General features: G+C 42.7%; 2 protein-coding genes across 3 annotated transcripts in view; both read left to right on the top strand.

The window, feature by feature from the left end:
- Positions 1 to 10,988: 10,988 nt before the first annotated feature.
- On the top strand, positions 10,989 to 47,442 carry LOC145393480 (delta(24)-sterol reductase-like). Its single transcript, XM_080267590.1, has 11 exons — positions 10,989 to 11,004; positions 14,552 to 14,782; positions 18,637 to 18,732; positions 19,376 to 19,588; positions 25,979 to 26,149; positions 33,799 to 33,990; positions 38,168 to 38,434; positions 39,310 to 39,434; positions 44,691 to 44,837; positions 46,089 to 46,239; positions 47,354 to 47,442. Exons 2-11 carry the CDS (start codon positions 14,573 to 14,575, stop codon positions 47,408 to 47,410), a joined length of 1,629 nt encoding a protein of 542 aa, XP_080123716.1. The 5' UTR covers positions 10,989 to 11,004; positions 14,552 to 14,572; the 3' UTR covers positions 47,411 to 47,442.
- Positions 47,443 to 55,910: 8,468 nt separating this feature from the next.
- Positions 55,911 to 72,089, top strand: part of LOC145393479 (uncharacterized) — a 120,460-nt gene continuing 104,281 nt past the window's right edge. Inside the window, exons 1-5 of one of the 2 annotated variants that reach the window (XM_080267589.1) lie at positions 55,911 to 56,108; positions 66,719 to 66,794; positions 69,267 to 69,616; positions 69,952 to 70,191; positions 71,922 to 72,017. In XM_080267589.1, the coding sequence (XP_080123715.1) occupies positions 69,296 to 69,616; positions 69,952 to 70,191; positions 71,922 to 72,017 (657 nt within the window). In that variant the 5' untranslated portion in view covers positions 55,911 to 56,108; positions 66,719 to 66,794; positions 69,267 to 69,295. The remainder of the gene's footprint in view (positions 56,109 to 66,718; positions 66,795 to 69,266; positions 69,617 to 69,951; positions 70,192 to 71,921; positions 72,018 to 72,089) is intronic. The other variant, XM_080267588.1, reaches the window with a different exon arrangement.

A 72,089-nucleotide genomic window follows, 5' to 3' on the forward strand; every position in this document is an offset into this window, starting at 1 on the left:
CCTTCCCCCCTTTCTTCCTCTTGATATCCCCCTTCCCCTTCCTTTTTCCCTCCTTGTCCCCCTCTTCTCTTCCTCTTCCGTTCCTGTATCCTTTTCTCTCCATCCTTCCTCCTTCCCTTCTTCCTCTTACCCACCTCTGCTTCCTCCCTTCCTTCTTTCCCCTTCCCTCTCCTTCGTATTTCCCTCCCCTTCCTTTCCTTGCCTCCATCATTCCCCTCCCCCACCCCCTCCCATCTCTCCCTCCTCTCCCCCTTCTTCTTTCGCACCTTTCCTCCTCCATTCCTTTCCCTCCCTTCCTTCCCTTCCATATTACTCTCTCCTTCCCTTGCGTTCCATCCCATTCCCCTCCCCTGCCCCTTTCCATCCTTCCATCTTCTTCTCTGCCTTCCTCTTTCCACGCCCTCCCTCCCCTCTTTCTTTCCCCTCCATATTCCGTCCCCGTCGTTTTCCTCCCACACCCTCCTTTCCCACCCTTCCCCATTCCCCTGCCCCATCCTCCTTCACCACTCGCTACCACCACACCTGCCACAACCACCACCACCACGCCCCACCTATAAAAAGTTTTAAGTCTGCCACGGCCGCCGCGCCACCATTGTTACTAAGCCGTCGCCCCAAAATGGAAAGAATGTGAATACAAGTTAGTTTACACCGACTGATTCGGGGGTTTATTGTTTTGACCCTGTCAGTGTGATGATGAGGTGTTTTGTTGCTAAATGCAGACGATTTTATCTCCTAAGTAGCAACCCAAAAATTGAGTTTGAAACATTTTTTTCTCCTTGTTACTGGCAGACAATTTCCTTTATCATAGGCAGATCGCTGATAATGAGTTAGAAACGGTATTGACACCAGTACGTAGATATTACTGTTTTTATAATTTTCATGCCACCATCAGACACTGTTATTCAGTTTCATGAAACTTCAAATACTGGACGTTATATTTTTAATACCGTCAATACTGTGACGCCGTTTTAACATTTTCTTGCCACCACGAGAATTATACTATAGTGAAATTTCAAACAGTGAAGGAGGTAGAAACATTATAATAATAATAATAATAATAATAATAATAATAATAACAATTATTATTATTATTATTATTATTATTATTATTATTATTATTATTATTATTATTTCCTTCTACTGTAGGCTACAGCTTTCTTTGCTATCCTTGTTTTATTTTGGCAGTTACACTCTTGTAGGAGCTGCCAAGCACGGGCCATTTTTTTTTTCTGGCCTATCGACCATTGGGGCCAAAGCCCCTGGTCATTAAGGCCGTATATATATATATATATATATATATATATATATATATATATATATATATATATATATATATACGTACACACACACACACAGGATATGTACGATAAATATGGTCTAAGACACGGGACAGTACGAGCTTGACTTATTCCTGTAAAGATACAATTAGGTAAGAACAATTAGGTAAGAACACACACACTTCCATGCATATATACAGACACTTTCATGCACACGTACATATATATATATATATATATATATATATATATATCTATATATATATTATAATATAATTCTTATTTTATTTTTTTTCTTGGTTTTATATTTTTTATACCTTATAAAGAAAAACCTAATCTAAAGACCCTAAAACAAATCATCTAACAGACAAATCGCTAACCTATACTAAATCCTACAAAGACAAATAGCTAGACCTACACTAATGATAGAAATACCTCGACTAACAGAACACCATCAACTGCAGATATGGAAAACTGCCCTACTTATGTAGTTTGAGTCTGCGTAGGAAGCCCTATAATGTTGAAAGTTGGAAGCTGTCTCCATTATCCCTTGCAGTACAGTGAAATATTTATCATCCATTGCTGTTTCTGATATAAGGTTTTATAGTATATGAACCAGGTATAGGCATCCACATGTGGACGGACTGAGCGTGCACGCGCTCAGAAAGTTATTATTATTATTATTATTATTATTATTACATATGCAGTGGTGTACTTACGGGGGGCCTGGCTCCTCATAAGAATGTGCGAATTATTAAAAATGTCCACGTTATGCAGCAACGACCCTACTCCGCAGAACAGGGATTGGCCTCATCCTCACTTGTGAAGACCTGACGTGGCTTCGCCAGTGTACCTCAATGGATTTTATTTAGCTTAAGCCTTTTACTAAGAGTATCCAGTTTTATTCTGGCTACATCCGGACTGTTTAATTCAGCACAAGAAGGACTTGGTAACCGGCTGCCGGCAAGCGGCGAATAAGCGAGCACTTAATTCATTGTAAGAATATGTCAGCGTTATGTATTAAGGAAGGCGAGTTCATAAGTGGGCGAGTCCAAGGACGAGTTCGAACTGGGCGAGTTTTACTATCTCAGCATCCTCCCCCCCCCCCTCTCCCAGGTTGCTGGGTTTCACAAGGCCCCGGTCTTCCCTGTATAGTTTCTCCCGAGCACCATCCTGCTTTTTTTTTTTTTTTTTTTCCAGTTTCTTCTAGGTTTTCTATCCTCCTCCTGCTGGAGAGCTTCGGTGGTTTCCCTCCCAATTTGGTATGAGACTGCTGACCGGCAGCCAAGTCTACATCTGCTCGAGTGCATGGTTATGTCTCTTGCCTCTGACCCGGCGGTTTTTCGGCAGGTGCTGAATGATACTTGCAGGGTTTCGCGAGAAAAGGAGTCCGGGTGGGTGTCACCTGCACACCCGTAACTGATACACCTGGGGATGGGACTGAGATTGCCTTGGGAAAGTCATCGTTAGAGGTCACTGGGCACTGATATTTCAAGACATTAGACTGGCCATTTGGAAGTGAGAAAGCATCCTCTTCGGGTGGGTTTGGTTGATGAGTCGTGGCCTCTTGTCCGTGAGGAGACTAGTTTGAACACATCTTGCTCCTTTGCCCTAAGTAGGCTGCCGCCCGCCGTCACCGACTGATGACTTACCCTTAATTGTGTCTTCACCTTTGCTATGCCTAACGTTACTTTCTTGGGTTTTGGCAGTGAGGCACAGCACCTCTCTGGTGGTGGTGTCCGTTTTCACGTCTGCGTTTTCCAGAGGAGTTCAGGTCTGTTGTAGCTGAAGCCCTTACTTAAGACGTCTTTCCTTTGCTGGAATATTAATAAAATAGCAAGGAGTACTTATAAAGAGTGAATCACCTGCGCCCGGTCTAAGAGCCGAACAACTGATTTATCTTCAGCCAAGTGTTCTAATATATGAATTCTTTCATTCTTGCCTAAAACTTAACCCTCCCAGCAAGTTTAGTCGAAATCAGGTCAGAACTGTTGAGTTGACTGTCCTTTCATCTTGATTTTTTTTTTTTACCTTTCTCCGTGACCTTGGCCTTCGACTGATTGTTCTCAAAATTGATTCCTTTTTTCCTTGTCTTACCCTGAACCCTCCTACAAAGTTCGATGTTAATCGGATAAAAACCGTTTAATTTGACCATGCTGTGTGACCTTGACGTTCGACCTCTCATTCTTAAAACAATGGGTCAAACTCTTGAGTGATCCCCAACACTTCCACCTAGTTCAGTCCTAACTAGATCATTACTATTTTAGTTGTTTTGTGCACAGACACAAGGGTCGAACTTTGACCTTGCACTGTGACCCAGATCTTTGACTGATTGTTCTCAAAAGAGACCTTTTGCTCTTGCCTTACCCTCAACGATTCCACCAAGTTTGGCCTAAATTGGATAAAAAATAAAGTTGACCTTGCTAGATACAACTTTGACCAAGCCTTGTGACCTTGAGCTTTGATCAGTTGTTCTAAAAAACAATAGGTCAACCCACTGGCTGCTCCTCAACCCATCTACCATTATTTGGTTCTCTCGATCTATAACCAGACCCCACAATTCTGTAAGGGGTGGCCGTTTGTCCTTGAGTTAGTTTTTTTTATGCTAACCCTCTGCCAGCCCACTTGTTGACACGTAGGGAACACTATCTATCTATCTAATGCCAGATGCCATAATCCCGTAAGGGGTGGCCATTTGACTTTGAGTTATTTGTTGTACGGGGAAGGGCACTAACTCTCCACCAACCCGCTTGTTCACACGTAGGGAGCACTTATGGTTTGGTTATATGGTTACCACCAAGCGTTGTAAGTGGCTTCTTGGCTTACAGGAAACCGTTTGGCTTGTAACTCAATGTAAAGCCACGTGTAAAGGAAAGAAAGGCAATAAGTTACTGGAAAGATGGGAGAAATAGGAAGAGAGGAGGGTAGGCACAGAAAAAGAATGATAAAGGCTAAGGAAGAAGTAGGCAGCACTACTTTGAGTGAGTGAATGATGGTCGTCAACATCTACCACTACACGTTTGGGTTTATTATATGGTTACCACCCAGCTTTGTATATGGTTTTCTGACTTACAGGAAACCTTTAGGCTTGTCATTGTAAAGCCACCTTCAAAGGAAAGAAGAGTAATAAAAAGTGACAGGAAAGCTGGGAGAAATAGGAAGAGAAGACAAACAAAAAGTATGATAAAGGTGAAGGAAGAAATAGGCAGCACCACATCAAGTGAGTGGATGATAGTCGCCACCATCTACCACCAAGTATTTGATTAAAATCGGATAATACCTGTTTTTGTTCACACACACACACACACACACACACACACACACACACACACACACACACACACACACACACACACACACACACACCGCTCGCTGGTTCTGTAGTAACGTTGTCGCTTGCCATCTGGTAGACGGGAGTTCGCGCCTCGCTCAGGTTGCGAAAAGTTTCACTGACGAAGTGGGTGGTTAGTCCCCTCTGAGCAAGGGGATGGGTGTGTGCGTGTGTGAAAGTCACAACCTTGCCCTTAGATCGGACTATATAAGCTCTCAGCTCCCTTCCGGGAGGGTAAAAAGCTATCACGACCATCAAGTGATCCTGACCGACCCGGTGAATTACACACACACACAACGAATCCTCTCACTTCTCCAGTGCGAGTGTAATAACCGTGGTTGATGTACAGTACAGCAGAGACAACCGCGCTTTATCCTTGATTACGTGCATTTTGAGAGGGAAGTCTAAATAGATTTAGACTGGTCGAGCGTTTACCCATTTCTGGTTAATAAATGCCAGCCGATTTTGTTTGAGGAAAGACATTCCCAGATTGTAGGGATTAACAGAATGTGTTATGCAGCGTATTCTGAGTCCCGACTTCTCGGGCACAGGTACGGTGCAACCTTGGGTTAGGATCTACAGTATACGCTTCAAGAGGGTCTCAGGGGGCGGGGAGAGGGGTGAAGGGCTGTAACATCGGATTTCCGACAGGGCAGGTGACTGAGGGTATAGGACCTGGGGTTTGGGGCAGCGGGTCAACACGGGGGGGGAGGGGTCACTGGTGTTATCGATCCGTGTGTAACACTGGGGGGGGGGGCACACTTGGGGCGAACCCGTGGCCTGGCGCCACGCACTCCGCGCGTAAGTTTATGGTCATTAGAGTTCATAATTGCACACGGGGGGAGGGGACAACACTGGGGGAGCACAGGGGGAGGAGGTGCACTGAGGTGGAGAGGGAAAAAGGGCTGGTCCACTGGGGTGGGGCTCACAAACACTCGGGGGGGGGGGGACGCACAACCTTAGCGTCTCTTACTCACGGTACGGTACTGGCGGAGAGGAGGGCACGGGTCACGAGCGGCAGGAGGTCCTACTTCGGGAGCCTCGGGTGGCGGCCGGGGCGTCGGGGGTGGGCCGTCCGGAGTGTAGTACATGGGTATTTTACCTGTGGGGTCGCCACGAGTCCTGGGCTGCGTTTCAACAGCTGCGCCACGGAACGTGACGGCGCTTTCGACAGCGAAAGTGTGGGGGGTGAAGGGGGAGGTGTCGCGGCCTCCGTCGCGGTTGGAACTATTCTGTGAGGTGGGTCTTTTGACGACATCTGACTGTTGTAAATGGTTTAGATCACAGTCGTGTAAAGGATAACAGAACTCTCAGTACCAGGGTATTATTCTGTGTGATTTGGGAGAGTGAACGGATTTTGAATACTAACATGTCATAAATGAAAAGATTTGTTACAATACCCTGACTGGCCTTGCCTGGCCAGAGCAGGCCGAGCGCGCTGTAGCGGTTCAGCGGTGGGTCTCGGGGAGTTGTACCCCCGCCACTGGACAGGGCCACAGGCCACCACTCCGCCTCAGTGCAGGGAGCTGGCGTGGTCGAGGGGCGGGAGCGCCGGGAGAGCAGAGTGTGTCCGCGCCCTTCCCTCCGCCTCCAACACTCCGGAGCTGAGCTGCAGAGGAGTGGCCCATGAAGTAGCGAGAGGGCCTCCCTTGGGGTAGGGTTTTTTTTTTTCAAGAATACTCTCCCAGTATCCCTGCTTGTCGTAAAATGTGACTAAAAAGGTTGGCGGAGGGTTAGTGCCCCTCCCCGGAAAACAACTAATTAAAAAAACAAACAAGAAGCCTCGGACAAGGACTGACCAAACGATGACGACCCAGGACCGGACAAAGGACTTGGTAATGGGTACATGGAATGTAAGAGGTGCAAATGATGAGGTGAAAGAGATAGTGACTGTCCAGGTGCTTGAGGGTGCGAAAGTGGATGTATGTGGAATAACTGAAACAAAATGGAGAGGAGAAAGTGTGAGAGAATGGGAGTATGGATGGGGTATATGTGCAGGAGTAGGTGAGAATGAGAGGGCAAAGGAAGGAGTATGTATAGTTGTGAGTAAAAGATGGAAGAAGAGCATAAGACAGTATGGATCAGTTGGGTCAAGGATTGTGTGGGTAAAGTTGAAAGTTGGAATACAAATGTGGGCGATTGTGTGTGTGTGTATGCGCCAACGCAAGATCGTGCTAGAAGAGTGAGAGAAGAGTTCTGGACAAATGTAGAAGTGTGCATGGGAAAGTTTGGAAGGAATGAGAGAGTGTTTTTGATCGGTGATATGAATGGTAAAGTTGGGAATGTGAAGGTGGATTGAATAGTTGGTGAGTGGGGTGTGCCTGCTGAGATAGATGAGAATGGGAGTGCGTTAGTGGACATTTGTGCTGGGAGGGGGTTGGTGATAGCCAATACCCTCTTCAGGCATAAAATGATCCACAGGTATACATGGCGAGTGATGAGAAGGGTGGGTGGTGAACTGAATGAAAGGAAGGCAATGATTGATTATGTGTGTGTGGATGAAAGGATGCGAAGATGTGTAATGGATGAAAGAGCTTATAGAGGTTGGGGGAGTGGACTTTCTGACCACTACTTGGTGGTGGCCAGAATTAGGATTCAAGTAAGATGGAGGAATAGAAGAAGGGAAAGACGAGATGAAGGAGTAGTTGCAAGGAGAGTGGAAAGGTTACAAGAGGATGAGAAAAGGGCTGAGTATAAGAGAGAAGTGGAGGAACGATTGGGCAAATATGAATTGGAGCAGATGGGAGACGTGGAAGGTGTGTGTAGGATATTTACAGAAGAAATGTGTGCAGCATGTGATGTGGTGTGTGGAAGGAAGAGAAGACGGAGGGGGGTGCAAGGAACACCGTGGTGGACTGAAGAGGTGAGACAGGCTGTGGCACAAAAGAAGAAAGCATACAATGAATAGATGAGAAATTGGGGCGTGGAAGAAGTTGAGTGGCGGAAGCGAGAGTTATATGTAGAAAGAGAGAAGTGAAAAGATTAGTAAGAGAGAGTAAGAAGAGAGTGGATGAGGAATTTGGAAGGAATTTGAGTGAAAAGTGGAGGGACTGTAAGAAAATGTTCTGGAAAGATGTGAAAAGAGTAAGACAGGGTGGAAGTGAAGTTAGCAGGGGAGTGAAAGATGAAAATGGTAGATTACTAGTGGAGAAGGAAGAAAAAGTGAGCAGATGGAGAGAACACTTTAAGGAATTGTTGAACATAGAGGATGGAAGTAATGCGAGTATAAGTGGCTGGGGAATGGCTGGGAGAAGGAGGGAGGTGAGAAGACAGGAAGAAATCAGTAGGATAGAAGTTGTGGAAGCAATGAAGAAAGTTAAATCGGGGAAAGCCCCAGGAATTGATGGAGTGTGTGGTGAAATGCTGAAGCATGGAGGAGAGATAGTAGTAGAATGGATGTGGAAGATGTGCAGATTGGCCTGGGAGGAAGGTAGAGTCCGGGAGGATTGGAAGTCAGGTATAATTATTCCCTTGTACAAAGGAAAAGGGGAAAAAGAAGTGTGTGTGGTAATCATAGGGGCATTTGTCTTCTTAGTATAATAGGAAAAGTGTATTGTAGGATACTTATTGACAGAGTTAGAGAAAGAACAGAGAAATTAGTTGGAGAAGAACAGGGAGGCTTTAGGAAGGGAAGAGGTTGTGTAGATCAGATATTCATTCTTAGATCTTTAGTGAAAAAGTTTCTAGAGATGCGGCTTTCATGGATTTGGAGAAAGAATATGACAGGGTGGATAGACAAGGATTGTGGAAAGTGTTAAGAATATATGGAGTAGATGGGAAGTTGTTGAATGCTTTGAAGAGTATGTACGATGGTGCGAAGGCTGCAGTGCGTGTGGATGGTGAACTAAGTGAATTTTTCTCTGAAAGTTGGGTTGAAACAAGGATGTGTCATGTCTCCATGGTTGTTCAATCTGTACATGGATGGGGTAATAAAAGAGGTACAAGGTAGGGTAGTGGATGTTGGAGTGGCCCTGGTGAGAGAGGATAGTGTATGGAAACTCCCTGTACTGTTGTTTGCAGATGATATTGTGTTGTTGAGTGAAGACGAAGGGGAGCTGCAAGGCTTGGTGGATGAGTTTGGGAGAGTGTGTAAGAAACGGAATCTAAAGGTGAATGTAGGGAAGAGTAAAGTGATGGTCTTTGAGAGAGGTGAAGTCAGTGAATGTACAGCGAGGTTGGATGGTGAGGAATTGGAAAGTGTGAGTACGTTTAAGTACTGTACTTGGGTAGTGTGATGAGTAAGGATGGAGGTTTGGAGGGTGAAGTGCTTGAAAGGGTACAGCAGGGAAGAAAGGTTGCTGGTTCTTTGAAAGCAGTGATAAGAAACAGGGAAGTGAGCATGGAAGTGAAAAAGTTACTACAAGACAGTATTGTGATACCAACTCTAACGTATGGAAGTGAAGCTTGGACGTTGTTGGAAGGACACAAGTCAAGAGTGAGAGCAGTGGAAATGAGTTATTTAAGAGGAGCCTGTGGAGTCACATGGAGAGACAGGCTGACGAATGAGGATATAAAGAAGCGTTGTGGTGTGGATGTGGATGTGATAGGAAGCGTTATGAGGAACACACTGAGGTGGTTTGGCCATGTGGAGAGGATGGAGGGTGAAAGACTGACGAAGAAAGTGTATGTGAGTGAGGTGGAGGGGGGAAGAGGGAGAGGGAGGCCGAGGATGAGATGGAGGGATGGGGTGGAGAGTATATGAGAGAGGGGGGTGTGAGTTGGGAGCAGGGCAGTGAAATGGCGGGGGACAGGGCGACTTGGAGGCGATTTGTTTGTGGCCACCCCAAACGGGATTGAGGCGTCTAGCAATAGATAGATAGATAGATAGATTTTCGGCTTAATGAAAGTAAAGACTATGCGGATCTGAAGAGTACAGACTGAGGGTTTGTTTTCATTCATTCCCGCGTAAATCATACTTCCATGAAGTATCTCCTCACCTCTGCACAATGACCATATCTTCCAAAGTCATCCTGTTCCACTGTAGTCTTGCACTGCTGGGTTCATTTCGTCTTCAAAATCGGAGGAAATTACAAGAGGAAGCAGCTGTGGCGAAGGCAGGATTTGTTATGGTTCTTCATTATGGCTTAAATATTTCCAAAGTATTTCGGCAATATGCATTTCCAATTATATTTTGCTGACAAATATTCATGTAACATTAATACTGTTGTCAGTAATGATCAAATATACATAACTGCTAAGTATTCTGAAAGAAGGATATCTAGAGTAAAAGCGAATTCGCGCTCCAAGTATTTGGTGGTTTCACTGCTACCCCGACTACCCCCGGACCTCTCTGGGGCGCTAAGGCATGTTGAAACGCAGCCCTGGAGGAGTTGGTGGGTGGCGTGGTGGGCGCCTCCCTTGCCGTAAAGGCCCGGCAGGAGGCGGGGCTCTCTGGGCTAGGGCCGAAGAGGGCCAAGAGGCGGGCGCTCGGCGCTGGCCCCTAGTCGTCGTCTAGGTCCTGGGGGCGGACCTGGGGAGGCCCGGGCTTAGGGCCGGCTGCGGGGGGGGGGGGGTCCTGGCTGGGCCAAAGTATATGGGCTGGGCGGCGGCCACCTGCGCCGGGGGAGGTCCGGCGGCTGCAGCAGGCGTCGGGGGAGGCCCGCTGACTCCTGGGGCTACAGCCTCGTCTGCGAGAGGAGGCCGTCAGGGCTGGACTGCGGCCTCTCGCTCCGGCGGAGTCCGGTAGCACCAGGGGAGGACGGGGCTGCAGGAACAGGACATCTGACCTCGGGGAGGTCTCGCTCGGTCGTCTCTGGCGGGGTACCTGCAGGGGAGCAGATCCCACCCTCTCGGAGAGAAAGGCGGGGAAAGGGCAACCGGGTCACGGGGGAAATACGTCGCTCTTCCCTGGACGGCGTGTCACGTAAAACAGCCTCCCTGTAATCTCCTCGTGGGGTGGGTGTCACCCACTTGTACTTTCCTCCTGGGGTTGTGGTGTCGGGTTCACCCCGCCGCGCGGGTATTTCAGAATGGTTGTAAAAAGTTCGCCTGTTTGAACAGCAGATGTATACACTATACAGCCTACGGAATAATACAGATAGTAGACTTCAGTAACCAGTGGTTATTTCGAGTTTACGTGCCTGTCGAGCATAATGTCTAAATATATTTAGACTGGTCGAACGTTTACCCGTTTCTAGTTAATAAATGCCAGCCGATTTTGTTCGAGGAAAGACATTCCCAGACTGTAGGGAATAATAGAATGGTTGCAACAAGTTCACCTGTTTGAACAGCAGATGTATACAACTATTTATGTTGCAGCCTACGGCATAATACAAGTAGTAGACTTCAGTAAGCAGTGGTTGTTTAGAGTTGTTTTGAGGTTGTTGCAGCCTACGGTATAATACTGGTACTGTTTCGAGTTGTTTTGAGGTTGTTGCAGCCTACGGCATAATACAGGTAGTAGACTTCAGTAACCAGTGGTTGTTTCGAGTTGTTTTGAGGTTGAATTCGCCAACTCGGAGGAAGACAGCGATAGAGCGGGGTTTTAATTTTTATTATTTTACTTTGAATGCTGTCAGTGATACTGTGAGATGTTTTTCATAAAACTGTTACACAATAGCATTGTACACTTTGGCCTGTTACTGCCCCTACATCACCCTGGGATGTAGATAAGCAGGTAGGCTAATAATTAGATAATGAAGGTTATATTCTTATCACTCGGCTACTAGCCTAGAAGAGATTCGTTAGGTGATAAACCTGAATGACGGCCTGAAGACAGTCCTTTCGAAAAACCAGGTTAGCAACAATACTGAAACGAAGTTTAGTACCGTAGCTATGTGAAGTACTGATTAGCAGTGAATACTGATTTACATTATTCTGGTCGCCGGTGTAAGGACAAATGCAGATAAGCATTATAGGAGAGCAAGGTATTATTAGTTGTATGGATTTGGAAGTATATTTGTAGTATTTATCATATTTTGAATTGGTTGACTGCTGCTTTTTGATGGTACAGTATTAAAGTTAAGCATAGCTTAAGTTGTTGTGTACAGGATAATGTGGTCACTGTGTTTTGTGTATTTGGTTCAGATGTTGGCAGTTAAGTTTGAGGAAAGATTAAGTTCCAGTAAATTTTTCAACATCCTTTCTCTTTTGTCCATTCAGAAGCATTTTTCCTGATGACTTTTATGTGGTGCATCCTATTTTGAGTTATCTCAGTGGTGCATGAAACCTATCTGGGGCCATTACCTCCAAGATCGTACTGCACCTCAAACCATTTGTTTTATGTTTTTCCTTAATTTCCTTTGGAAGCCAGTGTCTGAAATGTTCCCCCTTCCCAGTGAGTGAATTATGGCACAAGTTATTTTAGGAATTAACTCATTTCTCGCCATTATTAACCTAACTTAGTCCCGAGCTATTCAGCCCTAAGCAAAGCAAATTCAACCCTTACCTTAATGATTGTCTTCCAGTTTTTTGGTGGGAATGGGGTGGGGGGGACAGGAATGGGGGAGCACCTGTATCTCACAAAGGCCATAGCAAACTGAGTTGCTAGCCTCCAGCAACTCGACTAGTGACTGCCTAGCGTAAGTCACATGACTCGTCCTTGCTGCCTAAAGGCTAGATTTAAATATGTAATACCTGTATCTCTGTTATTATCAGTTTCCTACATAAGTGGGGACAGAATAGCTCTGCAGTAGCACTCGCACTTCAAGATTGTAGGGTTAGCAGTTTGAGCCTGCACCAGGGTATCGTATGTCTTGCGAGAGATGTAGCAATCTTTCCAAGGATCTCTCCTTGCCATGCAGAGCTATGTGGTCCATTGGTTTTAGCTTGGGGGGATTCACCCTACGTAAGTGTTATAGAGCAAAAGGTGTTTGCAAAGTTGAGCTCTAACTAGAGAAAATCCCCCAAATGACCAGATTGATTGTGGGCTGAAACGAGAATTGATGCCATAAAGAATGGGATACCGTACCACGTGCTGGAAATAAAAATTTACCAGTATCTTGTGAGAGTGGATTTTGTTGCCTGTGGATTTTTAATTGTAATATACAGTAATTGATGATTGGTAAAAGTTATTACTCCACCACTGCCAATCATATCCAAGATTCCTTTTGTATTTATGCAGTACTGGTAATTCAGCATTTCACTTTGTTTTCCAGACTATTGGATCCCAGAGAAGTATGCAACTGGCATTCACACTAGATGTAATAATACACTGCATTTTTTTTTTTTTTCCTGTGTACTGTACTGTATAGTAGTCCATGTGGAAGTTTCTGTACAGATTCTTATTGTACAGTACTGTATTCTGACTGATTTTATTTATTTATTTTTTAACTGGAAAGTATTAAGAATATATGGAGTAAATGGGAAGTTGTTTAATATAGTATGTATGAGGGTGCAAAGGCTGCAGTGCATGTGGTCAGTGAACTAAGTGAATTTTTTTTTTGAAGGCTGGATTGAAACAGGGATGTGTCATGCCCCCACGGTTGTTGAGTCTGTATATGCGTGGGGTTATAAAAGAGATACAAGGCAAGGCAGTGGATGTTGGAGTGGCCCCAATGAGAGAGGGCAACATTTTGAAACTCCCTGTATGGTACTGTTGTTTGCAGAAGATGTGTTGTTAAATGAAGACGAAGGGGAGCTGCAAGGCTTGGTGAATGAGTTTGGGAGAGTGTGTAAGAAACAGAATCTAAAGGTGAGTGTAGGGAAGGGTAAAGTTGTGATCTTTGAGAGAAATGAAGTCAGTGAATGTACAGTGATGTTGGATGAGGAGGAAATGGAAAATGTGTGTGCGTGTAAGTACTTGGATAGTGTGGTGAGTAAGGACGGAAGTTTAGAGGGTGAAGTGCATGAAAGGGTACAGCAAGGAAGAAATGTTGCTTGGTTCTTTGAAAGCAGTGATAAGAAAGAGGGAAGTGAGCATGGAAGTGGAAAAGTTACTGCCTGACAGTATTGTAATACCAGCTTTGATGTATGGAAGTGAAGCTTGGACCTTGTTGGAGGGATGCAAGTCAAGAGTGAGAGCAGTGGAAATGAGTTATTTGAGAGAAGCATGTGGAGTCACATGGAGAGACAGACTGACAATTGATGGAACATTGTGGTGTGGATGTGGATGTGATGGGAAGAGGTAGGAGAAACACAATGAGGTGGTTTGGCCATGTGGAGAGGATGGTGAACAAGAGACTGTTGATGAGAGTGTATGTGAGGTGGAGGAGGGGAGAGGGAGGGGGAGGCCGAGGATGAGATGAAAGGATAAAGTGGAGAGGTATATGAGAGAGGGAGGTGTGAGCTGGGAGCAGGGCAGTTTAATGGTGGGGGATAGGATGACGTGGAGGCAATTTGTTTGTGGCCACCCCTTACGGGATTAAGGCATCTGGCAGTAGATAGATAGATAGATTTGTAAATTGCTCTATTGTCAGGTTTTGATTGACGTACCGGTACCAAGAGTTTTATCACTTATTTTCATAATATACTGGTCTAATAAGGGGTATGTGACTGGATCATGTGTCCAGTTCAGGGAAAATGGACGCCCCTGCCCTGCATGGTTTGGGTCATCCTTGGGTAAGATGTAACACCTGTTAGCCCACCAACAAGGTAATACAGTAGGTGGATGGTTACCATCATCCCAGGAGGAACTACCATTTGAGTGATGTGGTGCTTTCCTGGGAACTACCATTTGAGTGATGTGGTGCTAAGGCCAGTAGCTGCCCTTGCACACTACTGCCAGGTGGGACTCAACTGTATTTATGGAGCAGTCAGAGTATGTGATGATACTATTATTGTACTCATACATATCCTGTACACAGCAGTCCATTTTGGGAGCTATGTCTCCTCCATTTTCCCAGCAACTTGCCCTGTGGAAGGACCCTGTTCTGATCCTGCTTAGTTGCTGTCTGCCACAGGAAGGCAGCTGCTTACTTATGATTGGTGGATCTGATTTGCTTGGCCAGACAAACTGGGGTAGAATAACAGCAACAACAATAACTGGTCTAATAATTACTTGCAGTACTGCAGAAGGAAGTGAGCCATGAGTAACAGCGAGAAGACAGCTCCAGTCAGTTTGGGTCAGCAAATGGCACGATGGCTGGAGAAGAACCGAGGGATAATTGTGGTATTTGTGGTACTCCCACTTTCCCTCTTCTTTGGGTTGTTCATGAAGCTGCGACACTGGCTTGTACGCAAGTTTGTCTCAGCACCAGCAAAGCATGATGAACGAGTACAGGCCATCCAGAGGCAGGTAGTGTGTCATCCAGTGTCCTTAACCCTTTCACTTTGGGGATGTACAGTACTGGTATAATTTTTAAAAAGAGGTAGGTGGGGACGCTCACCATACACTTACTCAATGTAGTGCTGCTTTCAGGTGACTGCCTATTCCTCTCTTCCCTCCCTCTTTCCTTCCTTCCTCTTCTGCCTTTCTTTCCATCTTTCTTTCCTCTTCCTTCTGTCTGTGGGTGACTCTACAATGAGTGACAAGCCAAATGGTTTCCTGTACACCAGGAAATCATTTACTGTGGTGGATGGTCACTATATAACCAAACTATGACACCTGATGGTTTATTGGGTAATTAAGGCGCTCCAACCGGATCGAGCCTTTCTAGGTTTATAGCCAAGGGATGGTTGGGGTTTATTGCTCATGTAATGCCACCCAAGGATATGAGAGGCTGATCTCTTTCATCTTAATGTCAGGACCAACTTGCCTAGCCCCAGGCTCCTACACTTCTCATGGGGCAACGTAGGATTGGATAATGGATGAATTATTATTATTACATGTACAGTGTTGTTATTATTATTATTATTATTATTATTGTTACGGTATTATCATTATTATTATTATCCATCCATCCATCCATCATCAAATCTTACATTTTCCCATGAGGAGCGTAGGAGCCTGGGGCTAGGCAAGCTGGTCCCGACATTTAAGATGAGAGTGACCAGCCTCACTCATTCCTGAGTGGCATTACATGATCAATAAACCCAAACTACCCCTTGGATATAAACCTTCACCGGTTCAATCCGATTGGAGCTCCGCAATTACCCACTAAACCACCAGATGCCAAAATTTGGTTATTATTATAGTTATTATACATTATTATTATTATTATTATTATTATCCATCCATCATCCAATCCTACATTTCCCCATGAGGAGCGTAGGAGCCCGAGGCTAGGCAGTTGGTCCCGACATTTAAGATGAGAGTGACCAGCCTCACTCATCCCTGAGTGGCATTACATGAGCAATCAACCCCAACCACCCCTTGGATATAAACCTTCACCGGCTCAATCCGATTGGAGCGCATTAATTACCCACTAAACCACCAGGCGCCAAAATTTGGTTATATGGTTACCACCCAGCATAGTAAATGATTTCCTGGTGCACAGGAAACCATTTGGCTTGTCACTCAGTGTAGAGTCACCCACAGGCTGAAGGAATTGGAAAGAATGAAGGAAAGAAAGACAGGAGAGGGAGTGTAAAGTCACCCATAGGCAGAAGGACAAGGAAAAAATGAAGGAAAGAAAGACAGAAGAGAATGAAAGGAAAGAAGGATGGAGAGGAAAGGGCAGACACCCGAGAGCAGCACTACATCGAGTGAGTGGATTATTATTATTATTATTATTATTATTATTATTATTCTGTCTATCAGTCTGTCTATTGCCAGACACCTTAATCCAGTAAGGGGTGGCCACAAATAAATCACCTCCATGTCGCATTTCACTGCCTTGCTTCCAGCTCACACCCTCCTCTCTCATATACCTCTTCACTCCATCCCTTCATCTCGTCCTTGGCTTCCCCCTCCCTCTACCCCCCTTCCATCGCACTCACATACACTCTTCTCATCAGTCTCTCGTTCTCCATCCTCTCCACATGGCCAAACCTCCTCAATGTGTTCTCCTAACGCTTCCTTTCACATCCACACCACAACGCTCCTTCACTTTCTTGTTTGTCAGTCTGTCTTTCCATGTGACTCCACATGCTCCTCTCAAATAACTCATTTCCACTGCTTTCATTCTTGACTTGTGTCCCTCCAACAAGGTCCAAGCTTCACTTCGATATGTTACAGTTGGTATCACAGTACTGTCTTGCAGTAACTTTTTCACTTCCATGCTCACTTCCCCATTTATTATCACTGTTTTCAAAGAACCAACAACCTTTCTTCCTTGTTGTACCCTTTTAAGCACTTCACGCTCTAAACTTCCATCCTTTCTCATCACACCGCCCAAGTATAGTACAGTATTTAAATGCACTCACATTTTCCATATCCTCCTCATCCAACCTCACTGTACATTCAGTGACATCATTTCTTTCGAAGACCATAACTTTACTCTTCCCTACATTCACCTTTAGATTCAGTTTCTTACACTCCCAAACTCATTCACCAGGCATTGAAGCTCCCCTTTATCTTCACTAAACAACACAGTATCATCTGTAAACAACAGTACAGGGAGTTTCCAAACACTGCCCTCTCTCATTAGGGCCACTCCAACATCCACTGCCTTACTTTGTATCTCTTTTATTACCCCATCCATATACATAGTGAACAGCCATGGAGACATGACAGATCCCTGCTTCAGTCTAAACTTCAGATAGAAAATTCACTCAGTTTACTGTCCACACACACTACAGCCTTAGCACCCTCATACATACTCTTCATGGCATTCAGCAACTTCCCATCTACTCCATATATTCTTAATACTTTCCACAATCCTTGTCTGTCCACCCTGTCTTATGCTTTCTCCAACTCCATGAAAGCTGCATACAGTTTCTTTCCCATGTCTAGAAACTTTACACTGAAGACCTAAGAATGAATGTCTGATGTACACAACCTCTTTCCTTTCTAAAACCCCCCTGTTCTTCTCCAACTAATTCTTCTGTTATTTCCTAAACTCTGTCTAAGTATCCTACCATATACTTTTCATATTACACTAAGAAGACAAATACCCGTATGATTACCACACACTTCTTTTTCCCCTTTCCCTTTGTACAGGGAAATAATCATACCTGACTTCCAATCTTCCAGGACTCTACCTTCCTCCCAGGCCAATCTGCACATCTTCCACATCTGTTCTACTGCTGTCACTCCCCCATGCTTCAGCATTTTTTTTTTTTTTTGTCCGACTCTGGGCAAAGGCTTCAGGGCCTATATCTTGGGGGCAGTAGCCTATCCCAAGGCCCAGTAGTCCTCCTACACTTCCACATGTCACCACACACTCCATCAATTCCTAGAGCATTCCCCATTTTGGCTTTCTTCATTGCTTCCACACCTTCCATCCTACTGATTTCTTCCTCTCTTCTCACATCCCTTCTTCTTGCAGCCATTCCCTTGTATTATTATTACAGTATTAATTTATTTATTTATTTATCTATTTATTTAACCCTCAGTTTGAATGATCTGCAAAAACTCAGTAACAATTTTTGTTTAAATGAAAATGGCAGGGTTGGCATTGATTAAACCCAATTGATTTAATCATGTGAAAATCATTGAGTTTGTTTTTTGCTAAAAAATCATGATTTTTTTTTTTTTTTTTATCTAAAAGTTAACAAAAATAAAATCTGAAGGTTTATAAAAGTTGTGTATAGCTTTCAGTTGGCATTCATTTATTCAGATACTTAAGCATTAAGTTAGATTTTGGAGAATGGTGCCATTAGAAATTGCTACATTGTATGACAGAAAAAATATTTTTACGTTTGTATAACTAAGTACTGTATTCAGATTGTTTGTACATCTGAAATAATGAGTCATAAATAAAAAACCAAAGCCATAAGACTGGGCTTGGTCACTTGAGGCCATGTCATAATAATATCAGCATAAGATTTTTCTGTGTGGTAATATAATCAGCTTTGGATTATGCTGTCTTGATTACCACTGGCAACTCAGCCTTAACCAGTAGTGTACAGACAGGACTTGAACAGGTATGTATGTGGATTCTGGGCAGTGGCTTTCAGCCTGAACCATCAGTGGGTAGACAGGACATGAAGTTAACAGTATTCAGCATACTGCTTTTGAAATATTAGCTATGTATTAAAAAAAAAAAAAAAAAAAAAAAAAAAAAAAAATTCAACCCTGGAAAATGGTACCATTTTACTGTGCTTCAGGTTCAGCACTGGAATAAACAGCCAAAAGCAGAAAGGAAGTTAATGTGTACAGCACGTCCAAACTGGCAGTCCTTGTCAACAACGTTTTTTAGAAAGGTAATTGATTTCTTGTGGCATATATTCAAAGTAAATATTTAGTTTAAGCTTCAAAGATCAAATATTTACATGAAATCAATATAGTGTTTATTACAGGGACAAGTGGTAATCAGAAGTGGTGAATAACGAAACTATTTCCAGCAAAATGGTGCATTGGCTGGGGCTGAAACTGAACTTATAATTCAGTATGTGGAATTGATTAGTTGATTGTATTGGAGATGGTAATTATTTACATAATACTGCATTATAAAATGAATATTGTATGAGGATCGCTTTTTCTTTTTTTTTTTTTAAGTTCAAACATTTTTCTTGGATTATGATGTCCAGATAGATATAAACCAATTACCTGGACTTAAACAGGAAACCAACATTTAAAGTTTGTTTATTTAGTTATTTATTTTTATATTTATTGCACTTATTAAGTTGATGATGAACTAATACCTATTCTTTTCTGAAAGTGGCTCGTAATTCACCACGAAGTTGTCATGGAGTCCGTGATAACTTCACTACTGCTTTTAACCCTTCACTTGTGGTTCAGAAATACCTTACTTAAAATTATTGCACTTAAAGTAGCATTTATTCCTGCATACATCCTAGACTGTACCTAAGTGAGGACTTGTCAGAACTTCATCCTGATCTCCAGGACCAGTGCCATCAGATCAACCTTCCTCTGTATGACATCCTGGAGTTGCGTGAGAACCAGATGACCGTGGTTGTGGAGCCAATGGTTAGTGTGGGTGATGTGACAGCCTTCCTTGTGCCACGGGGCTACACTCTGGCTGTGTGTTTGGAAGTGGCAGAGGCAACACTTGGAGGCCTGGCAATGGGAGTTGGAATGACTACATATTCACATAAGGTTAGAGATTAATTTTTGGTTGTTGATTAGGAAAATAGTGTTTGAGTCAGAGAGAGATGTGAGGGTAGTGTAACTTGGAGGCATTTCTGTCATGGATATCCTTTGTCAAAGGGTTCCGAGAAGGGACTGTGATGATGATGATGATGGTTGCTCTTGTATTCTGCCCTAATCCCATATTTAAATTGGGAATTAGGATTGAGATGGTGGTGGTGGTGGTGATGAAATATGAAGTTAATACAGTATCAAGTATGCTTAGTGATTGTATGATTATATATAAAGTTAAGTACTGTACTGTAGTAGATGGTTGGGTACAGTGAACCCCAGGAGGTACTACTGTAAAGTTGCTTTGTGGATAGAAGCTTGATAACTAGCCATGTAATCGTCACTATGGCAAGAAATTCAGCCACAAGGAAACAGAGTTAAGAGTTCAAACTTAGACTAATGCATTGTGCCTCTTATTACAAATCACAGATCACTTGGTCCTAGTGTTTTCCAGCAACTGTTCAAAATTTGTTAGTTTTTTTTTTTTTTTTTTTTAAGATAGTAATTCCATGCAAATGTCAACCTTACTGTCAGTCTCAGAATTCATCAAAAATATTAAAATTATATATTATTTTAAAGCTTAAACAATCAGGACAGATTAAGTTTCTAAACTGTCTACTGAGAGTGAGGCATTAAAAAATGTCATACCATGTCACTTAAGAGAAATTCATGCTGATATTAGTGATTTTCTTATCATCATGGACCCGAGTATGTATGTATTTGGAATGCTGTCATTGGCTTTTACTGAAGTAGCATCTATTTGAGTTGTAATTGGTACTACAGTTGTTTACATATACTGTACTGTACTTTGTGTCAGACTGTGGCACAACCTTCAAGTGGAAGTACTTCAGGAGTAATGTGTGATGTTTCTTTAACATTTTTCCAATACACAGCATACAAATTGGAGAAAACTAACCTAACTTTATGTTATAAATAGACATCCTGGTACCTTACTAGTGTAACCCTGTGACATCTTGTAAGAGACTCTGGCAAGCCATATGCTCTGTCACACATTACATGCATGGCATGAGGAACATTAATGGAAAAATAGATAATGTTTCTCATGTACAGCTTTAAACAAGAAAACACTGCAGTTACATTGAATTCATGGAGAGACGGATGGGTACGGTAGGAGGGCTGGGTGGGTTGAAGCCATGGATGGCATTGTTGGGTGAGCTGGATGGGTGGTATTCATGGGTGGGGAGGATGGGTGACTAGTTGGTGTGCAGGATGGGTCATCGGAATGTGTGGGTTGCCAGGGTGTGTGGTGACACGGTGGGTCACCAGGGTGTGTGGTGACACGGTGGGTCACCAGGGTGTGTGGTGACACGGTGGGTCACCAGGGTGTGTGGTGACATGGTGGGTCACCAGGGTGTGTGGTGACACAGTGGGTCGCCAGGATGGTTGAGAAGATTGTGTGGCTGGGGTGCTTTGTGTAGGTGATTGGGTGGTGGGTTGGATGGGTCAGTGGGTTCAGGGTGGGTAGATGTGTTGGGTAGCACTGTTAGACAACCTTGGTGGATGGCATTCGTGAGTAGGCAGGGTGGACGGCCGAGATCGGTGTGCTAGGTGGGTAGTGGCTGGGAAGGGTGAGTGTTAGATGGGTTGAGTGAGCAGGTGGATATGTGGATGGTTGGATATGTAGCTCCCCACATGACAAGGCAGGAGTAGGACTTTTAGGACTAGTAGTCATATAACTTGTCACTGTTAATTAGATTTTAGTATGCTGTTTAGAAGACGAATAAGTATTTGGAATAAAATTCATTACAGTGGGGTCATTATATTGAAATCTGTTAAAGCCTCAGTATAATTATTTCTCTCTGAGCTGAAGGTGGATATATATACTCTTAATAATATTGTACATGTAATAGTAGAATAATAATATTACATGCATCAAGACGTGAGAGAGAGTGAAGCTTCAGATCACCAATCCATCCTCCTAACAAATTAGTGGTTTTGTGGGGGTAAGGAAGGGGAGCTGGGGGGGTGGATGTAAGTGATTAATCTGTCCTCTGGTGGCAGACTACCTGGTCCCCTTATTAGTGTTCATTGCTGTACTGGTACATTTTACAACCATGCAGCCAAGAAGTTGTCTAAACATTATGAACAGCAGTCATTGAGTCAGTGCCTGAAGAGGGCATGATCAAAGTTCATTACCTTAAAATGGAGGACATCAGATTGGGTCATACTCAGTGTCATTTCCCTTACAATCCAGACAGAGATGAGATAGCAGAGGACATGGTAGTGCAGGCTTTGCCAACTCCTCATGTATCAAGAATGGTGGATACATTGAAAGCGTGACTTTTCCTTCCTTGATCAACTACTGTAATCTATGTTGATGTCATGTCGTTGATGTCACTTAAACAAGATTTTCTGGATAGTTCATTCATTCATTCATCATCTAATCCAGTGTTGCCCCATGAGTCACATAGGAGCCTGGGGCTAGGCAAATTGATCCTGACATTTAAGATGAGAGTGACCAGTGTCACACATCCCTGAGTGGCATTGTGTGAGCAGTAAACCTCAACCACCCATTTAATATAAACCTGCGCAGGCTCAGTCCGATTGGAGCGCCATAATTGCCCACCAAGCCACCAGGCACCATAATTTGATTATATGGTTACCACCCAGCATAGTAAATAGTTTCCTGGTGTACAGGAAACCATTTGGCTTATCACCCATAGACAGAAAGAAGAGGAAATTATGAAGGGAGGAAAGACAAGAGGAAGGATGGAAAGAAGGAAAGAAGAGAGGAAAGGGCAGGCACCCGAGGGCAGCACTACATCGAGTGAGTGGATGGTGAGCTCCCCCACCAACCACTTTCTGGTTAGTTTATTATATTATCATCAGTACACGTTTTGTTTGTGTTTTTGATGCAATTACTGTAACTGTAATAAGAGATGATTGTATAAACATATTTCAAGAAAAATTGCACAAGTAATGTTTCTCACTTTTCCAGTAACATGTGTAACGGTCACATTTTCCATAACGGCACAACAGTTATAAGGAATAATGAAATTTGCTGTGTATGGTTGTGATCGTTATCTATTGATATATTATTGGTATGAAGCACTCCTTTATTAAACCAGTCAAAACACAGACTTTCTGAAATTACTTATGCCAGCTATCATGGTAACATTCCTTCCACAACTTTTGAAAATCTATATAACATCCAAATTAAAACATATAAACAGTCTGACAGTGGTATGATGTAGGGAGAAGTGTTGGTAGTATCCATCCATCCATTCATCATCCAATCCTACGTTGCCCCATGAGGAGCATAGAAGCCCGGGGCTAGGCAAGTTGGTCCTGACATTTAAGATGAGAGTGACCAGCCTCACTCATCCCTGAGTGGCATTACGTGAGCAATAATCCCAATCACCCCTTCAATATACACCTTCTCCAGCTCAATCCGATTGGAGCACCGTAATTACCCACTAAACCACCAGGTGCCATAATTTGGTTATATGGTTACCACCCAGCATAGTAAATTGTTTCCTGGTGTACGGGAAACCATTTGGCTTGTCACTCAGTGTTGAGTCACCCATTGACAGGAAGAAGAGGAAAGAATAAAAGAAAGAAAGACAAAAGAGGGAGTGTAAAGTCACCTGTAGGCAGAAGGACAAGGAAAGAATGGACTAGAGAAAGACAGAAGAGGAAGGAAGGAATGGAGGGAAGAGAGGAAAGGGCAGACACCCAAGAGCAGCATTACATTGAGTGAGTGGATGGTGAGCACCCCCACCTACCAAATAACCATTTGCTTATATTGCACACTTTTGCAGGAGTAACTGTGAGTAGTTCAATAACTTGTCTCAGAATGCAACATTCCTCATGATGGAATGACCCTAGATAAAAGACAGGTGGGTGGATAGATAGGACTACTCTTTCATTCATCCATACATCATCCAATTCTGTGTTGCCCCTTGAGGAACGTAGGAGCCTGGGGCTAGGCAAATTGGTCCAGACATTTAAGATGAGAGTGACCAGCCTCACTAATCCATGAGTGGTGTTAAGTGAGCAATAAACCCCAGCCATCCCTTGGATATAAACCTGCCCAGGTGCAATCCGATTGAAGCACCTTATTTACCCACTAAACCACCAGTTGCCATAATTTGGCGATATGGTTATCACCCATCATAGTAAACGGTTTCCTGGTATACAGGAAACCATTTGGCTTGTCACTCAGTATAGAGCCACCTGTAGACAGAAGGAAGAGGAAAGAATAAAGGAAAGACAAATTGAAGAGGAAAGAAGGAAGGAAGAGAGGAAAGGTCGTCACCCGAGAGCAGCGCTGCATCGAATGAGTGGATGGTGAGCACCCCCACCTATCTGTCTATCTGTTTATTGCCAGATGCCTTAATCTCGTAAGGGGTGGCCAAAAACAAATCACCTCCATGTCATGCGGTCCCCTGCCATGTCACTGCCCTGCTCCCAGCTCAAACTGCTCTCTGTCATACACACTCAATCCTCGTAAATCACGGCAATTTGGGTCTGGACCACTGCCGTGATTTATGAATTCCGTGATTTATGAATAATAATAAGCAACGTTGGGTCTGGTTAGTACTTGGATGGGTGACCGCCTGGGAACACCAGATGCTGTTGGCATCCCTATGTGTCAAGTGGGGTTGGTGGAAGATTAGTGCTCCTCCCTGTAAAACAATTAACTCTAAGCCCTTGGCCACCCTGTTTGGGATACATGGCGTCTGGCAATGAATGAATGAAATGAAACTCTTATGTGAAAAATTAATTTGTGTCTGGACTTTGGCCAACCCACTCCCACAGCACCCTACCTACACCTATTTAGGCACCATCAAACACAAACATACATTCATTCATTCATTCATTGCCAGATGCCATGTATCCCAAACGGGGTGGCCAAGGGCTTAGAGTTAATTGTTTTACAGGGAGGGGCACTAATCCTCCACCAACCCCACTTGACACGTAGGGATGCCAACAGCATCTGGTGTTCCCAGGCGGTCACCCATCCAAGTACTAACCAGACCCAACGTTGCAAATTTAGGAACATTCAGTGCATGTATTAAATGGAAATAAGCCATGTTAAGGGATCTCACCTTAATCCTATGATGAAATTGCTTAAGTGAATGGAGTGGGATGGTGTTGGGAAGAACTTAGAACCTCTCAGCACTTGTTCTTCCCAAACTCTTTCCCCAGCTTTGAAAACTTCTCTCCCCTCTCAACACGACGAATGAGCTCCAAACGTTAACTGTACAACAACTGCGGCAGCTTCTTGATGCCATACTGCTTAGAGCGCTTCTTTGGGGGGTCGGGAGGGGCCATGGCAGGTAGGAGGCGGGGGGAAGTTGCACTAAAAAAGGCAGGTAATTCTCGTACTCAACAGCAACGGTATGCAGTGTGTGGACTGGCGGGACAAGAACAACTACAACATGGCGGCATTAGTATGCACATATGCCACCAGGGATGCACGCTGATTGGTTGTTGGGTCACGATTTTCAGTTTGAATGCCGCGGTTTACGGTTTTCCTTGGAAAAGGCCCCTTGGGTGCCTAGATCCGCGATTTTCCTGACTTAACAGTGATTTAAGGTTGCCGGCAGTCTGATAGCCACCTAGCCGTGATTTACGAATCCGTGATTTTTATGAACATGCGATTTACGAGGATTGACTGTACCTCTCAACTCCATCCCTCCATCTCATCCTTGGCCTTCCCCTTCCTCTCCACCCCCTCCTCTTCACTCACATACACTCTCCTCATTAGTCTCTTGCCTTCCATCTTCTTCACATGGCCATACCACCTCAATGTATTTCTCCTAACGCTTTCTATCACATCCACATCCACACGACACTCTTTCACTTCCTCATTAGTCAGTCTGTCTTTCCATGTAAATCCACAGGCTGCACTCAGATAACTCATTTCCGCTGCCACACTCTTAACTTGTGTCCATCCAGCAAGGTCCAAGCTTCACTTTCATATGTTAGAATTCTTATCACGATACCATCGTACAGCGACTTTTTTTTTTTTTACTTCCATGCTCACTTCCGTGTTTCTTATCACTGCTACCACCTACCACTTAAGATAAAGTATAATATAATGTAGCTGCTAGTCCATAGACAGTACTTGTACCATGACAAGTCCATTATAGAGATTCCATAAAAGGATTTTTTTTTTTTTTTTTTTTTTTTTTTTTTTTTTAATGGAGATTCCTTAAAAGAATAGCATGACTTCCCCCTCTCCCCACCCAGCTGCAGCTGTATACAGTAGTCATTGACTTATTTGATAAAGTAAAATGTTATGTAATTAAAAAGTAGAACTTGTATAATTATATAGTATAGATGTAAAGTAACTGATCCACAGCTTTTGTACATGCACAGGTAGGCCTGTACCAGGAGAGTGTGGTAGCATATGAGGTGGTTCTAGCAGATGGGTCATTAGTGCGAGCCACCCGGGACAACCAATTCAGTGACCTCTACCATGCACTTCCCTGGTCACATGGCACCCTTGGACTTCTGGTCTCTCTTGAGCTTCAAGTCATCAGAATCAAGGTATGGTACATTGCAGAATGGGAGAAAAGTTTGGAATATAAATCTGATAAAATCAGTACATTATAGGGAAAGATTAAAAAATTCTTGTTCCCCATTTTTTTTTTTTTTTTTTTTTTTTTTTATATATATATATATATAATAAGTTCTTGAATTTTCAGACTTACGTTACTGGAAAAGAGAGGTGAATATGTAAAGGAAGTCGAGAGTAGAGCGACTGAAGGAAGAAAGTTAGCTAGTGTTCTAACAGCTTTGATACAAAATTGAGGACGGATTATGGAAGCTGCGAAAGGATTGCATTAAGGTGTGTTAGTGGCAGCATTAATGTATGGTGAGAGACTTTGATATGGTATGAATGTGGAAAGTCAGAAGTGAGAGTGCGTGAAATGGGACTGTAAATGTCTGTTTGGAATTGTTTGGAGTGGTTTTCCTTCAGGGAGTAGTTTGTAGTACCAGTCAAACATGGCAGTACTCCTGAGTTGGATGAATATCTGGTGACAGGGAGAGCTGGAGCTCCCATTTCGACAGCCCTTAGGACTAGATTCTGACCGTTCCCCATTGCCAAACCTTTTCAGTCTTTTAGTAACATAGGGAGTAGGCCAGCATACTCTTCTATACATTTTCCTCTAACTGTCAGCACCAAATTACATGCACAGTCCACACCACACTTCCTGTTCCCAAAGTTTAAAAAAAATGGTATCTTAGCACACAGCCTTGGAGTTCTGATGGAAGGGGGGGGGGGAGCTGACCATAAATGCCTCCACCATCTGTTCCTTTCCTGATGACAACCAAGAGAGGTGCATGGAACCATTGTCTGACTTACTGTCTGTTCATTTCTGCAATATTCATAGCATTTCATTTTCCTCTAATTTTCTCACTGTTGAACTCCACTTCTCTTCCTCCAAACCTCACCTTCACTTCCTCACCGAGACTCAGCTGTCTGAGACAACTGATAGCAAACCCTTTTCTGTATCCTCTTACTTTCTTTGTACTGTACTCACTTCAAAGCCAAGGATGGTTGTTGTGGGTATGTACTGAACAACCTGTCTTGCTCTTGTGTTCCTGAACTTGAATCGTCTGAATTCTGTACACTCTGGCATTGGCTATCCTTTCATTCCCTGGCTGAATATAGCTATGCTGTATCTACTTCTACGAAGTATACAAAATTCTTTAACTATCTTACTTCAGAGATGGAAATAAAGTATTTTATCGATCTTTTCTCTGAAATCTCCATTCTACATTTTGGCCTTCTCCATCACCTTTGGCTCTCCTCCCCCATCACATATCCACCTGGTGAACTAGCCTACATCTTTTCTGTCCATAGTGATCTAAAACAGCTTGTACAGCATTTTACCTATATTCCTGATTGCCATGGAGAAAGTTCCGACATACTTGACCTTTTCCTTACAACTAACCCTTCTTTGTGGTAGGTGGGGGTGCTCACCATCCACTCACTCAATGTAGTGCTGCTGTCGGGTGTCTGCCCTTTCCTCTCCTCCATCCTTCTTTCCTTCCATCCTCTTCTGTCTTTCTTTCCTTCATTCTTTCCTTGTCCTTCTGCCTATGAGTGACTTTACACTCCCTCTTCTGTCTCTCTTTCCTTCTTTCTTTCCTCTTCTTTTTGCCTGTGGGTGACTCTACACTGAGTGACAAGCCAAATGGTTTCCTGTACACCAGGAAATCATTTACTGTGCTGGGTGGTAACCATATAACCAAATTTTTGCCCCTGATGGTTTAGTGGGTAATTATTGCATTCCAGTCGGATTGAGCCGGTGAAGGTCTATATCCAAGGGGTGGTTGGGGTTGATTGCTCATGTAATGCCACTCAGGGATGAGTGAGGCTGGTCACTCTCATCTTAAATGTCAGGACCAACTGCCTAGCCCCAGGCTTCTACGCTCCTCATGGGGCAATGTAGGATTGGATGATGGATGGATGGATAGACTAACCCCTCTGCTTATTCTGTTAATTTTTTCTCCATTAGGCTCCTCCAGTTACAGCCTTATCACCATAATCTGTCCTACCACTCCAGTAAGGCCTGTGGACCCTCCCAAGAAGTGGCAGCTGTGGCACTTTAGGGCTGCTGATTGGGAGGCCCTTAGGCAATATAGTACTTCTTTCATTTTCCTTGGCATGATCATTGCTTCCATGGCTGACAGCTATCTCAGTGTGCCTCATGCATTTCTGAGGTCACTGCTTCAGGTTTGGAAATATACATTCCTTTCTCTTATCCTTTGACTGATGTGGAAAAAAAAAAAAAAAAGTTTAATCATGCTTGTTCTAATGCTGTCCATAAGGAGAAGGCTTATAAAAGGTACTGGCACCAACCCACCCCTAAATCTCATTTGTTTTAGGTTTCTAGGAGTCATGCTAAGTCCGTTCTTCTCTTTGCTAATAATTATTCATACTAAATGCTCTGAACCGTTTGATTCAAAATCTTCCCAGTTCTTTTAGTGCCTTAAAAAAAAAAAAAAAAAAAAAAAAAAAAAATATCCTCATCCCTCTTCATTTTCACTTTGATGACTCTATGGGTGTTTCTTCTAAAAAGGCAGAACTCTTTTGCACACTTTTTCCTTCAGTTCCACCTCAGATGATTTCGGTGCTGTTCCTCCATCTCCTTCCCCACTGACTTCTTCATGACTTACATTAAAATTTCTTTATTTGATCTACTTTGTGCCCTAACTGGCCTGATGGGGTCACTCCTGTTGTTCCTCATAACTGAGTTTCTGTGCTTACCTCCAGCCGAGGTAACCTCTATCATTTTTGTTTGTCAAGTTGTACCATTCCTTCTTGCTGGAAGTGTGCTTTCATTCAGCCTGTCCCAAAGAAAAGTGATCAATCCCATCCCTTTATCACCCAGTTGCTTTCATATCCTTCATTTCTAAAGTTTTTGACTCTATTCATTACAAAAAAAATTTAAACCACCTTTCCAGTAGCCTTTCTGGGTTCCACGAGGGTTACTCCACTTCCCACATTCCTTTCAGACTCCTAGTCATTTTCCTTTCAGAACTTTCATGAAAGCTTTGCCATTGCACTTGATGTGTGAAAAATTTTTTATCAAGTCTGGCATAAATCAGTAATTTCCAAACTGCCTTCTTATGGCTTCTATCCTTCTATCTGTGCTTTCATCTCTAGCATCCTTTATGATCATTCCGTAGGCTATTTGTTGTTGTAGATGTCCACCGATCTTCCCTCAGAGATATATATAGCTGTGTTCCTCAGGATTTTGTCATGTCACAGTTCTGTTCCTACTATTCATCATTGATCAACTGAGCTGTACATGTAACCCTGTCTACTCATATGGTGATGACTCTACCCTTCACCTTTCCTGTTCAGTACATTGTGCTTTTCTGGTCACCTGCACTTAGGAAGAACTTAGATTAACTTGAAAGAGTTCAAGCTAGAGCTACAAAACTTATTCCATCCATCTGGAGACTGAGTTACCAGGATCACCTGTGGGCTCTTGGGCTCTTTTCACTAGAAATTCATAGACTATGAGGTCAGCTTATTGAAGTGTTTGAAGTACTGAATGGGTTTGACAATACTGACCATAGAAATTTGTTCAGTCTCAACATGAAACATGAACACAACACACAATCATGGTTGGAAGATGGAACTGAAAAAATGTAACACCAGCATTTGTGAAAACTTCATCTATTGTACAATATCCACACCAAATGGAACACTCCCCATGGATGTTGTTAGTAGCACTACAGTAGAGCAGTTTGAAAGAAACCTCAATAGGGTCTTACTGATACTAGAATGAGTTTGTAGTAGTCTGCATTCCCAAGCATATACACTATACAGTATCTCAGTTGTATGGACTGGAAGGTCATTGATCCATCCATCATCCAATTCTACGTTGCCCCATGAGGAGCGTAGAAGCCCAGGGCTAGGCAGTTGGTCCTGACATTTAAGATGAGAGTGACCAGCCTCACTCATCCCTGAGTGGCATTATTCGTTTTCGTTTTTAAAGGCTCCAACATGCTTGCATGTGTCAGCCTTGGTCACCTAATGGCGGCTCTCCACGCTGCACGATCCATTGCAGCCTCCCTGTTCAGTCCCTTAACCCTGAGGTCACACTTAATGACTTCATCCCATGTCTTTCTCGGTCTACCCCTCATAACCCCACCCCCAGTGTTAACACTTCTCACCTTCCCCACCCAATTATCATCCCCCATCCTCTCCACATGTCCAAACCATCTCAATCTCCCTCTCCTCATCACAACACCAATACACTCCAGTCCCATCCTACCTCTCAACTCTTCCATCGTAAACCCAGCCCCTCCAGGCCTTGGACGCAGGGACGCACTGCACATCCACCTAATCATCGTCACTTCTGTACGTCTGAGCCAGCGAATATCTTCCTCCTTCACTGCCCAGGTCTCACTACCATACAGCATTACACTCCTAACACATGCTGCATACAAAGACCCCTTAGCACGTAGGGAGAGTCCTCTCAATGTCAGGAGAGGCAAGAGCTCCCTGAACTTCTTCTAACCACTTCTCACCCTAGCCACAGAGCTAGCTCCATCCCCACCTCCAGCATACAGCATGTCTCCCAAATAACAAAACTCTTCCACACACTCAAGAGATTCACCAGTAAGTTCAATCCTTTCACGTCTGTCAATCTCCACCTGCTCTCCCCGACACGCCGTACACATAAAATCAGCATTATCTCGCAGTCTACCTCTGATACCACTACATCTCTTGTGCACCCATTTATCACAAACACTACACAAGATGGAATTACTTCCCACGCCCTTGTGGCAAACTGCACATGGCCACTCTCCCTTGTCTTTGACAGTACCGCCACCAACCCTAGATATCATCACTTTTGTTTTATCTGCATTTACCCTTAAACCCTTGTGCCCCATACCATCTCTCCACTTCCTAAACCTTTCCTCCGCCTCCCTTTCGTTCTCTGCAATCAACACCAAATCATCAGCATACAACAACTCCCACGGGAGTCCGTTTCTAAAGTCATGTGAAAGGGCTTCAAGTACCATGATAAACAACATGGGCCTCAAGACTGACCCCTGATGCACACCAGCATTCACGGAAAACTCATCACTCAAATCTCCATTCACTCTTACCTGGGTGTGAGCACCCACATACATAGCCATAACCACCCTAACCAGCCACTCCTCCAAGCCAAGCTTTCTCATTGCCCAGTTCACCACCTCTCTAGGGACTTTGTCAAAGGCCTTTTCCAAATCAACAAAAACAAAATAAAGATCCCTTATCCTACCAATATATTTTTCCTGAAGGTGTCGAACAATGAATATAGCATCAGTGGTCCCCCTACCTGGCATAAACCCAAACTGCATCTCATCAATATTCACTCTTTCTCTAATCATACCTTCTAAAACTCTCTCCATTACCTTCATTATCTGATCTAAAAGCTTTATACCTCTATAATTTCCTCTTTCCAGGGCATCACCCTTCCCTTTATACACATATACAATTACACTCTTCAGCCAATCATCTGGGACAACACACTCATAAATAATCCTATTTATCAGGTCAGTGACTAAACTCACCCCTATATCACCTGAGGCCTTCAACATTTCAGCATTATGTGAGCAATAAACCCCAACCATCCCTTGGATATAAACCTTCACCGGCTTAATAGATTGGAGCCGAATAATTACCCACTAAACCACCAGGCACCAAAATATGGTTATATGGTTACCACCCAGTGTAGTAAATGGTTTCCTGGTGTACAGGAAACCATTTGGCTTGTCACTCAGTGTAGAGTGACCCACGGGCAGAAGGAAGAGGAAAGAATGAAGGAATGAAAGACAGAAGAGGGAAGGTCTTTGAAATACTAACTTTTCCTTGTAACTCATACCAGTCTTGTGGGCTTCTAGCCTCTGGTTCCTTCTTCTTGGTACAGTACACCCATGATATAACAAAAAGTAATTGGTACCAAACCCTTGACGTTAAAGCTGAACACCATGTTGTTCTGTAACTTCCCAGGCATTGTGGCTTTTACCAAAGATCGTTAAATATAGAGCATTGGTTGACCGTATACTTGTACACAGTAATATACAGCTTGGTCTGAATGGTTGTTTTTCTCAATAAATGCTCTGTTTACTAATGTGTGTGTTTATTCATACTTTTCAAGAAGTAATTGCATTGCAGATAAAGGCTGCAAGTAGACCTTGAATGAATTGATGTTCATTCACCACTCCACGCTGGTTAGTGTTCACCGTGTGTCCATTCTTTTACTGAACAAAATTCATTAAATGAACATAACGTTGGCCAGCTCAAGACAGTCATTAAAACCGAGATTCATTGAAAGAAGGTTCGGTATATCAAGGGTGTACTGTATAATTTTAAAAAAGTTTGATATTTAGCCGATTCTGGCGCTTGGTTTAGATTCTGGTCTACAGAAGTCATCAGATGTACCGTGGCCAGCCTCAGTATGAGGATTCCTTAAGAGGAAGCATGGCATTATTTGATTTTCTTGAACAAATAGTTAAATTCAAAGGATTAGAAATCCAGATATTCATGAAAGGTATTGAGTCAGGAAGTGTCTTGAATGTAGGCTAGAAGAATGTGCTTAGATGTAATGGTCATTTAGTGGGAATGGATGTTGATGGGGTGGTGAAAAGGGTACACATAATTGAACTTGAAAGTGGGAGAAGCTCAATAGGCCAGGAAAAAGATGAGTGGATAGATATGTTAAGTCACTATGAAAAAGCAAGTTACAGAAGGCAGAGAAGCTAAGCAACTGATAAGTTATCAAAAAGGATGCCTTGAGTATGTGCTGTATATAGAAGCATATCAAAAAAGTTAAATGCCTCTATTCCAACTTGGTAGTTGATTGAATAGCTCTGCCTGACAGATTTATGTAATAGTAATAAGTAGTAGTAGTACTGTAGTTATAGACCAACTGCAGTCTATCTGGCCAAGCAGATCCATCAGCTAACAGGCAAACAGTTGTCCCTGCAGGGCCATCCCATTGCAGAGAATCAGTGTTCCCTTGTAGTAGACAGCGCCATGCCATAGTGAAGTGGGAGAAAGAGTGTGGATGTTTGGTTCCTGGTTGGATGCTACAATAGCATCTCTCCACCCATTTAACAGTGGTACCATAGTAGGTTACACATCACCCCATTATTTGGTTATATGGTTACCATCCAGCTGTTTAAATGGTTTCCTGGATTACAGGAACTCATTAAGCCTGTCACTTATGTAGAGTCACCTAAAGCAAGTGGATGCCCTCACCTACCACTACAAATTTATATGAAAAAGCAACTAAATGGAAAATTCTTAAATTTTGTGCAGATGTCTGTGGTTATGAGGAGGAGAGAGAATTTCAAAGGCTTAAATGATGCCTGAGTGTGTGTACAGTATTGCTTATTTTACTGAGGATGCTGTTTGAGAGTTCAGGTTTGTGCATTTGCTTTCTTTGTGTTTGGATTCTCATTCATTGTCTTTTAAATGGTATATAGGGTTGAGGAGGAATGGTGATGATAATGATAATTTAATACTTAATTCTTGTGCAAGTTGTATCTTATCTCACAGCGATGAATAATGCTTAAAATATTTTTATAACTGATCAACCTCTCCTTACAGCCATACATAAGTGGAATTGTTATAGCATAATTATTCTCATCCAGTTTGCATTCCCTGCATTCCCCATTAGCCCCACCTGAAGGTCGAATACATACCAGTTCGCGGTCAGCGCCAGTATTGTGACATGATGCGGGATCTGTCTGGCGCCTTGGACCGAAATCGTCCCACGCCAGACTACTTGGAGGCTACAGTTTATTCCCGTGATGAAGCTGTTATCATGGTGGGACACTTCTCTGATGTCCCACAGGATGAGACACATAAGGTACTGGTACCCCATGTTTTTATAATTAGTATGGTCAGTTTGTAAAAGCAGCGTGAATTTGCTAGTGTGATTTCAGAGTTGTGAGTTTTGAACTGCACAACTGATATACAGTTTGACAGTAGCAGGTAGTGGGGAGGTGATAACTTGGTGGTATAACAGTGGATAATTGGTTTGTAAGCTGGAATCCCAGCTTTTACATGGAATAACCTAAAGGTCTGGGTGTTGTGTAGACAGTATTCATTGCTTTCCATGGTACCCATTATCATGTCATTAAAAATATTTACGAATACCAAAAGATACCAGCACTTAGTTCTTCTGAATCATATGCACTGTTTGTTTCTGCCAGGAGTTACGATAAATTTGTTCTTTTTGTTACTAAAAGTTGCTTCATTTTATAAGTGTAATTATTTTCCTTCAAAAACTTGTGTCCTGGGTAATTTTAAAACATTCCTTCTCTTTCCACATAGGTGGCTCTGTTGCTGATTCTTTTGATAGTGATGCCATGTACTTTCAAGTCCTCTCAACACATGACTCCAATGGTGTTCTGTCATAACTTCCAGCCTCTAACTTCTTGGTGCTTCACATGCTATTCTCAAAATATATTCAGTCAGCACTCGCATAATGCGTGATCCTATAGCGTGGAACTCACATAATTAGGAGGTGCCATTTGTACCCCCCAATATGTCACGACGCGGAAAAAATAGATATAACGTGGTTGGAGGAAGCTGCTCATTTTTTACAGGGTCTGACTACATGGTGACGATGGACATAATGCAGCGGGAGGCCCCAATTTAAGTTTCAAAGTCATGCTGCATGGCCAATGATAGACAGAACGTGGCATGATGCATAAAATCATGGTTAGAAAGCACAATGTGGCAGGTGATAGACAGAGTGCGGATTGCATCAGCTAAAAAATGAGACATGAAACATCACATGCAGTAAGATGAGGGGGTGGGAGGTGTGGTCGAGGGCAGCTGACAGCACGCAGGCAGTGAGCTAAGTGGGATGGGTGGGGGGACAGGGAGTGGAGACAAGCAAGGATGAGGGAGGGGGAGGGGAAGGGGAGGGAAACAAGTGGGGGTGAAGAAGGGTGGGGGGAGGGGAGGGAGACAAGCAGGGGTGAGGTAGGGTGAGGGGACTAGGAGAGAGACAAGAACTACTACCTTCCCCCCACCCCATCTCACGCACTCTCTCTCTCTTTCTCTCTCTCTCTCTCTCACACACACACACACACACACACACACACACACACACACACACACACACACACACACATCCCCTCCATCCCCCCCTCTTCTCCCCATCCCTATTCCCCTCCCCCCCTGTCCCTCCTCCATTCCCTGCCACGCCCAGCGATTTTTTTTTTTTTTTCCGATTTACTAAAAAACAATTGGTTGTATTGAAATTCTGAAAAAACACAAGAAACCTCGTGAAATTCTGCATCTCAACATATGCTTTGCTCTTGCTCGGTGCAGATAAAATTTTGCACTAGGATGTTAGGAAATTATTACCCATCCCCACCCCGGAGGGGCTCGGGGACGAATATTGTTTTTACTCGGTTTGTCTGTCTGTCTATCTGTCTGTCTGTCTGTTAACAACTTTTTGCAAAAACTACTGGTGCAATTTTGAGTAAAATTACAGGGATGATGGGTGATGACCTGATCACCTGATTAAATTTTGGGCCAAATTGGGCCAAGGCTCAGGCTGTAGCCCCCCCCCCCCCAAAAATGCCATAACTCATTTCAAATTTGTCATATTGACATGAAGCCAAAACCTGATGGTGCATCTTTTAAATCTGCATCCTATAACATGTTTCATTACATCAGGAGGGTCACTCCCCTGTTAGTGGTAGGTGGGTCGTTATCAGGTGGCTTGGACCTTAAATTTCAGATGGGCTTAAAATCATCAGTTTATGGCGCCTGGTGGTTTAGTGGGTAATTATTGCACTCCAGTCAGATTGAGCCAGTGAATGTTTATATCCAAGGGGTGTTTGGGGTTTATTGCTTATGTAATGCCACTTAGGGATGATTGAGCCTGGTCACTCTCATCTTAAATGTCGGGACCAACTGCCTAGCCCCGGGCTCCTACACTCCTCATGGGGCAATGTAGGATTAGATGATGGATGGATGGATGCCCCAAATTTGATGTGTGACATCTCTGACTAGATATCCTGTTGTGTTTATAAATTAGCAGTAAAATGACTGCCAGAGATGGGTTTGCTGTGCCTTGCCACTGCTTCTTGTTTGAAACTACTATATTTTTACCCTTGGACAATTATTCTCACTGCATTTCTGTGCTTTTACCCATCAGTTATGTGTGTTTTTATTAACTTATCTTATAGTATAAACACCAACGAAGATGATGGTATACAATTTATACCCATAATTACCAATTTCCTTGGGCAAATTTGGCAGTGGAAATTTTTTTCATTTTGCCCAGTCAGAAACAGCCATAGTGGGGATGGAGGAGGGAAGTGAGGGGAGAAGAAAGGGGATGGAGGGAGGACTGGGCGATCCGTGTACACCACCACACCTGTGTTCCGATGTGCTCGTTTGAAACCTATGGCCCCAAAAGATGAACATGGGGCTGGCTTAGGTACCATGAAACCTTTTAACATGTAAACATATGGCCCTATAACACGGAATTTTCATAAAGCAGGAGCTTCAGGGTACAATATTCCTTCATTATGTGAGCACTCGCTGTACTGTACTTTCTGCTCCTTCCAGCCTCAATCCACTCATTAAGCCTGTCTTAGTAAGAAGGGTCACAATTCTCAACTGTAAAATTATTGCCCATTTGTTTTAATCTCTCGTTTTTTTGGTCTGTTTTCATTAGGGAAAATTAAAGCACTGTTCTTATAACTATTTTGACCATCAATATGGTTTCTGTCAGAGATGCTTCACTAGTGATCTTACATTCCTTTCATATTCTTAAGGATTGTCTTTTAAGGATTTTGGTGATATTTTTGCCCTTGTACTAGTCATATTTAACCCCTTATGGGCGGGCAACTTATCAATTATACCACCATGTAGGACGACATATTTTCAGAAGGATAAAGTATCAAGGAATAAGCCTAAACTTGCATAAATCGATGAAAATGGATGAAAAACGAAGGCAAGAGGTGTTATATGCGTGGTAATACGTCTCTGCTGGCTGTGGGGGGAGGAGTGAGGGAGGAGAACGGGCAGGCAGCTTATCACCAGGTGCGCCTGGGGTGAGGCTAGCAAACTATTCACTCATTTGCTTTTTCTTCACCACTGAACACTATATTCATCATTTATGCTTTCTTTACACTATTCATTGTCTTCAAAATCTTATGTACGTGTTTTCTATTTTACTTGAACACTCATAACAATATAACTTACATATGTATATACTATTTTATTTGAACAAATATAACACTACAATTTATTTACAGAATATACTGTATATATATATATATATATATATATATATATATTCTATTTTACTTGTTTCAAGGCTTGGGAGAGTAGAGGGAAAGACAGTAGGTGACAAGGATGCCTCATCACCCAATTTCACTAATAAATTAGGACCGAAAATGGCTGGACGTTACGTAACGTCACCCGCCTCCTCACGCATGGACATTACGTAACTTCACCCGCTGTTAGGGGTTAAAGTGGTTAACATATCCTAGTCTTTCATTTATCTGTACTGTCTGAAGAGCGAGAGACTAAGGAGGAGATTGTATGCAAGTGAGGTGGAGGGGGGGAGAGGGAGGGGAAGGCTGAGGATGAGATGGAGGGATGGAGTGGAGAGGTATATGTGAGAGAGGGGTGTGAGCTGGGAGCAAGGCAGTGATGTGGCAGGGCGACATGGAAGCGATTTGTTTGTGGCCACCTCTTACAGGATTGAGGCATCTGGCAATAGATTGATAAATAGTTTGAAGACATTATTTTTTTCCCAGTTAAAATCAGATGTTGTTCAAATTAAGGGAGACTCCTTAAGCTGAGGGGGTAAGGAAAAACAGTTCCAATAACTCTCTCAGTACTGGGATAACCTACTGTATATTTTGTTTTGCTTAGAACTATGTGTTGTTATACTGCTGTTGATCACCTGGCTGGATAGCTGCATCATGCTACATAGTTCTAGCATATATATATATATATATATATATATATATATATTTTTTCTTTCTCTCTCTCTCTCTCCTTCTCAGATTAATCGAGTGACACGTTGGTATAAGCCATGGTTCTACAAGCATGCTGAAAGCTTCCTGCACACTGGGAGAGGCTATGAATACATACCACTGGAAGATTACCTCCTGCGCCATAACCGTGCCATTTTCTGGGTAGTAGAGACCATGATCCCCTTTGGCAATCATCCACTATTTCGTTGGTGTCTGGGGTGGCTTCTCCCTCCCAAGATTGCCTTCCTCAAGTTTACCACCACACCTGGCATCAGGGCAATGACTTTTACAAAGCAGGTGAAGTCATGTAAAAGTATAGTGTGGGTTGTACTAACTAGCTTAGTTGTATTCAGTTTTGGTAATGATGTAGTACAGGCAGTTCTTATTGTAAGCCAGGGATGTGCTCTTAAATAGCACATTTTCCTTTTAATAGGTGCTGTAAATAGGGGAAAACTAGTTGTTGCTGTTATCATTGATCAACCCCAATCTATCTAGCCAACCAGACCCATCAACCACAGGCAAGCAACTCCCTCAGCAGGACCCCGTTCATTGTAGTGAACCAATGTTCCCTTGTGGCTGACAGTGGCTCACCAAAGCAAAGCATGGGTAAAAATGTGGAGGTTTGGTTCCTGGATGAACGTTGCATTTGCATCTCTCTGCCCAGGTAACGGGCACTACAGTAGACTCCTTTTCACTTCGTAAATTGGTTTTATGTTTGCCACCCATTGTGGTAAATGGTTTTCTGGGGTACAGGAAACCATTAGGATTGCCACTGAGTGTAGAGCCTTTTGAAGTGGAAAGAGGAGTAATAAAAAGTGACAGCAAGGAAAGGAGAAGTAGGAAGTCAGGAAGACACAAATAAAATGAAGAAGGGGAAGGAAGAAGTAGGCAGCACTACATCAGGTGAGTGGATGATGGTTGCCACTGTCCGCCACCAGGGGAAAACTAGTAAATCAGGCTTAACAAGTAGCAATGGAACCTTAACAACCAATTTTTTTCTTAAATAACTGGTCAAAACAGGTGCCTTATTACATGAATATTGTGTAATATAATGTGATGAACCTGCATAAAGCCTTTGTTATGATTTAAAAAGTTTTAATGTGTAAATTTATATGATGTAAATTATGTGATGCTAAATGTATGACAATATTAAGATTATAATTTGTTTTCAGGTGTTTCAGGATATTGTACTGCCTATGAACCAATTAGAGGATCAAATAAACAAGTGTGAGGAGCTGTTTGACCTCTACCCAATCCTAATTTACCCCTGCCGCATCTATGACCATGGCCCACACAGGTACAGTCTACAGTCATAGTTGTTTAATTAGAATTATCATTTACTTTGTGGCACTTATGGAAAACTACAGAACTGCTGAATGTTGTAGAGTTCTTGTGATTGTGTTATGGTAGAAAGATATTTCAGATACCGGTAGTTGTTCATATGTGTTTAGCTAGAGGGATATTTCATAAGAGTTGTTCATTTGTGTAGTGGTAGAAGGATATTTCAGAGAGTTGTTCATTGCACTGCTGAAGCCAGAAAAAGTGTGCACTCCCCATAGCTCATTCATTATATTGATATATATTGATATATCTGTGTGGGATTAACAGAGAGGTCAAACAAGAGTCATGTAGAGGGAGGTGAGGCTTGTAATGTATGGTGAGGAATGAAATATTTCAAATCAGATACTTGCATGTGATGTGATTTTTACAGACTGGTCAGAGTATTTTAATGTCTGTAAACAATGAGGTTTGAATTTACGTGTACAGTATATATACAGTAAAAGTAAAGTGATGGTCATTCACAGAAGGAGACTGTATCTTTGACTGGTGAGTGGAAAGAGTTATGAATTTGTGGAAGAGTTTCAGTACTGTTTCTCTTTGCACTATATAGAGACAGTTAAATTTGTAAAGGAAGCAGAGGAAAGAAAAGTGGCTGATGTGAAGTAATTAATGTGCAGTACAGTAGAGGACTGAGTGCTGAGGATGCAAAAAGTCTACATTACTGTATGTATTTGCCCGCATTCTGAAGGCATGGCTTTGCTCCAGCACTGCAATCCACCATCCTTGTGGGAGAGATGAGTGGACACCCTGGCCATAGAACAAACAGCAGGTGATTTAGAAAGACAATAATGACATCCACACAACCTTAAGCTCATCCCCACCAGCTCTTGAAGCTTTGCTGAACAGAAATGGAACCATCTCCAGCATAAACTACTACAGCCTATTAAACTGCTACGTATCAATAAGCCACAACCATTTAAAAAAAAAAAAAAAAAAAAAAAAAAAAAAAAACGGTAACCTGTGATGTGTGAATGACCTCATATGAGTTAGATTTTTAACAATGCCCCACAAGGTTCCTTATAGGATTAGTGCCACTCTGTTTTTATATGATATTAGGCAGTCTATAATCTCTCACTTCCACTCTCAAGGTTGAGCCCAGAAACAAAGGAACAGTATCTACTATTAATGAAGTTCCTGGACTCGCTGATCCATTTGCCATGGCTTTAGCAGCTGAGTTGGGCTCAAACCTATCCAGAAAAAACAGTTCTTGATGCTAAAATCAGATGGAAGGCTGACAGTGGCCAAGGGAGGAGAGGCAAAAATGAAGCAAATTATTAAAAATAGCATATCACACTCAGGCTATGACATTAGACTAACTGACAGCTCACACAGGCTTTAACAGGAATGTGCTCTGTCCATCTGGTTGCTGGTTTCTCGCTAAGTGGGAAACTTTTGACCCGATTAACACTAACTATGGTGAGTTGAGCAAAAATATGTCATGGGTAGCTGTGTAATAAAATTTCCAAGGTGATGAAACATTTGAAGTCATTTTGTAATGGTTGCTAATTTGGCCATATTGCCACAGTCCACAAGATGAAATCAAAGGAAACTCTCAGACACCCCCACTATTCACCTATCACATCCGGCATGTTATCAAAAGCACAAAAAAAATCCAAAACAGCAGGACCAGATCAGATCACAAAATCCTCTTAAAACACCTTGGACCCATAGCTGTAAATACCCTCACAAAAATTTTCAACTTATCTTGGACTCTCAGCTAAACCCCATAAATATGGAAGAAAGCAGTTATCATACCTATAATCTACTTAGGTAAACCTTCCAGAAGCCCTTCTATGTATATACTGTACAAATATTGTCTGCTTTGCATGCCAGCTAGAATCATGGAAAAATTAATCCTATAGAACTTCATTTCCCACATACCTCTGTCTGATTCCCAACATGGATTTTTGACCCTAGCACTTTACCACCACTCACCACTTCAAGTCAGCCCAGCCCATCTTAGATGGTGTCAGTAAGAAACAAACCCCATGAAGAACCTCATCAGCAGCAGTAGACAAATAATGCTTTTGACACAGTAGCATAATTATCCAGATGAGCAAAATCTTACATAAACATGGAAGATAATAACAAGGCACTAGGTACTTATGTTCATTTTCTGAATCCTAGTCACCATGTGTTAAGGAGGAAGTCATTTAAGAGATTGCCTCGACACTGGTTTTGGTATCATACCTATAGTGTGGTAATGACTGATGAGGAGTGGGGAAAACATGGTCATTGGCCTGCTTGTCTTCCCCTTGGGGGTGTGAATACCCTAGTTTTTCCAGAATGACTAGTTATCATGTATAAGGACTCGCACTAGGCTGTTGTTGTCATTGGTGACTTAAGCTTTACAGCTGTGTTCGAATTTGAGAAACTCAACAGATAATTCTTAAAACTTAGTACAAAGTGCCAAAGAAGTCAGTTGGGGAGTGAAAGATAAAAATGGTAGATTACTAGTGGAGAAAGGAGAAAAAGTGAGCAGATGGAGGGAACATTTAAAGGAATTTTTGAACATAGAGAATGAAAGTAATGCGAGTGTAAGTGGCTGGGAGACGGAGGGATGTGAGAAGAGAGGAAACAGTCAGTAGGATGCAAGTTGTGGAAGCAATGAAGAAAGTTGAAATGGGGAAAGCCCAAGGAATTGATGGAGTGTGTGGTGAAATGCTGAAGTGTGGGGGAGAGATAGCAGTAGAATGGATGTGGAAGATGTGCAGATTGGCCAGGGAGGAAGGTAGAGTCCCGGAGGATTGGAAGTCAGTTTTAATCATTCCCCTGTACAAAGGAAAAGGGGAAAAAAAGTATGTGGTAATCACAGGGGCATTTATCTTCTTAGTGTAATAGGAAAAGTATATGGTAGGATACTTATTGACAGAGTTAGGGAAATAACAGAGGAATTAGTTGGAGAAGAATAGGGAGGTTTTAGGAAAGGATGAGGTTGTGTGGGTCAGATATTCATTCTTAGATCTTTAGTGGAAAAGTTTCTAGAGAAGGAAAAGAAGTTGTATGCAACCTTCATGGATTTGGTGAAAGCATATGACAGGGTGGATAGACAAGGATTGTGGAAAGTATTAAGAATGTATGGAGTAGATGGGAAGTTGTTGAATGCCGTGAAGAGTATGTACGAGGGTGCTAAGGCTGCAGTGCATGTGGATAATGAACTGAGTGCATTTTTCTGTTTGAAGATTGGATTGAAGCAGGGATGTGTCATGTCTCCATGGTTGTTCAGTGTGTATGTGGATGAGGTTACTGTATAAAAGAGATACAGTAAAACCTCGATATAACGAACTTCAATGGACCGGAATTTGCTTTTATCGGACTCGAGGAGCTACCGGACTAAATTCCTATACGTCGGAAAAAGTCTGATAAAGCCAGAAGCAGTCTGGACTGCCTGACCACTTCAGCTATGTTCTCCACAATAAGGTAAATAAAAGACATATTAATCAGTGTACAGTACAGTATTATTATATATATTATACCATTTGATTATTGTAGTGAAGCTATAACACAGTACAGTACTGCAGTGGTAGTCAAAACAATTAAAAAATCGTTCATGCGATCTGGACTAATGTTTGATATATCAGAAAAGGTCCAGATTAGCAAGGGGAAGTCTGGACATCGCTTTTATCGGAATTTTGCATTTTTCTGAATGGTTGGGCCCCAATTAGTCTGTTATAGTGAGGTCTTACTGTACAAGGTAGGGCAGTGGATGTTGGAGCAGCTGTAATGAGAGAGGGTAGCGTTTGGAAACTTTCTCTACTGTTGTCTGGAGATGAAACTGTGTTGTTAAGTGAGGATGAGGGGGAGCTGCAAGGCTTAGTGGATGAGTTTGGGAGAATGTGTAAGAAACAGAATCTGAAGGTGAATGTAGGGAAGAGTAAAGTTATGGTCTTTGAGAGAAGTGAGGTCAGTGAATGTACAGTGAGGTTGGATGAGGAGGAAATGGAAAATGTGAGTGCGTTTAAGTACTTGGGTAGTGGGATGAGTAAGGATGGAAGTTTAGCGGGTGACATGCTTGAAAGGGTACAACAAGGAAGAAAGGTTTTTTTTTTTTTTTTTTTTTTTTTTTTTTTTTATGTGAGGAAGAAGGAACCAAGGGCCACGAGCCCGCAAAATTGCTCCTTCCAAGAGAAAAACAAAATACAAGAGAGAGCCAAATTCAAGATCCGATCATTTTGAGATGCCTGGACACACTGCATTTGAAAGACTGGAGATCATAGGAACCAGGAAATACAGACAGAGGGAGACAGTTCCAGAGTTGACCTGTTGCATAAATGAAGGACTGGGAGTAACGGTTAACTTTGCATTAGAGAGTTGGACAGAAAAGGGATGAGAGTTTGCTGCTAGACGGGTGCTACGCGCTCGTCGTAGAGGTGAAGGAATGCATGCAGACAGTTCAGGTTGCTGGTTCCGTGATAAGAAACAGGGAAATGAGCATGGAAGTGAAAAGTTACTACATGACAGTATTGTGTTACCAATTCTAATGTATGGAAGTGAAGCTTGGACCTTGTTGGAGGGACAGAAGTCAAGAGTGAGAGCAGTGGAAATGAGTTATTTGAGAGGAGCATGTGGAGTCATATGGAGAGACAGACTGACATATGAGGAAGTGAAGGAGCATTGTGGTGTGGATGTGGATGTGATGGGAAGCATTGGGAAAAACACACTGAGGTGATTTGGCCATGTGGAGAGGATGGAGAATGAGAGACTGATGAGGAGAGTGTATATGATTGTGGTGGAGGGGGGTAGAGGGAGGGGGAGGCCAAGGATGAGATGGATGGATGGAGTGGAGAGGTATATGAGAGAGGGGGATGTGAGCTGGGAGCAGGACAGTGAAATGGCGGGGGACAAGGGGACATGGATGTGATTTGTTTGTGGCCACCCCTTACAGGATTAAGGCATCTGGCAGTAGGTAGATAAATAGAGACAAATGCAATGGAGCTACAGCATCTCTCTCCTTAAGTAATGGCTGTGTCAAGATTAATCCCTCACTTTCAGTAAACTTATGGAGTGAATACTGTAGTTGTAGTGGCCATACCATTTGACTTTAGGTATGTTATGATGTACAGTACCTGTAATGGAAACCAAAATAGAATTTTAGATACACAGAAATGTGTGTTTTTAATGCAATTGATGTTTCATTGGTATTCTTGATTGAATTTGAAGCTTAGGTTATGTATTAATTATGAAGCTTAGGCCATGTATTCCCACTGGACAGAGGTCAGTTGCGGCCCCCAAGGAAGGAGCAGCTCGTCCCAGGCACCAACTATGGCATGTTTAATGACCTTGGAGTTTATGGGGTTCCTAGGCCAGTCATGGAGAAGAAGAAATTTGATGCTGTGGCTGCTATGAGAGAGATGGAAAGGTAAGGGCTACTTAAAAGTTCTAAAAGGATAAAGTAAATAATTGTATGGTCAGGTAGTGCAAGATATGGATCTACAGAAGGAAGTAGATATGTAAGTGACTAAGAAGAATAAGGTATGACAGTAACTTTATGAACATAATCTTTCAGTTCTTTACTTTTCATGAATAATGAGGGCCCAATTATTGTTACTGGTATTTAGTGATAATTGTTTCAGCTTAACTTACCTGTCATATAACAGTGAGGTATCAATATGAATGTAGTGGTTTGTAATCTGTGATTACTTGTGCAGGTAATTGGGCATTATTTCACCATTGTTATTCTTAATATTATCATCGTCATCTTCAGCATCATCATCATCATTCTGACTGTTTTACCCACCTAAGGAAAGGGTAAGGAGAGAGAAAATATGAAAGTGGTAGAATAGTTAGCAGTATGCCATGTGAATGTACCAAACATTCATTTTTACTTCACTGAATCCTCCAGAATCTGGCTTCATCTCACAGGCCTATCCATCTGCATATATTTTAGGGATGGCACTGCTAACTTGTTATACAATGTCCCACATCTCCCTCTCTATCCCTTGGAAGCAGGATAGTGGGCTGCAGGAGAGAGGCAACTTCAGCTTGCAGTCCACCAGATTTATGTTCAGAAAAGTCTGAGAGGACACCAGCAGCAACAACATCTCTTAATATGTATAGATTCACGTGATGAACTGAGATACAGTTATGATATTTAAGTAAGATAATTTAAATTCCTGCAATATAGCTTTCTCAACCCCTTCAGCCTGAGGACATCTTTTTCATTTTATTTTGTCTACCTCCAGACAGTTTCATTCACCTTAGACTTGAACTATAGGGGTCAGATAAAGTCTATGCATGGCAACTGTCGATGCAAGATGGCTTTCCATATTTGAATAAAATCTTTGGGATTTAACAAGAATAATATAAGAATATGATCCATGGACCAAAGAGGTTCAAGTAATATTTGTTTAGTATGGTAGTTTTCAGAACATATATGCAGTGTTAAATGAGGAGTTGCAGTACTGTACTGTGGTGTGTGGACATTTAAAATGGGATTATGATAATGATGGTTGTGATAGTACAGGACATTGCTTTTCCATATCATTCCATTGATTGTCATGGTTGTTAATCATTATGTGGCATGCACCTTAAAGCACCCCTGATGTTTGAATAGGAAAGGAATAGTTAATGTCTATTTACTATTTATACAGTACATTTGTTGTTTTCCCAGGTTCACAGTTGATGTGGGAGGGTACCCTTTCCTTTATGCTGACACTTTCATGACTCGTAATGAGTTTGAACGAATGTTTGACCTTACGGGGTATGAACAAGTGCGAGCCAAATACAATGCGGAAGGTGCATTTCCCCACCTGTATGATAAGGTAAGCACCTTGTGTGTACAGTAATGGAGATTGGGAGAGAGTATGTGTTCGCTTTATTTAATTTGCATGTTATCACAGTAATGTAAATACTGTATACAGCATATTGCAGATATACCTTGTTTTTTGCTAGGGATATATGTTATGAGTGTTTTAAAATCACAGTGAATAAGGTAAACCATTTTTCACGTATAAATACATAAAGTGCGAGAATGAAATATCAGCGTGAATTTTTCCATATGTAAAGGCTTGAGATATGTCTCCCAGTGAGATAGATGTTCTGATTGCTTAAAATTCAAGGATAAGTCATTACCATTCCCACCTAAGGAGAGGGTGAGATAGAGTCCAGAAATAAGGAAACAAATTACAGTACAGACATGGAGGAAGTGTTCACAGCATGTCCAGTGAAATGAGCTAGAGTATTATTCACACATTGTCCCATGGAATCCTAGCTCCATCCCACAAGCCAAACTATTTGCACCTCGGTACAGTACTTAAACTCCTTGAACATCTCAGGTCTCTCTCTTCAGTCATTAGCCTGTTACATTGGGAGTCACCTTCTTTCAACAATTTACTCTTATACATTTACTTTCAGAGCACGATGCCCACAGACATCAACAGAATGTTATAACAGTCTGCAGAGCTCTTGTTCCTTTTTAGCAAGTAGTACAGCACCATTTGCATACATTGTAGTTGAGATACCCCATCCTTTTCCATTCACTACTCTCCTCATCCTTCTCTCCATAACCCAAGTTTTTTCTCTCATAACCTGATCCATATGTATATTGAACAGCCATGGGAACATGACACATCCTCACTCCAACACTGTATTAAATCAGTTATTTAGACACACACACCTACCATTTTTAATATTCAGTATCATCTTAAATGTCAGGACCAACTTGCCTAGCCCCGGGGTCCTATGCTCCTCGTGGGGCGACATAGGATTAGATGATGGATGAATGGATGGATGGATTTGTTGTGTGACATTTTGATAATTTAAAATAATATGTTGCACTCTATTGCTAATATCAGTGATAGACATGAATTATGTTCTGATTTTTTTTTCTTTTTTTAAATACAATAGTAATACTTATCATAATCTGATTTGTTACAGACCAAACCCGAGATTGATGTGGTAGAAGTTGGGAAGCAGTATATTGATCCACTTTAAGATTCTGTCGTCACCATTTATAGTGATTCATTGCCGCTCTTTCATATTCAGAAAACTACTGTACATTATATTTTGGAGTTACCTAAGATGGAAGAGGAATACTTTTGTCCTATTGTAGTTTAATGAAGTCAGATTTATGTTGCTAATTAATAACTGTCATGTATACAGTATTAGTGTCAATAAGTTATATTACGACAATATATACTGTAAGGTACAGGAATTAGTATGCTTTAGCTCTCCCCACCCTGTGTATGCATGAAAAATTGGATTAGGCTGGTGTATGTTCTATCTATCTACTATCTACAGCCAGACACCATAATCCCGTAAGAGGTGGCCGTTTGTCTTTGAGTTAGTGGTTTTACAGGGAGGGGCACTAACCCTCCACCAAAATCAAACATCAGAAAAACTGTACTATATTGTGATTTCACTGTATCAGACTTTTTCTGAATACATGAGACTAGCCCAATGCCATACCATGAGAGTTTGAGACACTATAATGTAAAGGATCCTGGCCTGTGATACAACTGGGTTTTACAAGTGATATCCAGTGTATGTTGATTATGGATAATTCTTAGATTATGTATAAGACTTTCTTGCTACTCCTCACCCTGCCCTAGGGTGGGAAAGGAGATCTGGATGATGATGATGACTTACTAGTTTTCATTATGGTGCACTGAAGTGTTTTTTGCATTAGTGTATACAGTACTGTACAGTACATGGTAATAACCAGTAATAATTCACAGTTATCATTGTGTTGTTCAGGTCATGGAATGAAAACTTGAGATGACTATCAAAAGTGTAATGGTAAGATAGTTACAGTGCCTGGGTACTGTACAGTATTGTACTGTATGCACTGTAAGCATAACATTTTTGTGTAATGAACTGTAGTTATTTAACCCGCCCCATCCCGACGTTTTCTGGGCAGTGGTACGCCCCAGTCCCAACATTTTTGGACCTTTTTTTTTTAGGCTCAAACATTCGCTTTTGGTGAGAAACGTCGAAAATTCATAAAGAAATCGCTCACCTGAGGTTTAAAATACTCGATCCAGGTACGAGTACCTCCTTACCTGACTGGGTTTTCTAACAGGCTGACACCAAAGAAAACGAGTTCTATGGGAGGGTAACTATTTTATCCACTCATAAACAGTATTTATTTATTTACTTGGTACGAATTTATATGTAGTACAAGAGTATATTGGTTTTCAAACAGTAATATAGGCATTATAAGCATTGTTTCACTCACTAACTCACCATTCATGACCTTTTTTTCCCACATTACTTGATCATCATTTCTGACTGTTTCTTCCTCTAATGCTATGTAAACTTTGTCCTCCACATTGTCATCGATTGGGGAATCACTCTGGCCCTGAATGTCTTTATTGGCCAAGTCACTGGTAACAGGTGAATTGCCGAGACAGTGGCATGCAGGGGGGGGGGGAGAGGTTATGCGTTGTAAGGCATTGTCCCTGCTTGGCATCTTGTAGAGGAATAGAGGAAGGTGTCCCGTGTATACGTGTCAAAAATCACTCGTGAAATCACTCGCGAAAATTGAAAATTGTGCAAACTAGGGACCTTGCAATGTTGCCGTGTTAATTTATGTCTCCGGGATATGAGTACACATCATGTGAGGACGTGAATTCACGTCTCCGGGACGTGGCGGGTTAAGTACACATTATACAGTAAGTGCATTCTTCTAGAAATGAATAATATCAGTTAACTTTGCTGCTACAGACAACTTAGATATTTTGGGAAGGTATGCCAATCAATTTTTTTTAGCTAAGAGAAATCCCTTTCAGTTAGATGCTTAAATAATTATCTTGATTTACTTTGTAGCTACCATATTTGACAAGGGTGCTCAAATTTGGCCACTGCCAATTGATTTTATTCATTTAAGAAACCTCTCAAATGGAAAGGGCTAAAACTGTTAAGATTAACCCTTTAGTTATAATGGTTGAATTATGTTCTTCATGTTGGTTTCTGCCAGATGAATTCAAAATTCTAATGAACAGCACATCATAAGTAAATTATTGCTTATCTTAATCTTTTTGGGTGCCTTGATTTAGGAAAGATGAGTATTCTGCATGTTTGACTAACTTATCATTTACCGAGAAAAGACAAATTATCTGCATGTAATATAAAAAGTGAAGTGTGCACCATGCACTCACTTGGAAGTCTTACCTTTTGGTGATTCTAGACTACACTACAGTATTTGACAAGCCAAATGGTTTCTTGTAACCCATGAAACTATTTACTGTCCACTGTCCTATATTAGGTGGTAACCATACAACGAGATGGACACTATGGTGGTAGCTGCTTCAGCTGAAAATGGCCCATCCAAGATGTAGATCGGTTTTATTGCTCATAATGTTACTTAAGGTCAAGCAACCAGTCATTCACCATAAATCACAGAACTTAGTAGTGAAACCTTGGACCCCTGTGCTCCTTGTGAGGTAATAAGAAATAGAGTAATGCCATATGTAGATTTTAACTTCTTGGGATTATGAGTACTGTTGTCATGTATGGTTGTTCAGTCTTCCAGCATGAAAAATTTAAGACTAAATTTTATCAAGTGCACACTGCCGGAAGTTGACAGGTGTCACTATAGTGGAAATGAAAATCATGATTAGTACACAATGAAAAAGGAAGGCTGCTTTTTTTGTTTAATGAGTCTGAGTCATGGTAAGGTAGTGTTAATCAGGCTGAAAGTAGTATTTCTTTTTCATATCTGACACACTGCCAAACAAAATCTTTTGACAGTCGATGTTTGTATGTAACTTCTGCAGGAAGTCCAGTCCTAAATAATCCTCATATGCATGGCAGGTCGAGTCAAAAACGATGAACTTGTGTTGGGCAGAGACTTGCTGGTGGGTGTTGGCATGCAGGGCCTGGGTTTCCCCACATATGGGCAGGGGGCTGTCCCCCACATCTACGAGATGAGGTGAGGTAGGGAAAAGCGGGCTGAAAGCCGATTTATGATGGGAGTAAAAGTGGCGGTAGAGGCAAGACCTGGCCGCTTCCGAGTCGATCAGTAACCTCGCCTTCACCCCATTCAGTCTCATCTTGTCATAGACTGGGGAGCAGTATTTCTGTGAGGTGGCCCTCACCACCGTGGGAAGGTGTGGGGGCGGGCCTAAAAATCCAGCTGCTGCGGGATCTTGTCTTCCTCTGTCTCCATTTCCCCAGGGTCGGCGCATCCGGCCAATGAGGCGTCATCCTCGGCATCCTTGCTGTCCAGGGAAGAAACCTTTCGGTGCCCCTGGGTGGCTGCCTTGTGCTGGGCAGCTTTTAGCTGCTCTCGGATGTCATGGAGGGGACATCTGTGTCTGCATGCAGAGAATTCCCATGGTTGTTGGAAATGAAGTTTGTATTTTCCTTGGGGGTGGGATGTCTTTTGGTGGGGTGTTCCCTGGGTAAGTTGGGCATTGGTGGAGGGCTTGCGTCGGCTGGGGACATCCGTGGTTTGTGGTGTGGTGCCGTCTTTTGAGTGGGGAATTTACTCACGGCACCGATTTGAAGTGGGGTGGAGTGACTGGCTAGGAGACGTCATACCAGTTGGATATCTCTGTCTAGGTCTCCCTTTGGGCCATGTATTTTAAAGTGTTCTGTGATGACGCTGGGGAGGATCCTCAAGAGTGTGTTGAACATGTGTTGTTCTCGGGTTGCTGCATCGGTTTCCAGGTACGCGGTGGTGACGAGCCACCTGGCCTGGATGAGTGTATCAACCAGGTTGCCGTCGTAAGTTATAGTGTTGAGCTGTGATAATGCTACGACATTCCCCAGGGATGGCATGATGGCTTGGGTCACAATCTGGGTAAAGTTCGCTCATGTCAGCTCCGTTATGATCTTAGGCACAAGACTTGCCACTGTTTTGTCCAGGTGAGGCAGGGTATCTGCTATCTTCTGCCTGTCATCTTCGAACACTATGTATAGGAGTGGTTTGACCATGGATAGGTACGTGTTAATATCACACTGCTTGGGGTCGAATTTGGGTAATTGCACATGAGGTTTGGTCGCCATTTTGGTAAACTTCTGTTTTGCTCCCTGTATTCTGATCGGGTCAAGAACCTCCGCTGGGCACCAGTGTTATGCAACGTGTTTTTAGGTCAACTTTTCGTTATAGAACACTAGCTACTAAGCTGGGGTTCTCTTTTGAGACCGGAACTAGAATACACTACGAGAGGAACAGGGCATAAAAACTTTGGTCAACCAACCTTACGCTATTATCTTATATTCGTACACCACTGAGTACAATGTGAATAAAATTTGGTCACAATACAGGTACATTATATGGGTTCAGAAGTACTGTCTGGACTGGAGGACTCTGATGGGGCTGCTGAAGTTTCGGGCTGACTGTAGGTGTCGGCCAGGTGTGGGAGGGGTCCTGTCAGGTATGCCTTCCCTTAGAGGGTATGGGACTACTCTCAGGGGCTGCGTCTTTTGGAGTGGGCTGCTGGGCAATGTGGAGACGGGCCCTTCTCTAGTGGGGCCTCTGTGGGGAGTTGAGTCCTTAGGGCTAAGACCGAACAGGGAAAGTAGGCACGCTTGTCTGCGCCCACTCTGGGGGAGGACATCATCATCCAATGGGGCTGGGGAGGTAACGCCCCAGGGTCCTGGAGACGCCTCGGGGAGTCCAGGGACTGTGGTCTTCCGGGTCGCCGTCAGCGGTGGTCTGCGGCATCCTCTCTTTCAGAAGTCTGACAGCAGGTGGTCTCGCCTGGGCGCCGGCTGCACTGTTCAAACCCCCGGGGTCATGATGGGGCCTTGCCAGACCTCGTCCAGGTGTAGCTTCTCCTTGGGGCTGCCTTTGTGGGGAGAACAGGAGGGATGTCCCGCTCAGCCATAGAAGGGGCGAGCCAAGCAAGGGACGTCCTCCGGAGGGGAAGTCATGGGGTGAGAGACGAGTGGTGTCTGTGCTCTCCTTGGCGCTGCTAGTGGCCGTCGCCGAAGTCTCAAGGGCAGCAGGGGTAGGGCAACTAGTGGCCATCCCTCTCCTGCCGGTGTGGCTAATGGCCGTCACCGGGGCCCGACTTCCTGACAGGACTGAGGGCGAGATGCGACTAGTGGCCATCACCTGTCCACTGGTGCGGCTAGTGGCCGTTGCTGAGGCCTCGTTCCCCGAGTGGGCTGTGTGCGGCTAGTGGCCGTCACTCGCTCACGGGTGCGGCAAGTGGCTGTCACCGAGGTCCTGTGAGGGGAGGGGACGGCAGATGAGATGCAGCTAGTGGCCGTCACCTGCCTGCTGGTGTGGCTTGTGGCCATCACCGAGGTCCAACTCCTGGAGGCAGCTGCAGAAGGAAAGTGGGCAGTGGTCATCTCTCCCCTAGTGCAGCTAGTGGCTGTCACTGGTTTCTGCAGAGGGGGGGATACAGCTGCTGAGCGACTAGTGGCCGTCTCTTGCCTAGTGCGGCTAGTGGCCGTCACTCGGGTGCTGTCTGGGACTGAGATATCGGCCCCATCCCGAACCTGGCGAGGGCTGGTCTGGCTGTAGAGTAGTGCACCAGCACTGTGTAGTTCTCGTCAGGTCCATTGATGGGAAAAGGGGTGCAAGGTAGTAAGGGACATAGGCCCATACTGCCTGGGCATTGTGCACGCCGTCAGAGCCTCTCCTTGGTCTTCCCCTGGGATGGGTGTCACAACAATCCTGTGGTGTCTCGTCGTGGTGGGCATTTCAGTAGTCCTGTCTACTTCCTTCGTCTCTGTCATTCTTTTTCTGCCCTCCTCTCCTCCCATTTCTTTCAACTTTCCTCTCACTTTTTAGTACTCTTTTCCTTCTCAGGTGGCTTTACATTGAGTGACAAGGCTTCCTGTAAGCCAGGAAACATTTACAACGCTGGGTGGCAACCATGTAGCCAACCCACGTGTTCCCTACATGCCAGTAAGTGGGTTGGCGGAGGGTTAGTGTCCCTTCCCGTAACACAGCAAACTCAAACGGCCACCCCATACGGAATTATGGCGTCTGGCTATAGGTAGATAGTGTCCAGGCATCTCGAACTGAACAGATCTTGAATTTGGCTTTTATTTTTTTATTTTTTTAAGGAAAAACATTGCGGGGTACTGGCCTTCGGTTCCCTTTTCCTTGCATAAAATAAAGTTATGAAGTTTCTCTCTACGATCATTGGAATTCCCATACTCCGTCTGTACAACATGACGTGGACCCACCCCCAAAGCCGAAACCAGCAAAGCCGGCATTGTACACACAAGTATTTCAAACATCTTGGTCCTTATTCTCGTCTGTGAAGAAAGCTCCCAACCATCTTTTCCTATGCGATTTATTTTTAGACATATATACCCTTTGGAATGTTATTTATACAGTGTATGATGATACTGGGAGGATTTATGTAACAGAATAGGACAGGAATGTGTACCAAGAAAATAAATATTTTAGGAATAGGTGTTAGGGAGCTTCCTTAACCGTCGATAATTTGGGCCTTTGTGCAAGTTCTTTGAGGGGGTTGTTCTCAACAGGCTCCAGCATTTGCGTGTGCGTGAATGTATTTGTACATATTCCAGTGTGTGCATGTGTGTGTGTGTGTGTGCGACCATACATGTGTGTGTACGTGTGCGCATGCATGGATGTGTGTGTGTGTGTGTGTGTGTGTGTTTTAGGGGGTGTGTGCTTTAAGGGCTTTGGCCGACGCGCGCGCGCGCTAGAGAGAGATTTGTCCTAGTGAGCTTGGCCCGACACGAGAGAGCGAGAGGACTTGAGGTGCGTTAAGGCAAGTCTCTTGAGCCTGAATTCCTTACCTTTTTTTTTTTTTTTTTTTTTTTTTTTTTTTTTTATATATATGGGGAAATGAATTCCCCGAGCTAGACCTTGATAGATCATAATTATAGCCCCACTAGATGACGGGAGAGCGCTACGTCTTCCAGCAGGGCAGCTACCCTGGCGGGGCGCGCGCACTCCACCTTTTGGTCTCGAGACAGGCGCTCTACCACCGAGCCATCCTGCTCCCGAAGCGAGAGAGAGAGAAGTGCGGTGAGGCAAGTCTCGACTGGAGCCTGAATTCATTTTATAGCAGATACTATACTTTTGCTAAAGGGGGTGTGGCTACACCCACGAATTTGTAACCAGTGACTGTATATATAACTATTTACTGAAGGACTGTGGCAAGACCAGCCACCTCTTGTATATATGTACTCCGTACACATTTACAGCAACACATTCAAATTTTGAGCATCTCTTCTACCACCATCACCACTAAGTGTGCTTTCATTACCTGCTTTAAGCACATTTTCAGTTATATAAATCCTCTAAACTACAAAGAACATCATTTACTAAAATGCCAGACTTTATCCCAGACACCAGTGGTCGCACTACTGCTCTAAAATAGTCCCATAACACCCGGCATGTGCTCAAAAATTTTTATTGGAAAGCAAGTAGGCATACGCATAATTACCAAAATATCGGTAAATAGATTAAAATATGCCTGTCAATACATTTATTTGCACTTTAAATCAATATTAATGCAAAACAAGTCTGCCAAGACGAGCTGGCGATCTCAACACTCGCTAGTTTTAGTACATTTTCGCTCTGCATACTGATTTTTAAAACTTTTTAAATCATTTTCTTTGACCGAATTTAAGATAATTGGGTGTGTATGAACCTACATGGCGATGAATTAAAAAAAAAAAAAAATTAAAAGTGCCGATTCGGTAGATGCCTGGCGATTCGGAAACTCGTCGCCCAGGCTAATGGATAAACGATGACACACATGACAGTGTCTGGGATTTTATGTTCGGGGAAGGGAGGGAACGGAATGTTGCAGACGATCAACCAATACCGTGCAGCCTTGGGGAGGAAATTGGAGGTCTGAGATTCACGAAGTCACGATCAAGTGGCTCTTAACTCAGTGATTTGTTTTCACAGGAAGGACAAGTTGGGGAAAGTGCAAAATCTTTCCTGGTAACCTGCATTTATTTATTATTTAACGAGAGGGAGGTGATCGTTGGGTTGTTTATGAATTCGGGCAAGCAATTTTAATCATACTGAAATACATGAGTGTTCGTGCAGTAAGCATGTCCGTAATCCGTGTGCTCACTTGTCTCGGAAAGTGAAATAAATTCTACTGGGATCATCTTTTAGTAGTATCGTGTAAACTTGTATGTGTGTGGGGGTGGGGGGGGGGGGTTAAACCTCTGATGCCCTCGCTCCAATAATCTGTTGCACTTGCGGTGGGTGTCATACCAGTATATAGTGTTACCACTCTGATTAGCTTTGTGTGCGATAAATAACAGAATGCAGGTTTCGCTAGCCTCTGTTGGGCTCATGAATTTAACGTATTAGAATATTATAGAACTACAATGCTTGCATTCTGTGCGTGATTTCAGGTTCTAAGATAAGTATAATTTTGAAGAACTACCTTCAAAACATTTTCCCGCGTTCACCTACCTACCCGCTTACATTTGGCAACTTTGTTGTTCTCCCTCCCCCTCCCTCACCTTCAGCCAGTCACAGAGTCACTTGCGAGCTCAGTTTTCTCAAAACGTTTGACGGGTTGGGTGCTAAAACCCTTCGTCGTGTCGTGCGTTCATTTCTTGATCGTGTAACATAGTCTGGACAAATATTTTGTTTGTGCGGATTCATTGATTATTGTGATGTGAAGAAGGGTGCGATTACTGGTGCATGGAACTTTACAGCGACGAAAACCTCTGAGAAGGCTTGCGTTGTCTGCTGTAGTCGACCAGCTGATTTCGACAGGTTTGTTGTGTTGGCCAGAGCTTCTCATTTTCATGATTGCCTCATTCCACTGATGTTTCATATTGCAAGAATTTTGGTCACGCTAAATTGTGCAGTGTGAAATTAACCATAGAACTTTGAAACTAGAAGTCTTCGCTCAATTCGAGTAAATTGTATTCTTAAAGCTGTACAGAAATTTCGTTTGCAGGGCAGATTTTCGTTTGTATTGATACATTTCATTGTTTGTAATCATTGTTGTAACTTGTTTGAATTTATTTTCTTGGCATGAATTACACTACAAACTAGTGATTCTACTTTCCAGACGTGGAGAAGTTAGAATTTGCCAAGGTCAGATTTTGTAATACCTATTCGTAGTATGGAACACGAGTGATAGTAGCACACAATTCTGAGAGATTCAGCGGGTTGTGTTTTTATCTCCTGTGTTCTCTTGTAGCGGAGCTTGAGTTCAGTTTGGTTTGCCTCGACGAGGTAGCTCCAGAATCGTCATGACCTTCCTATTGCTGTACCAGGAGGGTGGTCAACCGTAATGACGGTTCTCCAACGTTATGCAAAGTTTGAAGTAGGATGGCAAGTTACTAGACTGCCTTGACAGAACAGCTGTATGATCCATGCAAAATTATCAGTTCTCACAACTTATTTTTAAAATTAACTTAAGGCTTCTCAGCATTTACACCAGAATCCGACATGTTCTGACGTAAATTTGTCCGATTGTGTTGGTCGGAATAAAGTTGGCAAGAACACCTTGACTGGACCACGTTCAGCATTGTTTCTCGCTGTCACTTGCTTGTTAGATAATGAGAAATTACCCAGAACGTGACTCAATGGATTTATTTATTTATTTTTTTCAGTATCCAGATCAACACATTCGGGGAATTGGCGTCAGAATAGTTCTGATTTCACCCGTTATGGTAATTTAGCCTATGGTTATCCCTTGTATAATCAGATGCCCACAGTCGCTTAGTATTTCAGCATGTCCAACGCGGCACGCTAGTGAAAAGAGGGGTATGTTATTTTTGAGGAATTTGATATTGAGTCAGTATGAATTCAGTTGTGTAATTCTGCTGGTAATCACCCTCCCTTATTCTTAAGTACTGGATCCGGCCCTGAACACCATACACGAACAATATTACATACAGTACTGTGAACACCTGAGCATGGTGTATAGATTGGCTAGGCTTGCCACACTTTCATACACATTCACTTACTACACGTGTAGTCAACACACTTTCGCTAACCATATAAATACGTACAGTACAGCGCATTAGGACTACTGTCTGGCACAAATGTCAGATTCATATATTACACATTTGTGACGTTAGTAAAGATCGCTAACATTTCACCTAGGCATACCACACACGCCATATTAACCCCAGTGCGGCGCCCACCATTCTTCGGTTATTTTCCATAGGAGGTGAAGGCAGAATTATTAGCTTTAGTTTCCCCCCCCCCAAAAAAAAAAGGCCTATCGTTCTGGAATTTTGCATTTAGGCTTAGGTAGTAGAGGCCAAGACGATTCGGTTCGAACCGATTTGAGACAAGCCAGTTCCAGCGGTAGAGCCATGAAATGATGAAACTGTTGTTCATTCTGAATCTTTTAAGTGGAATGTAGCGTGAGCTTACCCAAGACTTGCGTAATTCAACTCTAAGTCAGCGTCGAAGCTGATGTTTCTACCTTCAGGGCAGACAACTTTGTCTCTATTACCAGCGATTTTAGGTTTGGGGATACATTTTATGAAGTAGTTGAATGGAGATTGTTTCTTAGTTCAGTGCGAGAGGTTCCCCAAAGTTAAATAGACTATAATTGCCTGGAGAAAGAATATAAAAGACGTCATCGTATTGAAGGAGTAATGTGCCGTGAGCATCTTAAGTAGGCCTAGCCATTGTGACGACAGTGGCACCCCATGACCTCCACACGGTAGTTTTTGTCATGAAGTATTTCCTACAGTACGGCATCCACTCCTGGGCTAATTTGGGTTTCAGGAATAACAAGAAACGTGGTAGTCAGTTGGTTAAATAGTCACATGTACTCAAATAACAAGAAACTTGGTGGTCAGATGGATAAAGTGGGTCACTTGTATATGAAATTAAATTTGTGTTAGACTATTTAGGGATTTTTAAGTTTCATGTAGGTAGCTTAATTTTCACCACACCCCAAAAGGCTCTCCTACACGCCATCAAAATCGTCAGTTTCAACCAGTCTCAAATGAGATCTCGGTCCCAAGAATATTCATTACGGGGTACGGTATTATTTCGGAATTACAGCTACAGGGTTCATTATTTAGTTTCTTTTAAGCAGCTTCTCTTCTTTACACGTCTGTCGCAGATGCACTTTTCGTTATTAGTACAAGGATGGAGAGGTTTGTTCAGCTCGTATCTCCGACCGAAACCGCATCAACGTTAAAGTTAGGTTACGTTAGGATTTGTTGAGTTAGATGTAGTAAAAGACGGGGATAGGACCTGAAACTTCCCTTTTCCCTTCCCCCCTCCCCTAGTTTCTTTATTAGCATACCCCTCTCCAGACAGGATCAGAGGAGGGTGTTGTTATTACTGGGATCAGTGGGTATCCGTCCGCAGAGTAGGGCGGCTGGCCGGGCGTTGAGCTTTCTTTTTCGGGCCAGAACTCAGAAAGTATATATCCACTATAGTGTCGTGAAGTTTCACATGGTTAGGCCTATGTGTCGTATAGTGAACTGGTGCCATTTGATAGGTAGAATGCTGTGTCTGAAGTAGTTTTTTTTTTTTTTATTTAATTAAAAAAAAAAAAAAAAAAAAAAAAGTGCGACCTGCGCAAGGTATCTGAAGGGCCCGGGTTAAGTCCTCTAGGCTTTCTCCTTACGCCCACCATTAAAAGAAAAGATCGGGACGGTGAGGGCCGTTATGTCCTTGATTAGGTGTGCAGGGAGATGGGGGGGTATGTGATGTGCATGGTCAGATGGAGGGTTGCAAGAGTATAGCGTTGCCTATGTTTTACGAAGTACCGGTACGTAAAACAAATATTTGCGATGGATGCTTATAGAAGAGAAGGTGCTTAGAGTTGCTTAAGTTCAGTAATGAGCTTATTTGTGTCCCTTACCGGTTGTAGGGTATAATACCGAAAAATTGCCCAGCATGGTAACAACAGAAATTGCTGAGATCATTACCGTGCCCAGGTAATGATTATAGTATGAAGGTACGTGGAAAAACCCATCTTTTTACCATTCACCTGACAAAGTCAGAGGAGGGTGTTGTCACCGGGATCAATAGGTGTCCGTCCGTCGAGTTGGGCGGCTGGTTGGGCGGGATTTTATTTCCGGGCTAAAACTCAGAAAGTTGTAATTGTAGAGTTATGAAATTTCACATAGTTATGTTTCCTATAGGAGACTGGTGCCATTTAATAAGTTGAATGCTGTGTCTTAAGTGTTTTTTTTTTTTTTTTAATGAAGTTAAAAAAATCATTTCAGTGAGACCTACGCAGGGAATCTTAAGGGCCCAGGTTGTGTCCTCATTGCGTTCTCCTTACGCCTACTTGTAAAAGGAAATGTTTGGGGGGGTTAGGTGTGCAGGGAGGTGGGGGGGGGTATTTGCTGTGTTAGATGGAGAGTTGCAACAGCGTAGCGTTGCCTATATTTTAGATCACAACTGGACATTGAGAATGTGCTCCTTAGCTTATGACCGGGTATTATTTGCGTGAAATATACGCTTGTGTTGGTAAATTAAAAAAAAAAAAAGTATAACGTACACAAGCACTCTGCAGTTATAGTTGCAGGTACGAAATTTCATCATGCTGGAGTAAGAACATGTCCTACCGGCTGTCCGATAGATTTCTTTTGTTGCTGACACCTTGATCTCACTGAACTAGTATTGGCATTCGTAATAGTCATTCATCAGTGTCGCGAATGGGGTGATCCAAACGAAGTTAGTTGTGTTGGCCTGGCCATAGACAGAATGTAAAGAGGATAGCCTAGCATAAAGACTGAGTAGAACACGAAATTGCAATATAAGTTACGGTACTGGATAATCTGGCTGAACGGTCCGATAATTCCAATATTCTCGGCGTATAGGCACCTCTGTATAAAAATACTGTACCACAAGCAGAAACAATGACAGTGGGGATTCTTATCACAACATTGTTACTGATAATCATGGTTTAGGCTGGTGGTAATAGTGGTGAGGGTTTGAGCGATGGTTTTGGGTAATAGTAGACTGCGATTATTGTTTGAACTGCATTGTTGGAGCAGTGAAAATATTTGTAATTGTGAGGGTGATGAGTGTTGAAAACGATGGTTGAAATGGTAATAGTGGATGTAATGGTGGGGTTTGGATGGCAATGGTGATGATGACATGGTTAGGCTGTGACGATAATTTGGATCGTTTGGTAAAATATATATATATATATATATATATATATATATATATATATATATATATATATATATATATATACGATTCCATTGAGAGAGAATTATGATCACAACATTGACAGCGACTGCATGGGTCGTTAAGGCAGATAAACATTTGTTGCAACGTCCCTGTAGTCCATTACCAAATGACCCATAATTAATAGCAGCAGCATCGACGTGCCCACCTGTAGCCTGCTAATGGGTGAATAGGGACGAGGGGACGATAGACTGTACACCATTGTGATCGGCTCAAGAATCGAGCTCTGGTTCTCCCAACTGCTAGCTGCATTTGCTAACTACAGCACCACCAGCTGTCTCGTAACAGTAAACGGACTTTCATCAAGAATATATGGTAGCACTACAGGGTTTTGTTTGTAATAAACAAGCCGTTGTAGGCTGCTAGTCACATCGCTGCCAGCACTTAACGTAAGCAACTGGAAAGCTGTTGTCTTGACGTAAGTAGCCAGGCAGAGAACTCTGTAGCAATGAAGAAACTGAAATTAAATACAGGACGTACTGCAATGTAGCTGCGTACCCAGTGTATTTCTTACGATTATAAACATTATATCTATATACTGTACACACACACTGATGTACCGTAGGGCTCATTTTGGCATCTGACCTGGATGGGGTTAACGGGATGAGTTGGGATGATGTGGGATACGAGTGGGGGAGTATTATCTTTGGGTATAGGTATTGTAGGTCGGCATGTTGACCACTTTTTATTATACCTGCCACATTAGAGCAGAAATACTCGTATGTGGAGGGGAATGGACGAAATGTGCTAGCATGGTATTGGGTGTCGGTTTGTAGCTTTCCACGTGCAAGCATACCGCTGTCGGTGCGCCCTGAAGCTTGATACTGTAATTTATTAGCCTGCTGAAATGAATTAGAAAGGTGGGAGAGCAGAAAAGAGGAAGTACCGGTACCGATAGGTAGGATGGGTTAAGATGGTGGTGAGCGATGGGCCAGGGTGGTATTAGTGCCCGGACTTGCTGTGATGGGGGGCGTCGTAGGCGGTGGGAATGTGTAAGAGTTAACCTGAGTGGCTTAGGAAATTTCATACCGGTAGCACTTTTCCTCAGCGATTTGTTCTGCACATTACAACTCAATACCATATACCGGTATATCTTTGATGAAAACTGTTAATAATAAAACAATGAAAGTAACAAAACGGTATAAGTGAAGTTTATGGTGTATAATACTGTGCAGAATTAATCGCAAAGGAAGAGGGGTTACGAAACCACTTATGTTAATGTGGGAGGATAGAAAAAGGTGTGTGTGTGGATGGTTAGAAAAAGGTGTGTGTGTGTGGATGGGTGGAAAGGAGTTGTCAGGACGGGTTAGGATGGTAGGCTACCGTAGAGGCTGACTGGGATAATGACCTTGTAAGAACGGGAGTTGTATATGGGTCAGTATATAGCCTAGACGGAGGGATGGCTTAATTATTCAGAAATTTCTCCAAACAAGACAGCAATTAAATATCGTAGGTTAGCCTGGTCTCATGATTATACCGATACTCGTGCTTTATTCTGACCGTTTACTAAGTCGATATTACGAACAATCACAGCCCTCTTATGTCTGTCTTGCTCTCACCTGTCTCTCCTTCCCTCACCTGTCTCTTACCTCAACTGTCTATCCTACCCACTCCTGTCTGTCCTACCTTCACCCGTCCAGTCTACCCTCTCCGATCTTTCAGCCCTCTGTCCAGCCCTCTTCTGTCTGTCCAACCCTCTTCTGTCTGTCCAGCCCTCTCCCGTCTGTCCTGCCCTCTCCTGTCTGTCCAGTCCTCTCCTGTCTGTCCAGCCCTCTCCTGTCTGTCCTGTCTCTCCTGTCTGCCCTGCCCTCTGTGTCTTTCTTACCCTCTCCTGTCTTTCGTGCCCTTACCTCTATATCTTGCTCTCACCTGTCTTTCCTGCCCTCTCCTGTCTATCCTACTGTCACCTGTCTGCTCTGTCCCCTCTAGTCCATCCTACCCTCACTTGTGTATCCTACACTCACCTGTCTGTCCTGCCCCACTTGTCAGTCCTGCCCTCACCTGTCTATCCTGCCTTTTCCTGTGTAGCTGGCTCACACTCATGTGTCTGTCATGCACTTTCTTTTGTATCCTACCCTCTCTTCTTTGTCTTGCCTCCACCTGTCTGCCCTGCCCTTTCCTGTTCATCCTATTCCCTCCAGCCCGTCCCACCCTGACCTGCTTGTCCTGCCTTTTCCTGTTTATCCTACCCTCATCTGTCTGTCCTGCCCCTTTTCTGTCATACCCTGCCCTCATCTGTCCGTCCTATCCTTTTCCTGTCCATCTTACCCTCACCTGTCTGTCCTGCTCCCATCTGTCAGTCTTGTCACCACCAGTCCCCCCCCCAAAAAAAAAAAAAAAAAAAAAATACCGTATATCAAAAGCAAATGTTCATATTAGTTCTTCTTTTTTTTTTTTTTTTTTTTTTTTTTTTTTTTTTTTAAAGGCCATGCGGCTTTGTAGGGTTTGACATCCTCTTAAGTCCGGTGACTTTATATATATATATATATATATATATATATATATATATATATAGATAGATAGATAGATAGATCAGGCCACTATCAGACGATTACATAAGGTCAGGTGAGGCTATTCGACCTGGAGTAGTTAGATATGGCCTTAATAAACTCTCTCATTTAAAGAGTTAAACAGTAATTGAATACAGGTAATCGTCTGCCGGTAGTTCGAATAAGATGAATTCATCTTACTGAAGGAGTTAAATTGTTCTGATGGTATGAAAGTGGACCCCCAGAAAGATGAAAAAGACGAATGTAAATGAGTACGCGGTAGAAAAGACTTTCATTCGGAGGTGATGTAACAAAAATGTCTTATATAACCACTTGACCTGCACGTATTCGTTAATGAACTATCAGACTTTTGACAGTGGCGGGCCTCGTGTGTCTGACTGCACCTGAACATAACTGAAGAGATCTGAATGGGACAAGGTTGTGAATGGATGTGTGAATGATCCCGAACAGACATGAAAGAGCCTGAAGTTATTTGATTGGCCTAAATGAGGATAGACCTGAAGTGACCGAAATGGACCATTGACCTGAAGTGACAGATGAATTAGAGTGACTTGAAGTGATCGAAATGTATCAGTGACGAAGTGACCAAAGTGGACCAGTGACCTCAAGTGACCAAAATAGGTCAGAGTGATGTGAAGTGACCGACATGGATCAGAGTGACCTGAAGTGACCTTATGGACCAAAGTGACATAATGAACCAGGGGATCTAACATTACAAGTAGCTTTAACACTGTCAGATTTCTTCATTCAGCTTGGAGAAGTGCCATAGTACGGCAGCGAAGATGGTGAGTGTTAATGAAGGCAAACCTACGACCTTCGTGAACATCTTCACTAGCTACCGTAGGCTACTATACACTTACGACCTTCGTGAACATCTTCACTAGCTACCGTAGGCTACTATACACTTTTCGTTCAAACGTGGCCCAGAGTTTTGTCCTTTTACATTTTATTCCACGTAGCCCAGTAGCAGAAAAAGATAGGTAATGCTAAGGCTCCACATCTTGTCTATAGCACTTCTGTATGACTAAAATCATATTCTAATATTAATCTCTGTTTTCAGTTCAGCTTTCAGGATGGAGAAACGGCAATTTTAGGCCAAATTAGAGTAAACAGTTTAGTACTAAACTGTCTTACAGGTTGGCGATATACTGGTAGATGCTTAAAGCATTTTTTTTTCCCTCTTATAAGCAGACATAATAGTGCAGTGGTTTTGAGTTTAGTAGGCACTTTTTCACTCAAGCCAGGCCTAGATCGTATTGTACATAAAGATGTAGGCTATACTCGTACAGTAGGTCATCGCGTGTGGCCACCGCAAGCGTGGAGGCACCAATCTTAACTAAGGGATGATAATCTGCATGTAGAGAATTGTCTTTTATTTCGTCATAATTGATTAGATTGTTGGTCTAGTAATCATTATGCACAAGTAGTTTACCCCTTGCGTACCATTTTATTCTTGCTGTGCCATATTTATAACAGTTGATGGGAGTGTGAGTATTCCTATCCGTACCCATTTGGGGTACAACGAACCTGGCCACTTGACAGCACGCTTACAAACAGTTCTGCCGTGTACAGTAGGCTATATTCGTGACAAGAGCATTGTCACATAACCGTCTAGTAAGGGGTGGGGATTGGACTCACCTACATTCACACAGGTCTCCGTGAATTTTCATGAGTGACAGGGGTAAGAGCCAGTAGAGGAGGGACAAACAAAGGAATGCCTAGAATGAGAGTGACAAAACATCTGATTAGATAGCTGGATAGTGCTTACTCGTGTGATCGGTAAAGTGAGCAGTTGAGAGAGGTGGTGGCTGAGTGGTTAGAGAGGTAGTCTTGATGTTAGAAAGGACGCGAATTTGATCCCCGGCTAGGGATTTGAATTTTGTTTTAAAGATTTTATTGATCGTACATAATGCCCACCAAGATGCCATTAAAATACACCTGCTAAAACCAGTACACCAGTCCGGGAATGAGCGAATGGCATTAGCGCCGAAGAGGTGCCACGTGAAAGGTGTGTAGCATGTGGGAAGATTGTTGGGGAACTGGCTGTTAGGCCTATGCGCAGAGTCGGACACTTTAAAAAGTCTTATTTTAGGCTACTTTCCCGGTGATTGAAGTATACTGAAGAATTGGTCTGTATCATGGCTACTGGCGCCTGTTGTTACGGTATTTAGTTTGTATTGTATTTAGACCTTGCGATTCGGTGCCATAAGCGAAAAGTGCTTTTGGTACAGTACCATAATAGACATTAGCATAGCCTTTTTGTCATTCGTAGAATATTTAAGCGACAGTGTTTCTTGGCTTAGACTGGTGGAGTGTCCCTTGGCTGCAGTGATGGACCAGGCAGTATAGTTGATCTATTTGGCCCTTTGTGACCAGAGAAAGTTTTGCATCACAGTTACCGTTTCAGGGTTTTACCTTGGCTTACTGTTGTTCCTTCAGAGTACGTCCCAGGTTGTGGCTGTTAAGGTCCCCCTGAAGAGGTGAGGAATACACTGCTTGGATGGTATCACTACACTGCAGCATCTTTGGAGCATAGCAGGCGGATGCTATGCAGCAAGTCAGACTCAGTGCATATTGCCATCTTGGGCAATTTCCCGTACCGACGGTGCTGAGTCCGGTCACAGTGTGTGTGCTCGTAATAGGCAGGATGGTTTCGCTTCCCTAGCGTGGGCGACCGTACTGAAGAATCTTTTCTTGGGGACAATTTAAGTGAGCTGTCTGTAGATCCTTTATGAGTACGGTATTAAAGATATGTTAATGATACTATTGAAAAAAAGAAAAATATTGTGGTGTACCGTACCGCACGTGTTGTAAATTAGCCCTAGACCTCGGAAGGTTTCCCGCTGGCGAGTAAAAGAATCTGGTATTTGCCAGCCAAAAAAAGTTAAGTCGTCAGCGAAGGTTAAGGATTGAAAACGTTTGTTGGTATACTGTACCGTATTTAACAATAGCACAGTATACTGTGCAGGGTACCATAATAGATAATTACAAGATGCTTGTACCTAAGTGTTGCGGTATCATCATTCCATCCTTGTTTCTCAAAGTGGGGTGTGAAGATCTAGTTCATGGCTCTGTGTTATCATGGATTACAAGTCTGATAAGGAAGTTCTGGTTCTGCTCACTGTCTTCCCTCCCACAGGGATAAAAAAAAGATAACCAGATTTTAGTACGGTGTGTGTGTGTGTGTGTGTGTGTGTGTGTGTGTGTGTGTGTGTGTGTGTGTGTGTGTGTGTGTGTTTTATGTGTCTGACTCTGGGCATAGGCTTCACAGCCTGCTATCAAGGCCCAGCAGTCCTCCTACATACCATACACCTCTACATGTGTGTGTGTGTGTGTGTAATATTAGAAAAGAAGGCGCGTTTTACATTATTCCGCTCATTAGAATTAGATGGTGATCATGGTGTACTAGATCTATAGGCAGTGGCTTACCTTACCAAGTTCAAAACATAACTACAGGTTATAGGTACGTATAGTAAACCGAACCTTATGCATTTTATGGAATGCTTGTAGCCTATGTGTCTCCGAGTGTATGTGGTATTAACTAATTAGCTGATAGCTGTTTTTCCTTCTTCTGCCCCGTAATGTCAGTTTGGTGTGTGATTCAAGAGCGGCATATGATAAGTTTTCATCACTGGCCAGCCTATCTTGTCACGTTGAATTAACTTCGAGTTAATCTGACCGCAGGATGTTCAGCCAGAACCCATCCAGCTGAGAGACGGCGTGGGGGATCCGGTTGTGCCCTGTGCATCGTTGACGTTGTGTAAGCCTTGATATGAATGTTGTGTAGCCTTCGTTCATTGATCTTTGGGCCTTTTGCCTAAACACTGGGATTCTCCCCCTTCTTTCAGTAGTCTCTTCGGTGCGATGACGCTTATTGAACATCTTACAACCGCCAAACGATTTTATTCAGTTAAGGGGAGGCCTTTCTCAGCAGAGAAGTTAAAGGAGTATTTGTCAGACAGACTTAGTCAGATATCACAGCTGAATAAAATCACCACGTGGTAGCAAGAAGCAGTTATAATAAACGTCATCGTGTTGAAGAAGGTGGCTGGTTGATGTAGATTACATGAGGTGTAGTTTTCATCTGTACTTGGAAATTTTGAAACTAACCATTCTCTGTTTAGGTGCTGTCCCTTCCTCATGTTACTAACTTTCCCATCTTTGCTAATTTCTCTCGTAGTGATGCAAGTATTGTACTGGTAGGTATTCATGCTAACCTATATTTCGTTCTCTGTACGGATTGTTTTGGTTATTAGCTATTGTATTCATCTGGTGTAGTAAATCAGATGACACTGGTAAGCGAACCATATTTATAGAATTGTAGTTTTTGTTCAGTACAGTATGTTGCCTGATAACGTATTGGGGTCACTATATTGTGCTGTATATGGTAATTGTTCTTCAGCAGTATTATGGTACCGGTAGTAGTAAGTTGCTGAAACCTCCGAGACACGAAAACTTTGAAAGTAATAAGTGATGTTCCTCTTAGGTGTGTTCTCATCGTCGGTATTGTTTGCATAAGTAAAGTAATGCTTGTCATATTAAGTCACAGTTTATTGAATGTGTCGCAGCCGATGACTTAGTTGCTTAACTGTTACGCAGAAATGTTTTCAGTTAATCAGTCATAGAATATATTAAGACTTGAACAGGTAGGGCCTATATACTGTAGATAAGTAGACAATACAGTAGGCAATACGTGGAGTAGCTAGATAATATATACATAGAGTTAGCGATATTCAGATGTGTTCATATTTTCTGTAGCTAGATGGAGTGGACGATACTTTAGCAACATGTAAACATTTAGCAGACTATATTGAAACTTGGAGTAGACCTAAATGATCATTAGACGTGGAGTAGGTGATATTTAGTTAAAAAGTAAATGATATGCAGTACAGACGTAGATTAACAGCAATAGATGGAGTAGATGACAGTTAACCATGGAGTAGATGATGTTTACTCTAGAGTAGATGATATTTACTGTGGAGTAGATCATGATTAAATGTGGAGTAGATGACATTTAGATGTGGAGTAGATGACATTTAGATGTGGAACAGATGACATTTAGATGTGGAGTAGATGACATATAGATGTGGAGTAGATGAACTTTAGATGTGGAGTAGTTGACACTTAGATGTGGAAAAGACACATGTGGAGTACGATAGGTGACCTTCAGATATGGAGTAGCCAGTAGACTGTATTTAGATGGTGAGTACACAGTATGTTCAATATGGAGTAAACGATATTAGCTTCTTCGTTACGGTGCGGTGACGTTTCATTGTATTCGTATTATATTCAATTTATTCACCTTGATAGAAACTTGAAACTGGAGAGATAAGATATATATACTACTAGCATTCATTAACCCCTTCGGTACGAAATCCCTTAGCAGAGGAAAACTATCTCACAAAAGTAAATTTAAAAACATGTTATCATAATGAAAGGGTTTAGAATTTGTTTAGTCCTTTTACTGTGTTGAGCGCACCTGGGTATTTTATTCAGGTGAACACCGAATGGTTTTGTTCAGTGAGGGAAATCTTGAAAGTCAGAGGCTTCAAAAAGTACGGTATTTAAAGTAACCCTTTCTCTGCCATCAACGCATCTGGGAGACAAGCACTTGAAAGTTTTGTTGATGATCTTAACAGCCAGTAGTTCCAAGTCATGCTGAAGCTGTTGTATCGCCTCAGTAATCAGAATTTCCATTTGTGGTAATAAATCTTCCAGTTAGAGGGTGAACCTGCTGGAATGTGATGACCTGACATGTGACTGACAAGGAAAGTGCCCAGACATTCTTCCCAGACTGTGACAAATGACTAAATTTGCTCAGATAACCAGAAGCGTTAATTAAGATGTTTGAAAACTTCTTCGAGAAACAATTGTCCGTAGAAGTTACCGTACCATAATTATTATTGGGAACAGTGTTTTCTCGTGCTGTATTTTGAACCCTAGTATTCATTGTACTTATGTTGTGAAGCGTTTCGTAGATACAGTTAGCTAGTTGTGTAAAATATGTCTGTGCATTCTGTCTGCACACAGGTCATTAAGGTAAATAAGCACTAGGCTGTAGGTTCAAGATCTGAAGATAGGATGTTCAGTGACATCCACTTCCCTTCGGTCATAGCATGGGTGAGGGTAAATTTCTGTACAAGCACTTATGCACAGCTTAAGCTTGGGCAAGTTCATAAGTACTGTATGGCCACTGATCCCAATTTCAGTGGCCTGGTGATTGTACTTTCAGATGAGTCGTAAGGTTGTGTGCAAAGCGTTATGGTAGGGGCGAGTGTGGGCGGCAACGCAGTTGGAGGTGGTGGCTCGTCTGTGAACTCCCTTCATCATGACGGCCCACCCCAATCTACCGCTGCTGCTGCTGCCCTGCTTACTGCCTTCACCACTTCTAAACACGAGTCCCTCCCCGCCACTGCCGCCCCACCATCCCCAGCAGCTGCACCGGCGGGGAGTGAGACCCTGAGCCAGAGCCTATACACCTCGCTCAGAGCTTTCTACGAGAGAATGACCAACTATACCAATTCTTGCCGGGCTAACTGCTCCGGCCGTGGCGAATGTCTTAATGGTACCTGTTTCTGTCTGGTGAGTGGTTAATGTAGTAATAAAGCAGTAATAGTAGGTAATATAGTTGTATCAGGAATGTATTAGTTTACTTATTGCAGAATAAGCGTTGTTTAGCTTTTATGAAGTTCATTTTGAAGACGTGTTTGCTTAGCCTCTGACCCCTCCTCCCCACAATTAATTTATTAGCTGTTGTATTTATTTGCAATTATGCTGAATATTATAATAATGATTTGATGCATTCATATTATTGTTTATGCCAACATTTTTTGGGGGAGGAGGTACAGGTATATTAACTTTTTCAATTTTTATTTTTTGGTACTGTAATTGTTTCTCTTTACCTTATCATCCCGTAGGTACAGTATGAGGGTGACACCTGCCGTGACCCAAACATGGCATACTTTATCAGCTTCGCCACTGTATTCTACCTTATAGCAGCAGTGAGTCTGGCTCAGCTGATAGTGTGCATACGGGCTGAGTACTACAAACAAAAGACACCTTCCCTGCGCCGCGCCTGTAGGGTCACCACACAGAAAATGTTGTATGTCATCACCTTTGTGGCCGCAACACTCAGGGGCGCATACTTCTCTTCACCGGTGAGTGTGGCAGTTGTATATGTGATGAAGTGTTGGGTTTAACTATGTGTGATAAGTGTAAGGTCTGCTTTGTCTTATGCTTTTTCCAGATCCATAAATGCCATAAACACCTTATTTTCCTTCTCACATGCCTTCTCCACTGTCTGTCTCACTGCAAATATTTGATCCACACATCCCCTGCCACTCGTAAAGCCACCCTGTTTGTCACCCACTAGGACTTCTGAATCTCTCTTACTTTCTCTCTAATAATTCTCCCATATATCTTCCCTACAGCACTCAGTAGACTTATGCCACAATAATTCTTGCACTCACATCACTCACTATTTTATTTGTGCAGGGGTAACATCACTGCCTTTTTCCACTCTGCTAGCACAGTTTCACTCAGCCATGCTTTCTTACATATCTCCAACAAGCACTTCATTCCACTCTCCCCACCACACTTAATCATCTCTGCATACACCTCATCAGTACCAGTTGCTTTCCCATTTTCCAGCCACTTCACAGTGTTCTTCACCTCTGTGAGTGTCACGTTTCCTGGCACTGCTTTCCTTCTCTGTACACCCTCCCAAAACCATTCATGTTAACAGTTGCATTGCTGTCTCCATTTCCATTCATCAGCCTTTCAAAATATTCTTTCCGTTTGGTCCTTACTTCATCCCGATGGGTTAATGAACAGCCACTTACATCCTCACTTTCACATTTCCTTCTGCCGTCGCTTCAACATTTCCACATCTCTTTCCAGAATAACTTCCTATTTTCAGAGTAATTTACATTCAATTTTCTTCCTAGATTATCATTTACCTCCTTCTTTTTCCACTTCACCAGTCTCTTTATTTCGCTCAGTTATCGAAAACATCCACAGGCTCATCACTTACAGCAAATGTCAACTTATGTTAGTGCTACCAACCGTCCGTATGACGCAAAGCAGAGGGCACCGAAACGGTGTTTTAGCAATTGTTTTCACCAAATTTCAGGACATGACCTTTGTCTTTGATTTTACATAATACAAGTACCGTATTGTCTTCCAAGGTAATGATTTATACACAGCTTAGCTTATACAGTAGCCTACATCTTTCATGTGCCTCATTATTGGTATAGTTGACAGGCCAAGATAAAATATTCCTGATGCAGGAGAGAGAATGTGTGCTTGTGAATCAGGCATGGCCGCCATTATGTGAGGGCCACCAGGATATGTTGACAGATTACAGTACAGTACTTGATATGTATGGTAATGCTACTGAATTTTGTTTTTCTAGTAATAACAGTTCTTAGGATATTTATGCGAAGACAGTAGTAAATTTTTGCTCCAGTTTGTTTTAAGTGATGTATAATGGCTACTTCCAGATAATTTTATTCAGCAGAAAGTGAGAAATGGAACTGGGGCTCCCTTTTTCACATTCTTTTATATTAAAAAAACTACATAAATACTCTAGGTTTTCTCATTCTGGGCAAACAGTAACCCCATTACTGCAGTGGTGCATTATTTTAGTTTAGGCTACTCTTGCTACCTGAACACTATTTTATTAACTTTGAAGTGATGTCTAGCAGTGTAGGAGTGAATGAATAAAAGTCACCCAAAGGCTGAATAAAAGTATATGGTAATAGCAAGAATGAAGTACAAATTACATTATTTAGATCATGGGATTTAATACCATATTACGATGATGTAGTAGTACTGATACCGGTATGCCTGTTTGTTTGTTTATTTATTTATGTATTTATTCTGCCAGTCCAACGCGGATCTGCAACTGGCGCCCTCCTTTATGAGCGCCTTCTATCCCATCATTCTTAGTGGGGGCTCACTCATCGTCTGCTTCTGGGCTGAGGTATGTAGTATCGCAGTAAAAAGTTCACCTGTTTCTCTGTCAACGTCACACTTAGGGCACATACTCCACATT

This window comes from Coenobita brevimanus, chromosome 24 (genome assembly GCF_032717465.1).
Source record: "Coenobita brevimanus isolate Jiangsu-jjx chromosome 24, ASM3271746v2, whole genome shotgun sequence".
Lineage (NCBI taxonomy): Eukaryota > Metazoa > Arthropoda > Malacostraca > Decapoda > Coenobitidae > Coenobita > Coenobita brevimanus.

Coding starts and splice junctions, on each gene's coding strand:
- LOC145393480 (XM_080267590.1), top strand. CDS start 14,573: ATGAGTAACAGCGAGAAGACAGCTCCAGTCAGTTTGGGTCAGCAAATG. Junction 14,783..18,636: donor TACAGGCCATCCAGAGGCAG/GTAGTGTGTCAT, acceptor ACTGTGCTTCAG/GTTCAGCACTGGAATAAACA. Junction 44,838..46,088: donor GCTATGAGAGAGATGGAAAG/GTAAGGGCTACT, acceptor TTGTTTTCCCAG/GTTCACAGTTGATGTGGGAG.